The sequence below is a fragment of the Engystomops pustulosus genome, chromosome 6 (genome assembly GCF_040894005.1).
Source record: "Engystomops pustulosus chromosome 6, aEngPut4.maternal, whole genome shotgun sequence".
NCBI lineage: Eukaryota > Metazoa > Chordata > Amphibia > Anura > Leptodactylidae > Engystomops > Engystomops pustulosus.
The window spans coordinates 6,193,460-6,265,548 of record NC_092416.1 but is presented as its reverse complement, the minus strand read 5'-3'; the positions used below and the strand labels follow the sequence as shown (position 1 = coordinate 6,265,548).

The window sequence follows — 72,089 nt, the reverse complement described above, 5'->3', positions numbered from 1 at the left end:
TGAAGCCCCCAGTAACTGATAGCTATTAGTCATGAAGCCCCCAGTAGCTGATAGCTATTAGTCATGAAGCCCCCAGTAACTGATAGCTATTAGTCATGAAGCCCCCAGTAACTGATAGCTATTAGTCATGAAGCCCCCAGTAACTGATAGCTATTAGTCATGAAGCCTCCAGTAACTGATAGCTATTAGTCATGAAGCCTCCAGTAGCTGATAGCTATTAGTCATGAAGCCCCCAGTAGCTGATAGCTATTAGTCATGAAGCCCCCAGTAGCTGATAGCTATTAGTCATGAAGCCCCCAGTAGCTGATAGCTATTAGTCATGAAGCCCCCAGTAGCTGATAGCTATTAGTCATAAAGCCCGCAGTAACTGATAGCTATTAGTCATGAAGCCCCCAGTAACTGATAACTATTAGTCATGAAGCCCCCAGTAACTGATAGATATTAGTCATGAAGCCCCCAGTAACTGATAGCTATTAGTCATGATGCCCCCCAGTAGCTGATAGCTATTAGTCATGAAGCCCCCAGTAGCTGATAGCTATTAGTCATGAAGCCCCCAGTAACTGATAGCTATTAGTCATGAAGCCCCCAGTAGCTGATAGCTATTAGTCATGAAGCCCCCAGTAACTGATAGCTATTAGTCATGAAGCCCCCAGTAGCTGATAGCTATTAGTCATGAAGCCCCCAGTAGCTGATAGCTATTAGTCATGAAGCCCCCAGTAGCTGATAGCTATTAGTCATGAAGCCCCCAGTAACTGATAGCTATTAGTCATGAAGCCCCCCAGTAACTGATAGCTATTAGTCATGAAGCCCCCAGTAACTGATAACTATTAGTCATGAAGCCCCCAGTAACTGATAGATATTAGTCATGAAGCCCCCAGTACTGATAGCTATTAGTCATGAAGCCCCCAGTAACTGATAGCTATTAGTCATGAAGCCCCCAGTAGCTGATAGCTATTAGTCATGAAGCCCCCAGTAGCTGATAGCTATTAGTCATGAAGCCCCCAGTAACTGATAGCTATTAGTCATGAAGCCCCCAGTAACTGATAGCTATTAGTCATGAAGCCCCCAGTAACTGATAGCTATTAGTCATGAAGCCCCCAGTAACTGATAGCTATTAGTCATGATGCCCCCAGTAACTGATAGCTATTAGTCATGAAGCCCCCAGTAGCTGATAGCTATTAGTCATGAAGCCCCCAGTAACTGATAGCTATTAGTCATGAAGCCCCCAGTAACTGATAGCTATTAGTCATGAAGCCCCCAGTAGCTGATAGCTATTAGTCATGAAGCCCCCAGTAACTGATAGCTATTAGTCATGAAGCCCCCAGTAACTGATAGCTATTAGTCATGAAGCCCCCAGTAACTGATAGCTTTTAGTCATGAAGCCCCCAGTAACTGATAACTATTAGTCATGAAGCCCCCAGTAACTGATAGCTATTAGTCATGAAGCCCCCAGTAACTGATAGCCATTTGTCATGAAGCCCCCTGTAACTGATAGCTATTAGTCATGAAGCCCCCAGTAACTGATAGCTATTAGTCATGAAGCCCCCAGTAACTGATAGCTATTAGTCATGAAGCCCCCAGTAACTGATAGCTATTAGTCATGAAGCCCCCAGTAGCTGATAGCTATTAGTCATGAAGCCCCCAGTAACTGATAGCTATTAGTCATGAAGCCCCCAGTAACTGATAGCTTTTAGTCATGAAGCCCCCAGTAACTGATAACTATTAGTCATGAAGCCCCCAGTAACTGATAGCTATTAGTCATGAAGCCCCCAGTAGCTGATAGCTATTAGTCATGAAGCCCCCAGTAACTGATAGCTATTAGTCATGAAGCCCCCAGTAACTGATAGCTATTAGTCATGAAGCCCCCAGTAACTGATAGCTATTAGTCATGAAGCCCCCAGTAGCTGATAGCTATTAGTCATGAAGCCCCCAGTAACTGATAGCTATTAGTCATGAAGCCCCCAGTAGCTGATAGCTATTAGTCATGAAGCCCCCAGTAGCTGATAGCTATTAGTCATGAAGCCCCCCAGTAACTGATAGCTATTAGTCATGAAGCCCCCAGTAACTGATAACTATTAGTCATGAAGCCCCCAGTAACTGATAGATATTAGTCATGAAGCCCCCAGTACTGATAGCTATTAGTCATGAAGCCCCCAGTAACTGATAGCTATTAGTCATGAAGCCCCTAGTAACTGATAGCTATTAGTCATGAAGCCCCCAGTAACTGATAGCTATTAGTCATGAAGCCCCCAGTAACTGATAGCTATTAGTCATGAAGCCCCCAGTAACTGATAGCTATTAGTCATGAAGCCCCCAGTAACTGATAGCTATTAGTCATGAAGCCCCCAGTAGCTGATAGCTATTAGTCATGAAGCCCCCAGTAACTGATAGCTATTAGTCATGAAGCCCCCAGTAACTGATAGCTATTAGTCATGAAGCCCCCAGTAGCTGATAGCTATTAGTCATGAAGCCCCCAGTAACTGATAGCCATTTGTCATGAAGCCCCCTGTAACTGATAGCTATTAGTCATGAAGCCCCCAGTAACTGATAGCTATTAGTCATGAAGCCCCCAGTAACTGATAGCTATTAGTCATGAAGCCCCCAGTAGCTGATAGCTATTAGTCATGAAGCCCCCAGTAACTGATAGCTATTAGTCATGAAGCCCCCAGTAACTGATAGCTATTAGTCATGAAGCCCCCAGTAACTGATAGCTTTTAGTCATGAAGCCCCCAGTAACTGATAACTATTAGTCATGAAGCCCCCAGTAACTGATAGCTATTAGTCATGAAGCCCCCAGTAGCTGATAGCTATTAGTCATGAAGCCCCCAGTAACTGATAGCTATTAGTCATGAAGCCCCCAGTAACTGATAGCTATTAGTCATGAAGCCCCCAGTAACTGATAGCTATTAGTCATGAAGCCCCCAGTAGCTGATAGCTATTAGTCATGAAGCCCCCAGTAACTGATAGCTATTAGTCATGAAGCCCCCAGTAACTGATAGCTATTAGTCATGAAGCCCCCAGTAACTGATAGCTATTAGTCATGAAGCCCCTAGTAACTGATAGCTATTAGTCATGAAGCCCCCAGTAGCTGATATCTATTAGTCATGAAGCCCCCAGTAGCTGATAGCTATTAGTCATGAAGCCCCCAGTAACTGATAGCTATTAGTCATGAAGCCCCCAGTAACTGATAGCTATTAGTCATGAAGCCCCCAGTAACTGATAGCTATTAGTCATGAAGCCCCCAGTAGCTGATAGCTATTAGTCATGAAGCCCCCAGTAACTGATAGCTATTAGTCATGAAGCCCCCAGTAACTGATAGCTATTAGTCATGAAGCCCCCAGTAGCTGATAGCTATTAGTCATGAAGCCCCCAGTAACTGATAGCTATTAGTCATGAAGCCCCCAGTAGCTGATAGCTATTAGTCATGAAGCCCCTAGTAACTGATAGCTATTAGTCATGAAGCCCCCAGTAGCTGATAGCTATTAGTCATGAAGCCCCCAGTAACTGATAGCTATTAGTCATGAAGCCCCCAGTAACTGATAGCTATTAGTCATGAAGCCCCCAGTAGCTGATAGCTATTAGTCATGAAGCCCCCAGTAACTGATAGCCATTTGTCATGAAGCCCCCTGTAACTGATAGCTATTAGTCATGAAGCCCCCAGTAACTGATAGCTATTAGTCATGAAGCCCCCAGTAGCTGATAGCTATTAGTCATGAAGCCCCCAGTAACTGATAGCTATTAGTCATGAAGCCCCCAGTAACTGATAGCTATTAGTCATGAAGCCCCCAGTAACTGATAGCTATTAGTCATGAAGCCCCCAGTAACTGATAGCTATTAGTCATGAAGCCCCCAGTAGCTGATAGCTATTAGTCATGAAGCCCCCAGTAACTGATAGCCATTTGTCATGAAGCCCCCTGTAACTGATAGCTATTAGTCATGAAGCCCCCCAGTAACTGATAGCTATTAGTCATGAAGCCCCCAGTAACTGATAGCTATTAGTCATGAAGCCCCCAGTAACTGATAGCTATTAGTCATGAAGCCCCCAGTAACTGATAGCTTTTAGTCATGAAGCCCCCAGTAACTGATAACTATTAGTCATGAAGCCCCCAGTAACTGATAGCTATTAGTCATGAAGCCCCCAGTAGCTGATAGCTATTAGTCATGAAGCCCCCAGTAACTGATAGCTATTAGTCATGAAGCCCCCAGTAACTGATAGCTATTAGTCATGAAGCCCCCAGTAACTGATAGCTATTAGTCATGAAGCCCCCAGTAGCTGATAGCTATTAGTCATGAAGCCCCCAGTAACTGATAGCTATTAGTCATGAAGCCCCCAGTAACTGATAGCTATTAGTCATGAAGCCCCCAGTAACTGATAGCTATTAGTCATGAAGCCCCTAGTAACTGATAGCTATTAGTCATGAAGCCCCCAGTAGCTGATATCTATTAGTCATGAAGCCCCCAGTAGCTGATAGCTATTAGTCATGAAGCCCCCAGTAACTGATAGCTATTAGTCATGAAGCCCCCAGTAACTGATAGCTATTAGTCATGAAGCCCCCAGTAACTGATAGCTATTAGTCATGAAGCCCCCAGTAGCTGATAGCTATTAGTCATGAAGCCCCCAGTAACTGATAGCTATTAGTCATGAAGCCCCCAGTAACTGATAGCTATTAGTCATGAAGCCCCCAGTAGCTGATAGCTATTAGTCATGAAGCCCCCAGTAACTGATAGCTATTAGTCATGAAGCCCCCAGTAGCTGATAGCTATTAGTCATGAAGCCCCTAGTAACTGATAGCTATTAGTCATGAAGCCCCCAGTAGCTGATAGCTATTAGTCATGAAGCCCCCAGTAACTGATAGCTATTAGTCATGAAGCCCCCAGTAACTGATAGCTATTAGTCATGAAGCCCCCAGTAGCCAATAGTTCCCTGAGAATCTTCTTCAATCGTTACATAAACCTGCTGCATACGTTCTGCTTCTGTCTTGGCTTCTAAAATGTTTTGGTCGGATGAAGCACTTGAAGGTCTGAGAAAAACCAACAGAAGCTGATGAGGAGATATCTTAGCACCTGCGTTACAGGAAACCAAGGACGAGCTTCATAGACAACGTATTTACCATCTGGCAGTCACTGTCTTCATTAATTAAAAGTTCTCTTTTTAATAAGCTTAATCTGAAAAGTAAACTAAACCTGCAAGCGAAATAAGTGTCTACGAAGAAGATTCCTGTGACTCCTCGTGATGTAACCCAATGTGCCGACACACGTGTAGAGGAGCTTAATGGAAATCGACCATCAAAATCCATCACAATCACATTACTCATACACTCACCGGCCACTTTATTAGGTCCACCATGCTAGTAACGGGTTGGACCCCCTTTTGCCTTCAGAACTGCCTCAATTCTTCGTGGCATAGATACAACAAGGTGCTGGAAGCTCCTCAGAGATTCTGGTCCATATTGACATGATGGCATCACACGGTTGCCGCAGATTTGTCGGCTGCACATCCATGATGCGAATCTCCCGTTCCACCACATCCCAAAGATGCTCTATTGGATTGAGATCTGGTGACTGTGGAGGCCATTTGTGTCCAGTGACCTCATTGTCATGTTCAAGAAACCAGTCTGAGATGATTCCAGCTTTATGACATGGCGCATTATCCTGCTGAAAGTAGCCATCAGATGTTACAGGGTACATTGTGCTCATAAAGGGATGGACATGGTCAGCAACAATACTCAGGTAGGCTGTGGTGTACCAAGGGGCCCAAAGACACCATGACACCACCACCACCAGCCTGAGCACCACCAGCCTGAGCCGCTGATACAAGGCAGGATGGATCCATGACACCACCACCACCAGCCTGACCCGCTGATACAAGGCAGGATGGATCCATGACACCACCACCACCAGCCTGAGCCGCTGATACAAGGCAGGATGGATCCATGACACCACCACCACCAGCCTGAGCCGCTGATACAAGGCAGGATTGATCCAGGCTTTCATGTTGTTGACGCCAAATTCTGACCCTACCATCCGAATGTCGCAGCAGAAATCGAGACTCATCAGACCAGGCAACGTTTTTCCAATCTTCTACTGTCCAATTTCGATAAGCTTGTGCAAATTGTAGCCTCAGTTTCCTGTTCTTAGCTGAAAGGAGTGGCACCCGGGGTGGTCTTCTGCTGCTGTAGCCCATCTGCCTCAAAGTTGGACGTACTGTGCGTTCAGAGATGCTCTTCTGCCTACCTTGGGTGTAACGGGTGGAGATTTGAGTCACTGTTGCCTTTCTATCAGCTCGAACCAGTCTGCCCATTCTCCTCTGACCTCTGGCATCAAGGCAAGGCATTTCCGCCCACAGAACTGCCGCTCACTGGCTGTTTTTTCTTTTTCGGACCATTCTCTGTAAACCCTAGAGAGAGATGGTTGTGCGTGAAAATCCCAGTAGATCAGCAGTTTCTGAAATACTCAGACCAGCCCTTCTGGCACCAACAACCATGCCACGTTCAAAGGCCTCAAATCACCTTTCTTCCCCATACTGATGCTCGGGAGAACTGCAGGAGATTGTCTTGACCATGTCTACATGCCTAAATGCACTGAGTTGCCGCCATGTGATTGGCTGATGTTGGACAGGTGTACCTAATAAAGTGGCCGGTGAGTGTAGATCCAGGCACCGGGACTGTGGTATCTTCTTACATTTGTAATCCATGGCCTCCTTCCTTCTAAAATCAACTTTTATAATTAAGCTAATGAGCCAGAGACCCTCCATGCTGCAACTTCTCAGGCTGTTACCCTCCCTCTGCACTTCTCCCTTCCCTAGGGGCATAACTACAGGGGTAGCATCCATAGCAGCTGCTATGGGGCCCAAACTATCAGGGGGCCCTGGTATCCGGGGAATTTGGGTGTGAACATGCTATATGTGTATATTTGTGGTTTGTATGTGCTCTTAATGTGTATGCATATGTGATGTGTATGTCTGTGTATATGATGACTGGGTGTATATTGTAGTGGATGTATGTGTCTATGGATGTGTGTATACGGTATGTATATTTTTTAAGGGGTAAGTAGGCCCCCATTCATAAGTCTGCTATGGAGCCCTATGGAGTTATGCCACTGCCCTCCCCTACAATCTCATAGTAGCAGAGAAAGTTTCAGTAAATACTGGGAAGGGGTGGTGCTCATGCAGTGTAACAGCCAGTGAACATGCAGCAGGAGGCTAGATGGCAGCTGATACTGTTGGTACATTCATCCTTCATCCATCACATGATGTTGCTGACATCCCCTCAGCATTTCCCAGTCTCGTCTTGCACATGTTGCTACAGAGCAGGACTCCTGCAGGGTGAGGGAGCATTAGGGAAACAACTTATTGGGGCTCATGTACTAAGGGTCAGAATGCCGCACTTTCGTGGAGTTTCCAGAATATTTCCATTTTGCGCCTAATTGCCGTGGGATTTTGGAGCACACGATCGTCGGTGGGGGGGGGGATTGTTAGTGAACCAGACACGAATCCTCATCGGACAGTGCACCGCGGGATCGTGACCGGGTAAGTAAATGAGCTCCATTGTTGTCGCTGCTATTTGCAGGACTTTTTTGAAGCTCTGCATAGGATACCCATGGCTGTCAGATGACTCTTCTCATCTTTTCTTTAACTAACTGGACTGAAATCACTTTTTAGTTTTTGACTAATTGTGAAATGATGTTCTTTCCTCAATACTTTCCTCTAGTAGATCACAAATTCTTCTGTAACCAACGACATCTGTGCTCCTTATGACACTAGAGTTGCGAAGGTCTTGAGATCTCATCGGTTTTTCCAACATGGAGGTCATTCTATGGCGCCTGGTAATGCAGCAACGTTATCTCACTAAGTAACGGGATTGCATCCTAATTACTGTCAGATTTCAGCTGGTGTCATGTCTTGTCATGGCTTTTTTTCATCTTTTCAACTATTTTTTGTGTTTTTCCCTGTGTCCTTTTTGGACATTGCGGCTTAGGGATATTGTTACCGACATCTAGTTAGAATATTATTTCAATAGGAACTTTATAAAATATTTACTAAACAAATTCCCCAGAGCTGCCGCACATGAGGGACAGTTATTAGTTCTTTAACAAGGACGGGTGAACCTGAGATAAACTGTTTAGGTCACTGCCGAACAATGTGGGTTCCCAAACCCAAACATGGACTTTGACCAGAAGTCTGTGGGGCAGATTTACTTACCCGTTCCTGTCGCGATCCAGCAGCACGTTCTCTGATGAGAATTCGGGTCTTCCGGCGATTCACAAAGGTCTTGTGCCCGATGTCCACCGGGAATCGCTGCTGCGCCGAGGTCCGCCGAAGTTCACCTGGTTCTTCTCGGAGCATGTAAGTGCTTGATTTTGCAACACACTTTGGGGCACATTTACTTACCCGGTCCGTTCGCGATCCAGCGGCACGTTCTCTGCGTTGGATTCGGGTCCGGCCGGGATTCACTAAGGTAGTTCCTCCGCCGTCCACCAGGTGGCGCTGCTGCGCTAAAAAGCATCGTTCCGCACTGGAATTCACCGGGCCGGACCAATGCGGCGGTTTTTCCAAATCCGTTGGGTTTTCGCTCAGCCACGCCCCCCGATTTCCGTCGCGTGCATGCCAGCGCCAAAGCGCCAAAATCCGATCGCGTGCGCCAAAATCCCAGGGCAATTCAGGGAAAGTCGGCGCAAATATTCGGGTAACACGTCGGGAAAACACGAATCGGCCCTTAGTAAATGACCCCCTTTGTTTTTTAAATTTCGCTGTTTTTCTGAATCCTTCAGGTTTTCCATGGGATCTCTGTCGTGTGAAAGCCAGCGCAATTGCGCTGAAATCCGATGGCGTGTCCAAAATCCCGGTGGAATTCGGCGCTAAATGGAAAAAGTTTGGAAACCCAAGAAAGTGCGGCCACAGAGCCCTTATTAAATGAGCCCCTGTGTTCGGGTTTGTGTCTTGCTCCTCCAGAAAATCTAGTTACCCATACCGACTTATAGAGAAGAGACAGTAACTGCATGTCTATATACCACAGGATGGAGGAGGAGACAACATGTATTGTCAGTAGTGATGTAATGATGGGTCAGTGTTATCTATATAGAGATCATTGTACTGGGAGGGGGAGGAGATAAGCTGTGACATCATCTATTGTCAGTAGTGATGTAATGATGGGTCAGTGTTATCTATATAGAGATCATTGTACTGGGAGGGGGAGGAGATAAGCTGTGACATCATCTATTGTCAGTAGTGATGTAATGATGGGTCAGTGTTATCTATATAGAGGTCATTGTACTGGGAGGGGGAGGAGATAAGCTGTGACATCATCTATTGTCAGTAGTGATGTAATGATGGGTCAGTGTTATCTTTATAGAGGTCATTGTACAGGGAGGGGGAGGAGATAAGCTGTGACATCATCTATTGTCAGTAGTGATGTAATGATGGGTCAGTGTTATCTATATAGAGGACATTGTACAGGGAGGAGGAGGGGATAAGCTGTGACATAATCTATTGTCACTAGTGACGTAATGATGGATCAGTGTTATCTATATAGAGGTCATTGTACAGGGAGGGGGAGGGGATAAGCTGTGACATCATATATTGTCAGTAATGATGTAATGATGGGTCAGTGTTATCTATATAGAGGTCATTGTACAGGGAGGGGGAGGAGATAAGCTGTGACATCATCTATTGTCAGTAGTGATGTAATGATGGGTCAGTGTTATCTATATAGAGGTCATTGTACAGGGAGGGGGAGGGATAAGCTGTGACATCATCTATTGTCAGTAGTGATGTAATGATGGGTCAGTGTTATCTATATAGAGGTCATTGTACAGGGAGGGGAAGGAGATAAGCTGTGACATCATCTATTGTCAGTAGTGATGTAATGATGGGTCAGTGTTATCTATATAGAGGTCATTGTACAGGGAGGGGGAGGGGATAAGCTGTGACATCATCTATTGTCAGTAGTGATGTAATGACAGTTAGTGTTATCTATATAGAGGTCATTGTACAGAGAGGAGGAGGAGACAAGCTGTGACATCATCTATTGTCAGAAGTGATGTAATGATGGGTCAGGGTTATCTATATAGAGGTCACTGTACAGGGAGGGGAGGGATAAGCTGTGACATCATATATTGTCAGTAGTGATGTAATGATGGGTCAGTGTTATCTATATAGAGGTCATTGTACAGGGAGGGGATGAGCTGTGACATCATCTATTGTCAGTAGTGATGTAATGATGGGTCAGTGTTATCTATATAGAGGTCATTGTACAGGGAGGGGGAGGAGATAAGCTGTGACATCATCTATTGTCAGTAGTGATGTAATGATGGGTCAGTGTTATCTATATAGAGGACATTGTACAGGGAGGAGGAGGGGATAAGCTGTGACATAATCTATTGTCACTAGTGACGTAATGATGGATCAGTGTTATCTATATAGAGGTCATTGTACAGGGAGGGGGAGGGGATAAGCTGTGACATCATATATTGTCAGTAATGATGTAATGATGGGTCAGTGTTATCTATATAGAGGTCATTGTACAGGGAGGGGGAGGAGATAAGCTGTGACATCATCTATTGTCAGTAGTGATGTAATGATGGGTCAGTGTTATCTATATAGAGGTCATTGTACAGGGAGGGGGAGGGATAAGCTGTGACATCATCTATTGTCAGTAGTGATGTAATGATAGTTAGTGTTATCTATATAGAGGTCATTGTACAGAGAGGAGGAGGAGACAAGCTGTGACATCATCTATTGTCAGAAGTGATGTAATGATGGGTCAGGGTTATCTATATAGAGGTCACTGTACAGGGAGGGGGAGGGATAAGCTGTGACATCATATATTGTCAGTAGTGATGTAATGATGGGTCAGTGTTATCTATATAGAGGTCATTGTACAGGGAGGGGGAGGAGATAAGCTGTGACATCATCTATTGTCAGTAGTGATGTAATGAGGGGTCAGTGTTATCTATATAGAGGTTATTGTACAGGGAGGGGGGAGGAGATAAGCTGTGACATCATCTATTGTCAGTAGTGATGTAATGATGGGTCAGTGTTATCTATATAGAGGTCATTGTACAGGGAGGGGGAGGAGATAAGCTGTGACATCATCTATTGTCAGTAGTGATGTAATGAGGGGTCAGTGTTATCTATATAGAGGTTATTGTACAGGGAGGGGGGAGGAGATAAGCTGTGACATCATCTATTGTCAGTAGTGATGTAATGATGGGTCGGTATTATCTATATAGAGGTCATTGTACAGGGAGGGGGAGGAGATAAGCTGTGACATCATCTACTGTCAGTAGTGATGTAATGATGGGTCGGTGTTATCTATAAAGTGTTATCTATATAGAGGTCATTGTACAGGGAGGGGAGGAGATAAGCTGTGACATCATCTATTGTCAGTAGTGATGTAATGATGGGTCAGTGTTATCTATATAGAGGTCATAGTACAGGGAGGGGGAGGGATAAGCTGTGACATCATCTATTGTCAGTAGTGATGTAATGATGGGTCAGTGTTATCTATATAGAGGTCATTGTACAGGGAGGGGAGGAGATAAACTGTGACATCATATATTGTCAGTAGTGATGTAATGATGGGTCAGTGTTATCTATATAGAGGTCATTGTACAGGGAGGGGGAAGAGATAAGCTGTGACATCATCTATTGTCAGTAGTGATGTAATGATGGGTCAGTGTTATCTATATACAGGTCATTGTACAGGGAGGGGGAGGAGATAAGATGTGACATCATCTATTGTCAGTAGTGATGTAATGATGGGTCAGTGTTATCTATATACAGGTCATTGTACAGGGAGGGGAGGAGATAAACTGTGACATCATATATTGTCAGTAGTGATGTAATGATGGGTCAGTGTTATCTATATAGAGGTCATTGTACAGGGAGGGGGAAGAGATAAGCTGTGACATCATCTATTGTCAGTAGTGATGTAATGATGGGTCAGTGTTATCTATAAAGAGGTCATTGTACAGGGAGGGGGAGGAGATAAGCTGTGACACCATCCATTGTCAGTAGTGATGTAATGATGGTCAGTGTTATCTATATAGAGGTCATTGTACAGGGAAGGGGAGGGGATAAGCTGTGACATAATCAATTGTCAGTAGTGATGTAATGATGGGTCAATGTTATCTATATAGAGGTCCTTGTACAGAGAGGGGGATTAGATAAGATGTGACATCATCTATTGTCAGTAGTGATGTAATGATGGGTCAGTGTTATCTATATAGAGGTCATTGTACAGCGAGGAGGAGGAGATAAGCTGTGACATCATCTATTGTCAGTAGTGATGTAATGATGGGTCAGTGTTATCTATATAGAGGTCATTGTACAGGGAGGGGGAGGAGATAAGCTGTGACATCATCTATTGTCAGTAGTGATGTAATGATGGGTCAGTGTTATCTATATATAGATCATTGTACAGGGAGGGGGAGGAGATAAGCTGTGACATCATCTATTGTCAGTAGTGATGTAATGATGGGTCAGTGTTATCTATATATAGATCATTGTACAGGGAGGGGGAGGAGATAAGCTGTGACATCATCTATTGTCAGTAGTGATGTAATGATGGGTCAGTGTGATCGATATAGAGATAATTATACAAGGAGGGAGAGGAGATAAATGTGACATCATCTATTTTCAGTAGTGATGTAATGATGGGTCAGTGTTATCTATATAGAGGTCACTGTACAAGGAGGGGGAGGGATAAGCTGTGACATCATCTATTGTCAGTAGTGATGTAATGATGGGTCAGTGTTATCTATATAGAGGTCATTGTACAGGGAGGGGGAGGAGATAAGCTGTGACACCATCTATTGTCAGTAGTGATGTAATGATGGGTTAGTGTTATCTATATAGAGGTCATTGTACAGGGAGGTGAGGAGATAAGCTGTGACATCATCTATTGTCAGTAGTGATGTAATGATGGATCAGTGTTATCTATATAGAGGACATTGTACAGGGAGGAGGAGGGGATAAGCTGTGACATCATCTATTGTCAGTAGTGATGTAATGATGGGTCAGTGTTATCTATATACAGGTCATTGTACAGGGAAGGGGAGGGGATAAGCTGTGACATCATCTATTGTCAGTAGTGATGTAATGATGGGTCAGTGTTATCTATATAGAGGTCATTGTACAGGGAGGGGGAGGAGATAAGCTGTGACATCATCTATTGTCAGTAGTGATGTAATGATGGGTCAGGGTTATCTATATATAGGGTCATTGTACAGGGAGGGGGAGGAGGTAAGCTGTGACATCATCTATTGTCAGTAGTGATGTAATGATGGGTCAGTGTTATCTATATAGAGGTCATTGTACAGGGAGGGGGAGGATATAAGCTGTGATATCATCTATTGTCACTGGTGATGTAATGATGGGTCAGTGTTATGTATATAGAGGTCATTGTACAGGGAGGTGGGGGAGATAAGCTGTGACATCATCAATTGTCAGTAGTGATGTAATGATGGGTCAGTGTTATCTATATAGAGGTCATTGGACAGGGAGGTGAGGAGATAAGCTGTGACATCATCTATTGTCAGTAGTGATGTAATGATGGGTCAGTGTTATCTATATAGAGGTCATAGTACAGGGAGGGGGAGGGATAAGCTGTGACATCATCTATTGTCAGTAGTGATGTAATGATGGGTCAGTGTTATCTATATAGAGGTCCTTGTACAGGGAGGGGGAGTAGATAAGATGTGACATCATCTATTGTCAGTAGTGATGTAATGATGGGTCAGTGTTATCTATATAGAGGTCATTGTACAGGGAGGTGGAAGAGATAATCTGTGACATCATCTATTGTCAGTAGTGATGTAATGATGGGTCAGTGTTATCTATATAGAGGTCATTGTACAGGGAAGGGGAGGGGATAAGCTGTGACATCATCTATTGTCAGTAGTGATGTAATGATGGGTCAGTGTTATCTATATAGAGGTCCTTGTACAGGGAGGGGGAGTAGATAAGCTGTGACATCATCTATTGTCAGTAGTGATGTAATGATGGGTCAGTGTTATCTATATAGAGGTCATTGTGCAGGGAGGAGGAGGAGATAAGCTGTGATATCATCTATTGTCAGTAGTGATGTAATGATGGGTCAGTGTTATCTATATAGAGGTCCTTGTACAGGGAGGAGGAGGAGATAAGCTGTGACATCATCTATTGTCAGTAGTGATGTAATGATGGGTCAGTGTTATCTATATAGAGGTCCTTGTACAGAGAGGGGTAGTAGATAAGATGTGACATCATCTATTGTCAGTAGTGATGTAATGATGGGTCAGTGTTATCTATATAGAGGTCCTTGTACAGGGAGGGGGAGTAGATAAGCTGTGACATCATCTATTGTCAGTAGTGATGTAATGATGGGTCAGTGTTATCTATATAGAGGTCATTGTGCAGGGAGGAGGAGGAGATAAGCTGTGATATCATCTATTGTCAGTAGTGATGTAATGATGGGTCAGTGTTATCTATATAGAGGTCCTTGTACAGGGAGGAGGAGGAGATAAGCTGTGACATCATCTATTGTCAGTAGTGATGTAATGATGGGTCAGTGTTATCTATATAGAGGTCCTTGTACAGAGAGGGGGAGTAGATAAGATGTGACATCATCTATTGTTAGTAGTGATGTAATGATGGGTCAGTGTTATCTATATAGAGGTCATTGTACAGGGAGGGGGAGTAGATAAGATGTGACATCATCTATTGTCAGTAGTGATGTAATGATTGGTCAGTGTTATCTATATAGAGGTCATTGTACAGGGAGGAGGAGGAGATAAGCTGTGACATCATCTATTGTCAGTAGTGATGTAATGATGGGTCAGTGTTATCTATATAGAGGTCATTGTACAGGGAGGGGGAGGAGATAAGCTGTGACATCATCTATTGTCAGTAGTGATGTAATGATGGGTCAGTGTTATCTATATAGAGGTCCTTGTACAGGGAGGGGGAGGAGATAAGCTGTGACATCATCTATTGTCAGTAGTGATGTAATGATGGGTCAGTGTTATCTATATATAGATCATTGTACAGGGAGGGGGAGGGGATAAGCTGTGACATCATCTATTGTCAGTAGTGATGTAATGATGGGTCAGTGTGATCGATATAGAGATAGTTATACAAGGAGGGAGAGGAGATAAATGTGACATCATCTATTTTCAGTAGTGATGTAATGATGGGTCAGTGTTATCTATATAGAGGTCACTGCACAAGGAGGGGGAGGGATAAGCTGTGACATCATCTATTGTCAGTAGTGATGTAATGATGGGTCAGTGTTATCTATATAGAGGTCATTGTACAGGGAGGGGGAGGAGATAAGCTGTGACACCATCTATTGTCAGTAGTGATGTAATGATGGGTTAGTGTTATCTATATAGAGGTCATTGTACAGGGAGGTGAGGAGATAAGCTGTGACATCATCTATTGTCAGTAGTGATGTAATGATGGGTCAGTGTTATCTATATAGAGGACATTGTACAGGGAGGAGGAGGGGATAAGCTGTGACATCATCTATTGTCAGTAGTGATGTAATGATGGGTCAGTGTTATCTATATAGAGGTCATTGTACAGGGAAGGGGAGGGGATAAGCTGTGACATCATCTATTGTCAGTAGTGATGTAATGATGGGTCAGTGTTATCTATATAGAGGTCATTGTACAGGGAGGGGGAGGATATAAGCTGTGACATCATCTATTGTCAGTAGTGATGTAATGATGGGTCAGGGTTATCTATATATAGGGTCATTGTACAGGGAGGGGGAGGAGGTAAGCTGTGACATCATCTATTGTCAGTAGTGATGTAATGATGGGTCAGTGTTATCTATATAGAGGTCATTGTACAGGGAGGGGGAGGATATAAGCTGTGACATCATCTATTGTCAGTAGTGATGTAATGATGGGTCAGTGTTATCTATATACAGGTCATTGTACAGGGAGGGGAGGAGATAAGCTGTGACATCATATATTGTCAGTAGTGAAGTAATGATGGGTCAGTGTTATCTATATAGAGGTCATTGTACAGGGAGGGGGAAGAGATAATCTGTGACATCATCTATTGTCAGTAGTGATGTAATGATGGGTCAGTGTTATCTATATAGAGGTCATTGTACAGGGAAGGGGAGGGGATAAGCTGTGACATCATCTATTGTCAGTAGTGATGTAATGATGGGTCAGTGTTATCTATATAGAGGTCCTTGTACAGGGAGGGGGAGTAGATAAGATGTGACATCATCTATTGTCAGTAGTGATGTAATGATGGGTCAGTGTTATCTATATAGAGGTCATTGTACAGGGAGGAGGAGGAGATAAGCTGTGACATCATCTATTGTCAGTAGTGATGTAATGATGGGTCAGTGTTATCTATATAGAGGTCCTTGTACAGGGAGGAGGAGGAGATAAGCTGTGACATCATCTATTGTCAGTAGTGATGTAATGATGGGTCAGTGTTATCTATATAGAGGTCCTTGTACAGAGAGGGGGAGTAGATAAGATGTGACATCATCTATTGTCAGTAGTGATGTAATGATGGGTCAGTGTTATCTATATAGAGGTCATTGTACAGGGAGGGGGAGTAGATAAGCTGTGACATCATCTATTGTCAGTATTGATGTAATGATGGGTCAGTGTTATCTATATATAGATCATTGTACAGGGAGGGGTGGAGATAAGCTGTGACATCATCTATTGTCAGTAGTGATGTAATGATGGGTCAGTGTTATCTATATAGAGGTCATTGTACAGGGAGGAGGAGGAGATAAGCTGTGACATCATCTATTGTCAGTAGTGATGTAATGATGGGTCAGTGTGATCGATATAGAGATAATTATACAGGGAGGGAGAGGAGATAAATGTGACATCATCTATTTTCAGTAGTGATGTAATGATGGATCAGTGTTATCTCTATAGAGGTCACTGTACAAGGAGGGGGAGGGATAAGCTGTGACATCATCTATTGTCAGTAGTGATGTAATGATGGGTCAGTGTTATCTATATAGAGGTCATTGTACAGGGAGGTGAGGAGATAAGCTGTGACATCATCTATTGTCATTAGTGATGTAATGATGGGTCAGTGTTATCTATATAGAGGTCATAGTACAGGGAGGGGGAGGGATAAGCTGTGACATCATCTATTGTCAGTAGTGATGTAATGATGGGTCAGTGTTATCTATATACAGGTCATTGTACAGGGAGGGGAGGAGATAAGCTGTGACATCATATATTGTCAGTAGTGATGTAATGATGGGTCAGTGTTATCTATATAGAGGTCCTTGTACAGGGAGGAGGAGGAGATAAGCTGTGACATCATCTATTGTCAGTAGTGATGTAATGATGGGTCAGTGTTATCTATATAGAGGTCATTGTACAGGGAGGGGGAGGAGATAAGCTGTGACATCATCTATTGTCAGTAGTGATGTAATGATGGGTCAGTGTTATCTATATATAGATCATTGTACAGGGAGGGGGAGGAGATAAGCTGTGACATCATCTTTTGTCAGTAGTGATGTAATGATGGGTCAGTGTTATCTATATAGAGGTCCTTGTACAGGGAGGAGGAGGAGATAAGCTGTGACATCATCTATTGTCAGTAGTGATGTAATGATGGGTCAGGGTTATCTATATAGAGGTCCTTGTACAGGGAGGAGGAGGAGATAAGCTGTGACATCATCTATTGTCAGTAGTGATGTAATGATGGGTCAGGGTTATCTATATATAGGGTCATTGTACAGGGAGGGGGAGGAGGTAAGCTGTGACATCATCTATTGTCAGTAGTGATGTAATGATGGGTCAGTGTTATCTATATAGAGGTCATTGTACAGGGAGGGGGAGGATATAAGCTGTGATATCATCTATTGTCACTGGTGATGTAATGATGGGTCAGTGTTATGTATATAGAGGTCATTGTACAGGGAGGTGGGGGAGATAAGCTGTGACATCATCAATTGTCAGTAGTGATGTAATGATGGGTCAGTGTTATCTATATAGAGGTCATTGGACAGGGAGGTGAGGAGATAAGCTGTGACATCATCTATTGTCAGTAGTGATGTAATGATGGGTCAGTGTTATCTATATAGAGGTCATAGTACAGGGAGGGGGAGGGATAAGCTGTGACATCATCTATTGTCAGTAGTGATGTAATGATGGGTCAGTGTTATCTATATACAGGTCATTGTACAGGGAGGGGAGTAGATAAGCTGTGACATCATTTATTGTCAGTAGTGATGTAATGATGGGTCAGTGTTATCTATATAGAGGTCATTGTACAGGGAGGGGGAAGAGATAATCTGTGACATCATCTATTGTCAGTAGTGATGTAATGATGGGTCAGTGTTATCTATATAGAGGTCATTGTACAGGGAAGGGGAGGGGATAAGCTGTGACATCATCTATTGTCAGTAGTGATGTAATGATGGGTCAGTGTTATCTATATAGAGGTCCTTGTACAGGGAGGGGGAGTAGATAAGCTGTGACATCATCTATTGTCAGTAGTGATGTAATGATGGGTCAGTGTTATCTATATAGAGGTCATTGTGCAGGGAGGAGGAGGAGATAAGCTGTGATATCATCTATTGTCAGTAGTGATGTAATGATGGGTCAGTGTTATCTATATAGAGGTCCTTGTACAGGGAGGAGGAGGAGATAAGCTGTGACATCATCTATTGTCAGTAGTGATGTAATGATGGGTCAGTGTTATCTATATAGAGGTCCTTGTACAGAGAGGGGTAGTAGATAAGATGTGACATCATCTATTGTCAGTAGTGATGTAATGATGGGTCAGTGTTATCTATATAGAGGTCCTTGTACAGGGAGGGGGAGTAGATAAGCTGTGACATCATCTATTGTCAGTAGTGATGTAATGATGGGTCAGTGTTATCTATATAGAGGTCATTGTGCAGGGAGGAGGAGGAGATAAGCTGTGATATCATCTATTGTCAGTAGTGATGTAATGATGGGTCAGTGTTATCTATATAGAGGTCCTTGTACAGGGAGGAGGAGGAGATAAGCTGTGACATCATCTATTGTCAGTAGTGATGTAATGATGGGTCAGTGTTATCTATATAGAGGTCCTTGTACAGAGAGGGGGAGTAGATAAGATGTGACATCATCTATTGTTAGTAGTGATGTAATGATGGGTCAGTGTTATCTATATAGAGGTCATTGTACAGGGAGGGGGAGTAGATAAGATGTGACATCATCTATTGTCAGTAGTGATGTAATGATGGGTCAGTGTTATCTATATAGAGGTCATTGTACAGGGAGGAGGAGGAGATAAGCTGTGACATCATCTATTGTCAGTAGTGATGTAATGATGGGTCAGTGTTATCTATATAGAGGTCATTGTACAGGGAGGGGGAGGAGATAAGCTGTGACATCATCTATTGTCAGTAGTGATGTAATGATGGGTCAGTGTTATCTATATAGAGGTCCTTGTACAGGGAGGGGGAGGAGATAAGCTGTGACATCATCTATTGTCAGTAGTGATGTAATGATGGGTCAGTGTTATCTATATATAGATCATTGTACAGGGAGGGGGAGGGGATAAGCTGTGACATCATCTATTGTCAGTAGTGATGTAATGATGGGTCAGTGTGATCGATATAGAGATAGTTATACAAGGAGGGAGAGGAGATAAATGTGACATCATCTATTTTCAGTAGTGATGTAATGATGGGTCAGTGTTATCTATATAGAGGTCACTGCACAAGGAGGGGGAGGGATAAGCTGTGACATCATCTATTGTCAGTAGTGATGTAATGATGGGTTAGTGTTATCTATATAGAGGTCATTGTACAGGGAGGGGGAGGAGATAAGCTGTGACACCATCTATTGTCAGTAGTGATGTAATGATGGGTTAGTGTTATCTATATAGAGGTCATTGTACAGGGAGGTGAGGAGATAAGCTGTGACATCATCTATTGTCAGTAGTGATGTAATGATGGGTCAGTGTTATCTATATAGAGGTCATTGTACAGGGAAGGGGAGGGGATAAGCTGTGACATCATCTATTGTCAGTAGTGATGTAATGATGGGTCAGTGTTATCTATATAGAGGTCATTGTACAGGGAGGGGGAGGAGATAAGCTGTGACATCATCTATTGTCAGTAGTGATGTAATGATGGGTCAGGGTTATCTATATATAGGGTCATTGTACAGGGAGGGGGAGGAGGTAAGCTGTGACATCATCTATTGTCAGTAGTGATGTAATGATGGGTCAGTGTTATCTATATAGAGGTCATTGTACAGGGAGGGGGAGGATATAAGCTGTGACATCATCTATTGTCAGTAGTGATGTAATGATGGGTCAGTGTTATCTATATACAGGTCATTGTACAGGGAGGGGAGGAGATAAGCTGTGACATCATATATTGTCAGTAGTGAAGTAATGATGGGTCAGTGTTATCTATATAGAGGTCATTGTACAGGGAGGGGGAAGAGATAATCTGTGACATCATCTATTGTCAGTAGTGATGTAATGATGGGTCAGTGTTATCTATATAGAGGTCATTGTACAGGGAAGGGGAGGGGATAAGCTGTGACATCATCTATTGTCAGTAGTGATGTAATGATGGGTCAGTGTTATCTATATAGAGGTCCTTGTACAGGGAGGGGGAGTAGATAAGATGTGACATCATCTATTGTCAGTAGTGATGTAATGATGGGTCAGTGTTATCTATATAGAGGTCATTGTACAGGGAGGAGGAGGAGATAAGCTGTGACATCATCTATTGTCAGTAGTGATGTAATGATGGGTCAGTGTTATCTATATAGAGGTCCTTGTACAGGGAGGAGAAGGAGATAAGCTGTGACATCATCTATTGTCAGTAGTGATGTAATGATGGGTCAGTGTTATCTATATAGAGGTCCTTGTACAGAGAGGGGGAGTAGATAAGATGTGACATCATCTATTGTCAGTAGTGATGTAATGATGGGTCAGTGTTATCTATATAGAGGTCATTGTACAGGGAGGGGGAGTAGATAAGCTGTGACATCATCTATTGTCAGTATTGATGTAATGATGGGTCAGTGTTATCTATATATAGATCATTGTACAGGGAGGGGTGGAGATAAGCTGTGACATCATCTATTGTCAGTAGTGATGTAATGATGGGTCAGTGTTATCTATATAGAGGTCATTGTACAGGGAGGAGGAGGAGATAAGCTGTGACATCATCTATTGTCAGTAGTGATGTAATGATGGGTCAGTGTGATCGATATAGAGATAATTATACAGGGAGGGAGAGGAGATAAATGTGACATCATCTATTTTCAGTAGTGATGTAATGATGGATCAGTGTTATCTCTATAGAGGTCACTGTACAAGGAGGGGGAGGGATAAGCTGTGACATCATCTATTGTCAGTAGTGATGTAATGATGGGTCAGTGTTATCTATATAGAGGTCATTGTACAGGGAGGTGAGGAGATAAGCTGTGACATCATCTATTGTCATTAGTGATGTAATGATGGGTCAGTGTTATCTATATAGAGGTCATAGTACAGGGAGGGGGAGGGATAAGCTGTGACATCATCTATTGTCAGTAGTGATGTAATGATGGGTCAGTGTTATCTATATACAGGTCATTGTACAGGGAGGGGAGGAGATAAGCTGTGACATCATATATTGTCAGTAGTGATGTAATGATGGGTCAGTGTTATCTATATAGAGGTCATTGTACAGGGAGGAGGAGGAGATAAGCTGTGACATCATCTATTGTCAGTAGTGATGTAATGATGGGTCAGTGTTATCTATATAGAGGTCCTTGTACAGGGAGGAGGAGGAGATAAGCTGTGACATCATCTATTGTCAGTAGTGATGTAATGATGGGTCAGTGTTATCTATATAGAGGTCATTGTACAGGGAGGGGGAGGAGATAAGCTGTGACATCATCTATTGTCAGTAGTGATGTAATGATGGGTCAGTGTTATCTATATATAGATCATTGTACAGGGAGGGGGAGGAGATAAGCTGTGACATCATCTTTTGTCAGTAGTGATGTAATGATGGGTCAGTGTGATCGATATAGAGATAATTATACAGGGAGGGAGAGGAGATAAATGTGACATCATCTATTTTCAGTGGTGATGTAATGATGGATCAGTGTTATCTATATAGAGGTCACTATACAAGGAGGGGGAGGGATAAGCTGTGACATCATCTATTGTCAGTAGTGATGTAATGATGGGTCAGTGTTATCTTTATAGAGGTCATTGTACAGGGAGGAGGAGGGGATAAGCTGTGACATCATCTATTGTCAGTAGTGATGTGATGATGGGTCAGGGTTATCTATATAGAGGTCATTGTACAGGAAGGGGGAGGAGGTAAGCTGTGACATCATCTATTGTCAGTAGTGATGTAATAATGGGTCAGTGTTATCCATATAGAGGTCATTGTACAGGGAGGGGGAGGAGATAAGCTGTGATATCATCTATTGTCATTAGTGATGTAATGATGGGTCAGTGTTATCTATATAGAGGTCATAGTACAGGGAGGGGGAGGGATAAGCTGTGACATCATCTATTGTCAGTAGTGATGTAATGATGGGTCAGTGTTATCTATATACAGGTCATTGTACAGGGAGGGGAGGAGATAAGCTGTGACATCATATATTGTCAGTAGTGATGTAATGATGGGTCAGTGTTATCTATATAGAGGTCATTGTACAGGGAGGAGGAGGAGATAAGCTGTGACATCATCTATTGTCAGTAGTGATGTAATGATGGGTCAGTGTTATCTATATAGAGGTCCTTGTACAGGGAGGAGGAGGGGATAAGCTGTGACATCATCTATTGTCAGTAGTGATGTAATGATGGGTCAGTGTTATCTATATAGAGGTCATTGTACAGGGAGGGGGAGGAGATAAGCTGTGACATCATCTATTGTCAGTAGTGATGTAATGATGGGTCAGTGTTATCTATATATAGATCATTGTACAGGGAGGGGGAGGAGATAAGCTGTGACATCATCTTTTGTCAGTAGTGATGTAATGATGGGTCAGTGTGATCGATATAGAGATAATTATACAGGGAGGGAGAGGAGATAAATGTGACATCATCTATTTTCAGTGGTGATGTAATGATGGATCAGTGTTATCTATATAGAGGTCACTATACAAGGAGGGGGAGGGATAAGCTGTGACATCATCTATTGTCAGTAGTGATGTAATGATGGGTCAGTGTTATCTATATAGAGGTCATTGTACATGGAGGGGGAGGAGATAAGCTGTGACATCATCTATTGTCAGTAGTGATGTAATGATGGGTCAGTGTTATCTATATAGAGGTCATTGTACATGGAGGGGGAGGAGATAAGCTGTGACATCATCTATTGTCAGTAGTGATGTAATGATGGGTCAGTGTTATCTATATAGAGGTCATTGTACAGGGAGGGGGAGGAGATAAGCTGTGACATCATCTATTGTCAGTAGTGATGTAATGATGGGTCAGTGTTATCTATATAGAGGTCCTTGTACAGGGAGGGGGAGTAGATAAGCTGTGACATCATCTATTGTCAGTAGTGATGTAATGATGGGTCAGTGTTATCTATATAGAGGTCATTGTACAGGGAGGAGGAGGAGTTAAGCTGTGACATCATCTATTGTCAGTAGTGATGTAATGATGGGTCAGTGTTATCTATATAGAGGTCATTATACAGGGAGGGTGGAGGAGATAAGCTGTGACATCATCTATTGTCACTGGTGATGTAACGATTCCTAGCTGTCCCAGTGATAGTTACATCTTCATGTTTTCATTTTCAAAACATCATCACAATCTTCTTATAAAAACTTTCTTATTAATACTTGGTTCATAAACTGATCATTTTCTGAAGATTTCTTCCCTTTAATAGATTTCTTACACTTGTCTGTATATGTCTTATTTTTCATGGACCCAGTATAGATGTGTACAGGATGTTCTGCCGGATTGTTTGTCTGGAAGCTTCTGCCAAGTTCTTAGACGTCTTCCAAATACAGAAGAACAATATAAGGTGAGGACTTCTCAGAAGTTGGGACCAGGAAGAAGATGTTGGCAGTCAATACAAAGTCCTCCAAGAAGAGCAGGTGCAACATCAATGGCTTCTCTGGTCTGTGTTGACGCATTTAATGAAAACTAATTAAAAAAATTTGGAATCGTTTTCAGGTTTGTCTTAGTAACCAGGAAGTTTTCATGAAGGTTGTGTCATCACATCTTGGTACAAAACGAGCAGACGTCTCCCATGCTCACAGATCCTGCAGGACAACGTCTCCAGAGACATCTCCGGCACCATGACGTCCTCCTACTCTGCCATCTCTCTGGTCTTTGTGACTTCCTTTGCAATTGCTTCGGGTAAGTACAAACTAAGATTACATCCACTACAATAGCCAAAGGTGCCAAACTTTGGTCCAACTTTAAAGGGGACTTTCCTGTGCAGCAATTTATTTCACAGGGTGGGGGGAAAAATCAGTTAGAACCAGGGGCAGATAAGGACCCCCATGGGCTCAGGGCTGAAATTATTTCCTCCATCTGGTAATAGTACCAGCTTCTTGGAGAAAGGAGGATGTGTCCCATCTGCTGCTTTCAATCTGTGGTTAAAGGACCTTTGGGGGACTTTTAAAGGTCCTGAAATGGCTCTTGTGTATAGGTTTATTGAAGGATTTCATGGGCGAAGGACCTTGTGAGTATAAAAATGGGTGGTTTGGGTGACCTAGAAGGTTTGGTCCCCTAGAAGGTGAGACCTGGGCTACTGTCCAAAAAGCCTATGTTATAAATGCACCACTGATGAGACCCCATTGAACAAGAGAACAAGGGTCATTTGCACCTATCAATGATTGGAGGGGCAGGTCAAGCATGTATGTGATCATATGGGTGGTCCTGGACTGCAGCAGACAGTGTGGCTCCAGCTTTGTCAGGATCATTGGATTTGTACCTTTTGAAGGACCTCAGTTTTACTAATGGTAGACGTGTCCTACCAAGAAGTTCCTGAGGAACTTTGCTCATCAGGATTTCTCTTATTATAACTCTATACACCATGATTGCAACAATATGAAGTTATAAAGATTATTAGGCTACATCACCTGAGCGCCTTGTGTTATAATGTATCCAATCCCATTGCCTGTACACAGTGCATAGAGTAGCTAAAGTCAGGGACCAGGGGGGACTTGTATTGTGTGGACAAGGCTCTCTGGTGACATAGCTCCAGACCGGTGACCTTGACCCAGACCAAGTAGCATCATTTCCATTACTCTGTATTCCTGCAATTGTTGTGTATAGAGTTATAATAAAAGGAGTCCTGAGGAGCTTAGTCCCTTAGGAACCTCTTAGAAGGACATGTCTACCGGCAGTAATACAGATGCCAGATGTCCTTTCAAGGATGCAAAATATATTTAAATTGGCAATTAACTCGACAAAAGTCATGGAAACAAAGTCAAGATAAAGTTTGGTGCATATGTCTTCTAAATCTTACTGTGAGCATTGCCTTTACCTGTGCCGTGTGCCTCTCTCTCCCCCCTCTCGCAGCAGTCTGAAAAAAACACACAGAAGAGAAACTGAAGCTGCAGATCCCTGCTCTCCTTTTATGATCTACTGTCATTTTTCTTCCATTGTAGCCGAGCCCAATACGTGCAACCGATGTTGGAACATTGGATCCACTGAATGTTGTAATGCAGCAGTCGTTCCATGTCCTACTGATAAATGCATGGCAATCTACGAATACTGTGTAGTGGGTATGTAACTTTACTTTTTAGACACATACTTACTTGTTGACCCTTGTTGACTCTTCTGTACATATCGCTGATCACAACCCACCTGTGTCCATTTACACAATGATTGACATTATGAAAAAGGAGCAGTAAGCGGTATTGCCACTCCCCCATTACACTAACAAGTCAATTTGCATAAATATACAGATGTTGTCTCCTCTCTACAAAACATGAAAGGTAGGTATGGAAGGCTTATCACATGCCATACACAAACTTAACCAGTTGACCTTATGTTTTATGAAGTGTTTCTGATAATCATAGATTAAAGCATTGGTCCGGGACCAATTAATATGATACAATATGATACAATACAATACAATATGATACAAAATAATACGATACAATGTGATACAATACAATACGATACAATGTGATACAATATGATACAATGTGATACAATATGATACGATACAATATGATACAATACAATATGATACAATGTGATACAATATGATACAATGTGATACAATACGATACAATATGATACAATACAATACGATACAATGTGATACAATACAATACGATACAATGTGATACAATATGATACAATGTGATACAATACGATATGATACAATGTGATACAGTACAATACACTACAATATGATATGATACAATACTATATGATAGGGTACCTTACTGCTTTGTTGATCCCCTGAGGGATATTTTTTGTACATAGTGTTCCGGCAGTTGTTACACACAGAGGCTTAATGTTACAGTTACATATATTCTGGTCTAGTTCTTTGTGCACTTATAAATGCACTTAAATGTAGGCACTGTTGACCCTGTCAATACCAATAGAGTAGTTGGAAAATAATGCAACTGTAAAAGAAGGAGTTGGGGTTAAGATTCATCATAGAGAATATCACTAGTGGTGTTTGTGCAGTGATGGGAGAATTTCGCTCTTGTCAAAGGTTTGGGTTTATGGGTGGGGCTGGTACAATGAGCAGAATGTTGCGTTCGCGAAGCTGGTGGTAGATGTGGTGCAATAAGGAAGGTATCAAGTGAGGGTCAGCAGATATCACTCCTTTCCTCACCTCAGGGCATGTACAGCTGCTCATTGTTGGGTGTTGGGTGGGTTAAGTATTTGGGCAATGTTCTGTAGAAGGGAAGGGGTGGGGGAGGTTTGGTTTGTAGTAAAATAAGGAGAATATCCCTGCTCCTGGGGGGTTGGAGGTTAGGAGCGATTAGATAAATGTCCTTTGGGGGTAAGATGGTGTAATAGGGAGAACATCCTAGTCCTTGAGGAGTTTAGGTACCATACGGAGAACTTTCCTATCCTGATGGCAGAGGGGATTAGGTACCATAGAGAGAAAGTCCTTAGGGGATGGGTGGGAAGGTATTTAAAGGAAGGTGGAACAAGGAAAATGTTCCTATCAGGAGCGAAGAGGTTTAGTTGCAAAAATCTGAATGTTCCAATCAGGAGGGTAGAGAGTTTAAGGTGCCATAAGGAGAATGTCCCTGGGTGATGGGTGGGAATGTATTTCAGGGGTTAAGGTGCCATAAGGAGAATGTCCCTGGGTGATGGGTGGGAATGTATTTCAGGGGTTAAGGTGCCATAAGGAGAATGTCCCTGGGTGATGGGTGGGAATGTATTTCAGGGGTTGAGGTGCCATAAGGAGAATGTCCCTGGGTGATGGGTGGGAATGTATTTCAGGGGTTAAGGTGCCATAAGGAGAATGTCCCTGGGTGATGGGTGGGAATGTATTTCAGGGGTTAAGGTGCCATAAGGAGAATGTCCCTGGGTGATGGGTGGGAATGTATTTCAGGGGTTGAGGTGCCATAAGGAGAATGTCCCTGGGTGATGGGTGGGAATGTATTTCAGGGGTTAAGGTGCCATAAGGAGAATGTCCCTGGGTGATGGGTGGGAATGTATTTCAGGGGTTGAGGTGCCATAAGGAGAATGTCCCTGGGTGATGGGTGGGAATGTATTTCAGGGGTTAAGGTGCCATAAGGAGAATGTCCCTGGGTGATGGGTGGGAATGTATTTTAGGGGTTAAGGTGCCATAAGGAGAATGTCCCTAGGTAATGGGTGGGTAATTATTTCAGGGGTTGAGATGGAATAAGGAGAATGTCCCTTTGTTATTGGGTGTAATGTAACATGGAGATGTGGAGTTACGGGGTTTAGCTCAGTAAGGCATCCGAAGACCCTTAGTAAAATGAGAAAAAAAAAAATTGCTGCTTCTATTTTGCTTCTCAGTCCCAAAGCATTTACTGTGCTGCAGGACTGAGGTTATGCCAACCCATGTGACTGCTGCACCCAATCACACACCTCCCAGCAGAGATTGGACCCCATGTAAACAGTGACCTGAATGTGCCCCATGGTGGCAGAGCATGTAATAGTTAACACTTCACCGGTTGTAAAGCTTTGCACTTGTCCTCCTTGTAGATGGTGAGATATATCAGACGATAAGTAAAAGATGTGGAGATGAAGCAAGTTGTGGCATCTGCTTCTCCGTTACAACCGAAAGAGGCATAACCGCGCGGGCGGCCACAGAGTGCGGGACAGGGGCAAACAGCAACGCCGATCTGACCTACAAAAGTAAGTACAAATGTATCCATGACTGCTGCAATGATGAAATATCCAGCAAGACAGGTCCTTAAAGGATATCTCTCATCAGCACTCCAAGTGGTTATGGGTGGTAATAACCTTTAGAACTATTAATGAAATACAAGATCCATATAGATACAGGTGATCAAGGGTTTTCTTATACTTCCCACATAACACGGATACATTCTTTCAAGTAAAATTCCTTTTTGTAACAAGAAAAGGAGATGAATGTTTGATTAAACCATTGAGACCCCCAGAGATTGTTAGAATGGGGGCTCTGTATGTCCCACTGGGCTGCTCCAAACATATTGGTCAAGTACCATCGAGCCGCCCTGGCCCAATCCCGGCCGGCCCAATGATTTTTATAGGTTGACCTTGACAGTTGATCCTGGAAAACCTGTTTGGTACTGGGTTGCTTAAGGGTCCCCAACCTGGCAATTACTTGGGGTGAGAAGAGTCCAACTTCTCCATGATCAGACATTTATCTACTTTCCACAAGATAAAGATAGGCAATAAATGTCTATAACCCCCATTTCTTTTACTTTACGCGTCAAGCATTGGTTTTGCATGCAAGCTCCACAGATTTTCCATTTTCTGTTGACTTTTTGCAATAGGAGTGGTCTTCTTGCGGGGTCAGTTTGTCTTCGACTATTGAGTGTCCATTAAATGTATTGAATAACTTTCCTTAAGTCTCTGTGTGGGAGGTTGGACACAAAACGAGCTTCCTGGACCTCCTTCTGCCTCCTCCGGTACCACATCTTGCACAGCCACTTCACCTGAAGCCTGGAGCCTGGTACCATACGTCCCAAACTGCCAAAAGCGGGACATGAGTGCATAGCTCCCAACCGTCCCGATTTTGCCGGGACTTTCCCGCTTTTCGTACCCCTGCCCCGCGTCACGGGCAGCTATGATATTGTCACGAATTTTCCCCCCAGGTCCCGCTTTGTCCCGGCGCTGTGTCCGCATAGTAAATACTTTGAAAGTCTGAACTCACAGTACAGAATGGCTTCTACAGACATCTGGAGGGAATCCTTTTCAGAGAAGTGTCGGGCTTAGCGGAGAGCAGGGACCACGTCATCAGCTTCAGATCTGTCCATATATGGTCACTGCATCTCCTAGGGTTCCCCAGAGCAGACATCGGGCAGGGAATCCTTTTCAGAGAAGTGTCGGCTCAGCCGGAGAGCAGGGACCACGTCATCAGCTCAGATCTCTATCTGTCCATATATGGTCACTGCATCTCCTAGGGTTCCCCAGAGCAGACATCGGGCAGGGAATCCTTTTCAGAGAAGTGTCGGCTCAGCCGGAGAGCAGGGACCACGTCATCAGCTCAGATCTCTATCTGTCCATATATGGTCACTGCATCTCCTAGGGTTCCCCAGAGCAGACATCGGGCAGGGAATCCTTTTCAGAGAAGTGTCGGGTTAGCGGAGAGCAGGGACCACGTCATCAGCTCAGATCTCTATCTGTCCATATATGGTCTCCAGGTCTTCCCCAGACACAAGCTCTTTATATAATTAAATTAAATAAAGTTTTGGCCAGGCTGAGATTCGAACCTGGGACCCTGTGCACTGCAGACAGGAGCTTAACTAACTGAGCTATAAGCCCAGTGATACAGAGCTGGGGATTTCTGGTAAGTAAGACATGTTATCAGCCATTTACACTGTGACACAGACTAATGCACTGATATATAGAGAGGGATCTTCTCAGAGATTATTATTGTAATTATTCAGACTATTATTATTATTATTATTATAAATTTTATTATTATGGAGATGATTATTAATAATGGTAAAAATAATAATAATCATCTCAATAATAATAATAATAATAATAATAATAGTCTCAATAATTACAATAATCTGAGAAGATCCCTCCCTATATACCAAGGCAGTATATAGTTCTTAGTTACCAAAATTCTCCACTTGTTAATTACTGAGGTTATAGCTCAGTGGGTTGAGGCGCTGTGTTATTATTGTACATGGACACTGCAGGTTCTGGGTTCAAATCCCAATGAGGATCATTTTTTTTTTTTTTTAAATTATGATTTTTATTATTTTTAATATGGTTAAAATTTGGGGCGTGGCCAGGGAGTGATTGGGGGTGTGGCTTAGGGGGATCGCCGCGGCACGCTACGCGTGCCGCCATTTTGTCCCTCTTTCCTTTTCCCAAATGTTGGGAGGTATGTGAGTGGCTAATTGTACCCCACACATTTTGTCCTGCCCCTTTCCCACCACCTTGTATTTCTAATCAGTATAGTGCCCCCTTCCTGTGGCTCTAAAGTGTGTCATGTCTCCCTCAAATTGTGGCCCCTATCCTTCCTTTCACATAATGTCATCTATCCTCCCCTTCACATTGTTGCCCCCTCCTCCCCCCTCCATATTTAAGCCCCCCCCCCACACACACATATTGTGGTCCCCCTATCCTCACCCTCTCACATTGTGGCCCCTATCCTCACCCTCTCACATTGTGGCCCCTCTCTTCTCACTCATATTGTGATCCTCCTTCTCACATCATTGGCCCTCTCCTCCTCCACTCACATTGTGGCCCCTATCCTCATCCCCTCACATTGTGGACCCTCTCTTCTCACTCACATTCTGACCCTCTTTCTCCTTCTCACATCATTGGCCCTCTCCTCCTCCACTCACATTGTGGCCCCTATCCTCATCCTCTAACATTGTGGCCCCTCTCTTCTCACTCACATTGTGAACCTCCTACTCCTCCTCATATCATTGGCCCTCTCCTCCTCCACTCACATTGTGGCCCCTATCCTCATCCTCTCACATTGTGGCCCCTCTCTTCTCTGTCACATTGTGACCCTCCTACTCCTCCTTACATCATTGCCCTCTCCTCCTCCACTCACATTGTGGCCCCTATACTCATCCCCCTCACATTGTGGCCCCTCTCTTCTCTCTCACATTGTGACCCTCCTACTCCTCCTCACATCATTGGCCCTCTCCTCCTCCACTCACATTGTGGCCCCTATCCTCATCCTCTCACATTGTGGCCCCTCTCTTCTCTGTCACATTGTGACCCTCCTACTCCTCCTTACATCATTGGCCCTCTCCTCCTCCACTCACATTGTGGCCCCTATACTCATCCCCCTCACATTGTGGCCCCTCTCTTCTCTGTCACATTGTGACCCTCCTTCTCCTCCTCACATCATTAGCCCTCTCCTCCCCCACTCACATTGTGGCCCCTATCCTCATCCCCCTCACATTGTGGCCCCTCTCTTCTCTCTCACATTGTGACCCTCCTACTCTTCCTCACATCATCGGCCCTCTCCTCCTCCACTCACATTGTGGCCCCTATCCTCATCCCCTCACATTGTGGCCCCTCTCTTCTTACTCACAGTGTCACCCTCCTACTCCTCCTTACATCATTGGCCCTCTCCTCCTCCACTCACATTGTGCTCCCTATCCTCATCCCCGTCACATTGTGGTCCCTATCTACTCACTAAATTTGTGACCCTCCTACTCCTCCTTACATCATTGGCCCTCTCCTCCTCCACTCACATTGTAGCCCCTATCCTCACCCCCTCACATTGTGGCCCCTCTCTTCTTACTCACATTGTCACCCTCCTACTCCTCCTTACATCATTGGCCCTCTCCTCCTCCACTCACATTGTGGCCCCTATCCTCATCCCCTCACATTGTGGCCCCACTCTTCTTACTCACATTGTCACCCTCCTACTCCTCCTTACATCATTGGCCCTCTCCTCCTCCACTCACATTGTGGCCCCTATCCTCATCCCCTCACATTGTGGCCCCTATCCTCATCCCCTCACATTGTGGCCCCTATCTCCTCACTAAATTTGTGACCCTCCTACTCCTCCTCACATCATTGGCCCTCTCCTCCTCCACTCACATTGTGGCCCCTATCCTCACCCCCTCACATTGTGGCCCCTCTCTTCTTACTCATATTGTCACCCTCCTGCTCCTCCTTACATCATTGGCCCTCTCCTCCTCCACTCACATTGTGGCCCCAATCCTCATCCCCCTCACATTGTGGCCCCTCTCTTCTCTCTCACATTGTGACCCTCCTACTCCTCCTCACATCATTGGCCCTCTCCTCCTCCACTCACATTGTGGCCCCTATCCTCATCCCCTCACATTGTGGCCCCTCTCTTCTCTGTCACATTGTGACCCTCCTACTCCTCCTCACATCATTGGCCCTCTCCTCCTCCACTCACATTGTGGCCCCTATCCTCATCCCCTCACATTGTGGCCCCTCTCTTCTCTGTCACATTGTGACCCTCCTACTCCTCCTCACATCATTGGCCCTCTCCTCCTCCACTCACATTGTGGCCCCAATCCTCATCCCCCTCACATTGTGGCCCCTCTCTTCTCTCTCACATTGTGACCCTCCTACTCCTCCTCACATCATTGGCCCTCTCCTCCTCCACTCACATTGTGGCCCCTATACTCATCCCCCTCACCTTGTGGCTTTTCCCTTCATTCTCTCATCTTGAGAATCTCCCAACACCTGGGAAAGTAAGACAAAGCCAGAGTATAAGCCCCCCCCCCCCCGGCCATAAATAATACCTGGCGGCCGGTTACAGTCTGGCCCAGGCCACACACCCAGGCCAGTGTATGGTCTGGGCTGGGGGTATACTGTGTCTTAGCTCACTTTATACCCCAGGGTATAGTTTGGGCTGGGGTTTATACCCCAGGGTAAAGTCTGGGGTGAGAGTATACTCTGGCTCAGGCCACTTTATACCCTGGGGTATAGTTTGGGCTGGGGTTATAGTTTGGCCTTGGCCACTTTATACCACGGGATATAGTCTGGGCTGGAGGAAACTCTGGTCTAGGCCACTATATACCCTGGGGTATAGTCTGTCCTGGAGGTACATTCTGGCCTAAACCACTTTATACCCCTGTGTATAGTCTGGGCTAGGGGTACACTCTGGCCTGTTATGGGAGTGTCCTGCTGGATCCTGGGTGGTTGGGGTATAAGCTTAGGGGTTAATGAGGGGCTTTGAACATTCCTGCATGTATGCTTGAACTAGTAACAATGTGAGAGGACACAGGACTGGATGTTGGGAAATACCTGCTATTGTGTTCACTGTAAATTTTTAAATTTTACATTTTGCAATCATCTTAGCGCTTTCTAACTTGCATTGGTATACGTCATATACTTGCTTGAAAATAGCTACATTTTTTCCCTGCAGGTCCTCTTCTTACTTCAGGTGTAACGGCTCCGTCTTTGGGTCTTCTGGCTCCTCTTTGGGTCCTCCGGCAGGGGCTACAAGCTATATACTGGGGGGCAGGGGCTACAGGCTATATACTGGGGGGCAGGGGCTACAGGCTATATACTGGGGGGCAGGGGCTACAGGCTATGTACTGGGGGGCAGGGGCTGGCTGGTTAACATACTGGGGCAGGGGCTGCAGGCTATATACTGGGGGGCAGGGGCTGCAGGCTATATACTGGGAGCAGAGGCTGCAGGCTATGTACTGGAGGAAAGGGCTTCAAGCTTATACTGGGGCAGGGGCTGCAGGTTATATACTGGGGTAGGGGCTGCAGGCTATGTACTGGAGGAAAGGGCTTCAAGCTTATACTGGGGCAGGGGCTGCAGGTTATATACTGGGGTAGGGGCTGCAGGCTATATACAGGGGGGCAGGGGCTGCAGGCTGTTTAGTGGGGAGCAGGGTCTGGCTATTTTATATGGGAGCAGGGGCTGGCTGGCTATATACTAAGAGCAGGGGGCTGGCTATATACTGGGGGCATGGGGGCTGGCTGTATACTGGGGGCACAGGGGCTGGCTGTATACTGGGGGAGCAGGGGGCTGGCTGTATACTGGGGGGTCAGGGGGCTGGCTATATACTGGGGGGCAGGGGCTGGCTGTATACTGGGGCGCAGGGGCTGGCTGTATACTGGGGGGGGGGGCATGGGCTGGCTAAGTACATACTGGGGGGCAGACGCTGGCTAGCTATATACCGGTTGGAGGCTATGACAAATGCATTTCCCATCCTAGGCTTATACTCGAGTCAATAGGTTTTCCCAGTTTTTGTGTTAAAATTAGGTATTGCACATTGCAAAGCTAACAATTTAAAAACCCATATTTGGAGGAAACAAGGAAAAAAATATAGAGCCCACCTCTACGCATTGTGGGAAGGATGCTTGCTCAGAGCTAACACTAGGAACACATATGTAGCGTTTAATAAGTTGGCATATCACCAACCAAAAATATGAACAAAGTGAGGAAATATAAACTGGATGGTAAATATATAGATACATACATAGATAGAGATGGAAAAATAAAATGTAATACATTGAATTTAACACATAGAATATCTAAAAATACCTGTTCATAAAATACCCAAACATATAAACAGATGGAGATGTGTCTATATGTGAAAACAATGATAAAATAACTCCAAGTAAAACATATTAATTGTTAGTTAGGTCCATATACAGTCCTTATATACAGCTTAGTCTTTATATTTGGTTATACAGTCCCCAGATGATATAGAGAGACGTATAGTCAATGCTCACAACTGGAGCCTGTATAATAGGGATCCACCGATTACTTACAAACCCAGACGTAAAGTCCACGAGAGACACATGTAGCACCCGGAGAAGTAATGAAAAGGCAGCTGATTCCTTAGCTGTGCGCATGCGTAGTGCGGTCTACAAGCCAACATCAGATCCCAGCGAGATACGGCTTAGCCGTGGCTGATGGTAGAAGTTACTACACGGCCTATAGTCAGGCTGGTATCTTCACTAGAGGCTTCTTACAAAGGTCAGCAGCCTCTTATGATAGCATTCAACTGTTAGTATCGTTAAGGCTCATTAGATCACCGAAATCTTAGAATGTTCGGCACTTTGTCTTGTGATGAGTACAAAAAATTTTTGCAAGACGCGTTTTGGAAGATATTTTCAAAGATTTCCTAAACGTGTCTAGTAACTTTTACCATCAGCCGCGGCTAAGCCATATCTCGCTGGGACCTGAGGTTGGCTTGTAGACCGCACTACGCATGCGCACAGCTAAGGAATCAGCCGCCTTTTCATTACTGCTCCGGGTGCTACACGCGTTTCTCATGGACATTACAACCTTAACCATCAGCCGCGGCTAAGCCATATCTCGCTGGGACCTGAGGTTGGCTTGTAGACCGCACTACGCATGCGCACAGCTAAGGAATCAGCCGCCTTTTCATTACTGCTCCGGGTGCTACACACGTTTCTCATGGACATTACAACTTTTACGTCTGGGGTTGTAAGTAATCGGTGGATCCCTATCATACAGGCTCCAGTTGTCAGTATTGACCATACGTCTCTCTTGATAACCATTGCAGTACCAGTTTATATTTTCTCTCTCTGGACATAATTTAGTTTTTTTTTATGAGTGGATCTTTATGGTGGATTATAAGGATATTCAGGTGATTTGACTCCTCCCTCTTCTTGTGTAATATACTGATGTATGCTAAATGTGCTCAGGTCGGGCAACTAATAGCCTTTTTTGGAAAAAAACAGATGGATAGAAGATATCCATCTGGGGTGCTCTCCTTTGGTGTCATATTGAAACTTCTGGCCAGGTCAGAAGTGACAGTGGTCACATGACCACTGTGGCCAATCAGAAGCCACAGCCACCACTGCAAGAAGAACTCTCACTCTCTTCTGCTGTGCCCAATGTGACCACTGACGCCAACAATTTTGGCAAGGGATGTCAAGAGGCCACCAGAGAACCTCATGGCAAACTGAGGACTGACAATGGATGCGAGATAAATGTGAGGTGACACCAGATTCTAAATGGGATTTGAGATCTGTTGAAATTATTATGTAAAGTAAAATATATCAATGTTTATATTTTTTACAGTGCCCTGCGGTGATTTGGGACCACCTAATGGTTTATCGTGTCCAGCATGTTATGATAACAACAGCATGGATGGCTGCACCCCCGATGGGACGGTCCAGTGTAGAGCCGGCGAGACTGAGTGTGTGAAATTTCGCGGACTGGTTCAGTTCGCTGGTAAGTGACCCATAGAAAACATAATACTGATAGTGAGACGAGGGGGCGGTCTGAGGTTACAATCCATAATGCCTTCTTCTTGTCATACAAAAACCAAGTGAAACAACACCACGGTCCATATCTTTTATATTTCCATTTTATATGGTTCTCTACACAGGCTGTTTTTTTAGGGAGAGTTTCATTTTTTCAGCATTTGTGCTGAAATTTTATTTAGTGGCTTCATTATTGTTCTACATGGGCAATAGGGAATCAGAAATAGAGAATTGTCCACACTATCTGAATAGCCGATAAGGCACCCATCATACATATAGCAAATCAATGCTACTATTAAGCCATTGGGCTGCTTCTGTCCGACCAGTTGGTGCCCCCTACAAGCTGGTTAGAAGTAGCTCTAGAGAAATTATATTTATGCTCCTTCCGGGGTTGGGAGATGTCATGAGCAGACCTGAACTGCAATGTTTGGGTCTGTCACTAATATTGCCTTCCAGAAACTTGAACCTGGACTTAAGCCAGATGTTTAGTTTTGCCCAACCGGTAAAGCCGGTTCATAAGCTGCTCAGCAGCCCATCATCCAGCTTTTCATGCCCTTTGCTAACACCTGCAATCGGTGTTGTTCAAATTATCAGCCATTACAACATCTGGTAGCAGAGACTTCTACTCTCACTGCTCACACAGGAAATAATCCCTGTCTAAGGCAATTGTAGAACCACCTCTCCACTAGTTGTGGTGGATGCCCCCTGTCTAAAGTGATGGTAGGACCTCCTCTCCTCTAGGTGTAGAGGATGCCCCCTGTCTATGGTGATGGTAGAACCTCCTCTCCGCTAGGTATAGAGGATGCCCCCTGTCTACGGTGATGGTAGAACCTCCTCTCCTCTAGGTGTAGAAGATGCCCCCTGTCTATGGTGATGGTAGAACCTCCTCTCCTCTAGGTGTAGAGGATGCCCCTGTCTATGGTGATGGTAGAACCTTCTCTCCTCTAGGTGTAGAGGATGCCCCCTGTCTATGGTGATGGTAGAACCCCCTCTCCTCTAGGTGTAGATAATATTCCTGTCTATGGTGATGGTAGAACCTCCTCTCCTCTAGGTGTAGAGGATGTCCCCTGTCTATGGTGATGGTAGAACCTCCTCTCCTCTAGGTGTAGAGGATGCCCCCTGTCTAAAGTGATGGTAGGACCTCCTCTCCTCTAGGTGTAGAGGATGTCCCCTGTCTATGGTGATGGTAGAATCCCCTCTCCTCTAGGTGTAGAGGATGCCCCCTGTCTATGGTGATGGTAGAACCTCCTCTCCGCTAGGTATAGAGGATGCCCCCTGTCTATGGTGATGGTAGAACCTCCTCTCCTCTAGGTGTAGAAGATGCCCCCTGTCTATGGTGATGGTAGAACCTCCTCTCCTCTAGGTGTAGAGGATGCCCCCTGTCTATGGTGATGGTAGAACCTCCTCTCTTCTAGGTGTAGAGGATGTCCCTTGTCTATGGTGATGGTAGAACCTCCTCTCCTCTAGGTGTAGAGGATGCCCCTGTCTATGGTGATGGTAGAACCTTCTCTCCTCTAGGTGTAGAGGATGCCCCCTGTCTATGGTGATGGTAGAACCCCCTCTCCTCTAGGTGTAGATAATATTCCTGTCTATGGTGATGGTAGAACCTCCTCTCCTCTAGGTGTAGAGGATGTCCCTGTCTATGGTGATGGTAGAACCTCCTCTCCTCTAGGTATAGAGGATGCCCCTTGTCTATGGTGATGGTAGAACCTCCTCTCGTCTAGGTGTAGAGGATGCCTTCTGTCTATGGTGATGGTAGAACCTTCTCTCCTCTAGTTGTAGAGGATGCCCCCTGTCTATGGTGATGGTAGATCCTCCTCTCCTCTAGGTGTAGAGGATGCCCCCTGTCTATGGTGATGGTAGAACCTCCTCTCCTCTAGGTGTAGAGGATGTCCCCTGTCTATGGTGATGGTAGATCCTCCTCTCCTCTAGGTGTAGAGGATGTCCCCTGTCTATGGTGATGGTAGAACCTCCTCTCCTCTAGGTGTAGAGGATGTCCCCTGTCTATGGTGATGGTAGATCCTCCTCTCCTCTAGGTGTAGAGGATGTCCCCTGTCTATGGTGATGGTAGAACCTCCTCTCCTCTAGGTGTAGAGGATGTCCCCTGTCTATGGTGATGGTAGAACCTCCTCTCCTCTAGGTGTAGAGAATGCCTCTTGTCTATGGTGATGGTAGAACCTCCTCTCCTCTAGGTGTAGAGGATGTCCCCTGCCTATGGTGATTGTAGAACCTCCTCTCCTCTAGGTGTAGGGGATGCCCCCTGTCTATAGTGATGGTGGAACCTCCTCTCCTCTAGTTGTAGAGGATGCCACCTCATCTTCGCTAGATGTTGATAGCAGACATGGTGATATGGTGATAGCAGAACCTCCTCTCCTCCATGTGCAGATGAGGTCTCCAGTCTATAGTTATGATTAGAGATGAGCGAGCACTAAAATGCTCGGGAGCTCGTTATTCGAGACAAACTTTTCCCGATGCTCGAGTGCTTGTCTCGAATAACGAGCCCCATTGAAGTCAATGGGAGACCCGAGCATTTTTTTGCTAAAACAGAACAGTAAAAGAACAGTGCTTAATTACATATTCCAGATGTTTCCAGGTGTTTTGCTTGTTAGAACACATTGAAATAACACTATTCTTCACTTTGCAGGTGTGCGCGCTATCTCTGAACCTATCGGAAGACACGCGCGCACACCTGCAATGTGAAGAATAGAATTAAAACATTAAAAACAGTGAACACAGGAGCATGTAAGTGCAGAACACATTGAAATAACAATATTCTTCACATTCCAGATGTTTCGAACATCTCCGAACCTAGCGGGAGACACGCGCACACCTGGAAAGGAAAACATCTGGAAACATCTGGAATATTTTATTAAACAATAAAAACACTGTTTAATTAAATGCTCGATGTCGAGCAGGGGAAATACTCGTCCGAGTAACGAGCCGGTCCGAGTATGCTAATACTCCACCGAGCAGTATACTCGCTTATCTCTAGTTATGATAGAACTGTCTCTTCTCTAGGTGTATATGTTGCTATGTTATAATTTTTGTATAGTGAGATACACCAGGATAGCATAACCCTCAAACCCCATCACCAAAGTTAAACCTACAGGTCTGTAGTTTCCAGGATTGTTTTTTGGCACGGCCCCAGTAGATGTCTCAGTGCACTTAGAAACTTAGAGAATCTACAATCCTGGAAGATAAATTTATATTTTATCTACCAACATAAACAATAGTATAATATATATTAAAATCTCTATTGACAATACATACCAATACCTGCTGTCTGCCGAGAGCACAGCAGTGTGACTACACACCTACAAGGCACCTGGAGAAGCTACTATCCTGGAATATAAATCCATGTATCACAGTCCTGCTGCTAATAACAACATACACAAAGGTCTGATCACACATATCTCCAGGGACAATACATAACACTGGCTGCACAGAGCACAGAGCACAGCAGTGCAAGGACACATACCCAGTGCATAGGACTTATCTCCAGTCCTGGAATATAAACCCATACATCACAGTCTGGTGGCTACTTAGAAAGTTAGGATTACAGTACAAAACTCTGAAGGAACAATGCATAGCACTGGCTACAGAGAGCACAGAGTACAGCAGTGTGAGGGCATTCCCACAGTGCACCTGGAGGAGCCTCATTCCTGACATATGAATCCATATCACAGTCCTGCTGCTACTAATATCCTGATTACACATCTATCCAGGGAAAATACCCAACTATAGTCAGAGATGCTGATAAATTCTTTTAAGTGTAATGTTTTTTTAGAACTGTCATTAGATCTTCTAATAAGTTTATTTTCACAATTTTACAGATGCGAGCACAAAGAAGATATCACTACAAGGCTGCATTACAGGAGGCGGATGTAATTATGGATTTGCTGCTCTTCCAGGGGCCAGACCATTAGACCAACGTGAGCTTTCCTGTTCTCCTGCAACTGCAAGCTGAAGGAGGATCTCAGGAGGAGCTGCAGGGGGCGCTCACCCCCCGGGGCCTGTGTCCTGAAAATGTAACAGGAAATTCTTCCTAAAATCTGCAGCTCTATTATAAAATAAAAAGCAATCACAATGCACTCGTTCCAGTTTTCTTACATCGACTCGTGCACATGCTAAAGAGTTTTTATCCTTTTTGGATGATTATTAGTTTGGGACACAAGGCAGTCAGCGCAGGCTTTAGCTGCAGTGCCTCCGCAGGAGAGATGAAGTATTACACACATTAATGAAGGGGCGGGTCCTCTAGAGTAGTCTCCCAAACTGTTGGTGGTGTCATGTACAGACCCCCATGGGGGGGACTCATGTTCTTTAAAAATGTTTTCATATTATTTTCATTTTGTGTTCGGCTTATTTGTGAAGTACTTGCTGTACCGACCCTTCACCCCAGAAACAGTCAAAGTGATTGCCCTTGTTCAGACTGTATAGTGTGTGTCTATGCAGGATGAATGAGGGTTAGAGCCTCCTCTGCTCTGAATATTGTGACCCTACTGTTACCTTCCTGTTCTTTCTCTCTATAGTTCTTCCTCTCTACTAACACCTCGCCTTTTTTCACCTTATCCTTCTTCTCCCATCTTTCCTTATCTTGCCAAAAGTGATAGAAAGACATGAGAACAGGAAGACATGGTGGAAGATTTATCTTAGTCTGATGCACGTTTTTTGGTTGTATTATAATGAATTTTGGGTGCATTTGGGTATTTTAGATGCCTTGGCCCTAAAAAGGCCCAAATAATTGATCAAGAACAGTGCAGTCCCACTGCGGGGCCAAGATCCCACTATAACATCACAGAGTGCACTCTTTCTACACTGACATCAGATAATTCCATAGATTACGACAGAACCTGTTCTGTTAAACGCGGATACATGTAGAAACCCCCCAAAAAGAGTGCAGAGGGTGTCTGCAGTAAATCTGCATTGACGACACTGATCATTTTGACCTTCTTTTCATCCATCAGTGTGCACTTTCAATCGGTCAATAATCCATCATCAGTATTGCTAAAGCCAAAAACAAACAGGAGTGGATCTGGTTATCACCGGGGGCTGAATACTTATCACCGGGGGCTGAATACTTATCACTAGGGGCTGAATACTTATCACCAGGGGTTGAATACTTATCACTGGGGGCTGAATACTTATCACCGGGGGCTGAATACTCATCACCAGGGGCTGAATACTCATCACCAGGGGCTGAATACTTATCACCAGGGGCTGAATACTTATCACCAGGGGCTGAATACTTATCACCAGGGGCTGAATACTTATCACCAGGGGCTGAATACTTATCACCAGGGGCTGAATACTTATCACCAGGGGCTGAATACTTATCACCAGGGGCTGAATACTTATCACCAGGGGCTGAATACTCATCACCGGGGGCTGAATACTTATCACCAGGGGCTGATTACTTATCACCGGGGGCTGAATACTTATCACCGGGGGCTGAATACTTACAACCGGGGGCTGAATACTTATCACCGGGGGCTGAATACTTATCACCGGGGGCTGAATACTTACAACCGGGGGCTGAATACTCATCACCAGGGGCTGAATACTTATCACCGGGGGCTGAATACTTACAACCGGGGGCTGAATACTTATCACCGGGGGCTGAATACTTATCACCGGGGGATGAATACTTATCACCGGGGGATGAATACTTATCACCAGGGGCTGAATACTTATCACCGGGGGCTGAATACACATCACCAGGGGCTGAATACTTATCACCGGGGGCTGAATACTTATCACTGGGGGCTGAATACTTATCACCAGGAGCTGAATACTCATCACCGGGGGCTGAATACTTATCATCACCGGGGGCTGAATACTTATCACCGGGGGCTGAATACTTATCACCGGGGGCTGAATACTTATCACCGGGGGCTGAATACTTATCACCGGGGGCTGAATACTCATCACCGGGGGCTGAATACTTATCAGCGGGGGCTGAATACTTATCACCGGGGCTGAATACTTATCACCAGGGGCTAAATACTCATCAGCGGGGGCTGAATACTTATCACCAGGGGCTGAATACTTATCACCAGGGGCTGAATACTTATCACAGGGGGCTGAATACTTATCACCGGGGGCTGAATACTTATCACCAGGGGCTGAATACTTATCACCAGGAGCTGAATACTTATCACCAGGGGCTGAATACTTATCACCAGGGGCTGAATACTTATCACCGGGGGCTGAATACTTATCACCAGGGGCTGAATACTTATCACCAGGAGCTGAATACTTATCACCGGGGGCTGCATACGTATCACCAGGGGTTGAATACTTATCACCGGGGGCTGAATACTTATCACCGGGGGCTGAATACTTATCACCATGGGCTGAATACTTATCACCGGGGGCTGAATACTTATCACCATGGGCTGAATACTTATCACCATGGGCTGAATACTTATCACCGGGGGCTGAATACTTATCACCGGGGGCTGAATACTTATCACCAGGGGCTGAATACTTATCACCGGGGGCTGAATACTTATCACTGGGGGCTGAATACTTATCACCGGGGGCTGAGTACTCATCACCGCGGGCTGAATACTTATCACCGGGGGCTGAATACTTATCACCGGGGGCTGAATACTTATCACCGGGGGCTGAATACTTATCACCGGGGGCTGAATACTTATCACCAGGGGCTGAATACTTATCACCAGGGGCTGAATACTTATCACCGGGGGCTGAATACTCATCACCGCGGGCTGAATACTTATCACCGGGGGCTGAATACTTATCACCGGGGGCTGAATACTCATCACCAGGGGCTGAATACTTATAACCGGTGGCTGAGTACTCATCACCGGGGGCTGAATACTTATCACCGGGGGCTGAATACTTATCACCAGGGGCTGAATACTTATCACCAGGGGCTGAATACTTATCACCGGGGGCTGAATACTTATCACCGGGAGCTGAATACTTATCACCGGGGGCTGAATACTTATCACCAGGGGCTGAATACTTATCACCGGGGGCTGAATACTTATCACCGGGGGCTGAATACTTATCACCGGGGGCTGAATACTTATCACCGGGGGCTGAATACTTATCACCAGGGGCTGAATACTTATCACCAGGGGCTGAATACTTATCACCGGGGGCTGAATACTTATCACTGGGGGCTGAATACTTATCACCAGGGGCTGAATACTTATCACCGGGGGCTGAATACTTATCACCAGGGGCTGAATACTCATCACCGGGGACTGAATACTTATCACCGGGGGCTGAATACTTATCACCGGGGGCTGAATACTTATCACCAGGGGCTGAATACTTATCACCGGGGGCTGAATACTTATCACTGGGGGCTGAATACTTATCACCGGGGGCTGAGTACTCATCACCGCGGGCTGAATACTTATCACCGGGGGCTGAATACTTATCACCGGGGGCTGAATACTTATCACCGGGGGCTGAATACTTATCACCGGGGGCTGAATACTTATCACCGGGGGCTGAATACTTATCACCAGGGGCTGAATACTTATCACCAGGGGCTGAATACTTATCACCGGGGGCTGAATACTCATCACCGCGGGCTGAATACTTATCACCGGGGGCTGAATACTTATCACCGGGGGCTGAATACTCATCACCAGGGGCTGAATACTTATAACCGGTGGCTGAGTACTCATCACCGGGGGCTGAATACTTATCACCGGGGGCTGAATACTTATCACCAGGGGCTGAATACTTATCACCAGGGGCTGAATACTTATCACCGGGGGCTGAATACTTATCACCGGGAGCTGAATACTTATCACCGGGGGCTGAATACTTATCACCAGGGGCTGAATACTTATCACCGGGGGCTGAATACTTATCACCGGGGGCTGAATACTTATCACCGGGGGCTGAATACTTATCACCGGGGGCTGAATACTTATCACCAGGGGCTGAATACTTATCACCAGGGGCTGAATACTTATCACCGGGGGCTGAATACTTATCACTGGGGGCTGAATACTTATCACCAGGGGCTGAATACTTATCACCGGGGGCTGAATACTTATCACCAGGGGCTGAATACTCATCACCGGGGACTGAATACTTATCACCGGGGGCTGAATACTTATCACCGGGGGCTGAATACTTATCACCAGGGGCTGAATACTCATCACCGGGGGCTGAATACTTATCACCATGTGATATTTCAGATTTTCTTGTTTCATAAATTAGCATAAATATTTACATATCAGTTTTTTTCTTTAAAGATGGGGCACAGTGCACATTACTGGTGGGAGCAGAGTTTCAAATTAATGGGGTGACAGAGTACACACTACTGGGGGCAGAGTGTACACTTCTGGGGGCCAGAGTGCATATTACTGGGGGGGCAGAGTGCATATTACTGGGGGCAGAGTGCATATTACTGGGGGGCAGAGTGCATATTACTGGGGGGCAGAGTGCATATTACTGGGGGCAGAGTGTACATTAATGGGAGGCAGAGGGCACATTACTGGGGGGAGGGGGGAGAGTGCATATTACTGGGAGGCAGAGGGCATATTACTGGGGGGGCAGAGTGCACATTAATGGGGGGGGCAGAGTGCACACTATGGGGGGGCAGAGTGTACATTACTAGGGGAGCGGAGGGCACATTACTGGGGAGCAGTGTGCACATTACTGGGGGCAGAGTGCATATTACTGGGGAGACAGAGTGCACATTACTGGAAGAGGGTAGTGCACGTTATTGGGAGGGGGCAAAGTGCACATTACTGGGGGGTAGAGTGCACATTACTGGGGGGGGCAGAGTGCACACTATGTGGGGGCAGAGTGTACATTACTAGGGGAGCAGAGGGCACATTACTGGGGAGACAGAGGGCACATTACTGGAAGAGGGGAGTGCACTTTACTGGGGGGGTAGAGTGCACATTACTGGGGAGCAGAGTGCACATTACTGGGGGGGTAGAGTGCACATTACTGGGGGGGTAGAGTGCACATTACTGGGGAGCAGAGTGAACATCACTGGGGAGCAGAGTGCACATCAATGGGGGGGTAGAGTGCACATTACTGGGGGGGTAGAGTGCACATTACTGGGGGTCAGAGTGCACATTACAGGGGAGCAGAGTGCACATTACTGGGGGGTAGAGTGCACATTACTGGGGGTCAGAGTGCACATTACAGGGGAGCAGAGTGCATATTACTGGGGAGCAGAGGGCACATTACTGGGGGGTAGAGTGCACATTACTGGGGGGTAGAGTGCACATTACTGGGGAGCAGAATGCACATTAATGGGGGGTAGAGTGCACATTACTGGGGGGGTAGAGTGCACATTACTGGGGGGGTAGAGTGCACATTACTGGGGAGCAGAATGCACATTAATGGGGGGTAGAGTGCACATTACTGGGGGGGTAGAGTGCACATTACTGGGGGGGTAGAGTGCACATTACTGGGGGGGTAGAGTGCACATTACTTGGGGGTAGAGTGCACATTACTGGGGGGTAGAGTGCACATTACTGGGGAGCAGAATGCACATTAATGCGGGGTAGAGTGCACATTACTGGGGGGGTAGAGTGCACATTACTGGGGGTCAGAGTGCACATTACAGGGGAGCAGAGTGCATATTACTGGGGAGCAGAGGGCACATTACTGGGGGGTAGAGTGCACATTACTGGGGGGGTAGAGTGCACATTACTGGGGGGGTAGAGTGCACATTAATGGGGGGTAGAGTGCACATTACTGGGGGGGTAGAGTGCACATTACTGGGGGGGTAGAGTGCACATTACTGGGGGGGTAGAGTGCACATTACTGGGGGGGTAGAGTGCACATTACTGGGGGGGTAGAGTGCACATTAATGGGGGGTAGAGTGCACATTACTGGGGGGTAGAGTGCACATTAATGGGGGGTAGAGTGCACATTACTGGGGGGGTAGAGTGCACATTACTGGGGGGGTAGAGTGCACATTACTTTTGCATTAGTAATTTGTTACAGAGAGGTTTTAATCCAGCTGAAAGATCAAAGCGAACTGAACAGACGGCTCCTCTGCCTACAGTAAGAGGCGACTTTGCCTTTAATTGAGACACGTTCATCTGTCAGACAAAGTAGAAGCTTCTACTAGTGAGTGGTCGGAACCGCGTCATAGCACAACATGCTACTTGGCATCTACTGTTTTGTATCCTGGTAAAATTTTGGGCCCCAATGAACAACCTCCTTCCGTGGTGCATCCCATCAATGAATACTTGAATTTTCCAGTGTCTGTTGACAGAAAAAAAATGCAATTTATCCCGCACCCTGACGTGATTCTACGTCATAGGATGCGGGTAATTCCCGCACCTTGACGTAGAATCACGTCATGGCGATCGCCCGAGCTCAGAAGCTGAGCCCTTGCGATCGCCGCGGGATCCCAGCGGTACGCGGTAGCTGGGATCCCGCAGTAACAGCCGGGATCGCGACTATCGCGATCCCGACTGTTTAACCCTATAGACGCCGCGGTCATAGTGACCGCGGCATCTATGTTGTATTGGCGCGACGATCGGCACCCTCCGTGCAGGGCACGGAGGTGCCGATCGTTGCCATGGCAACCTAGAGGCACGATCAGGTCCCCTGGGCTGCCTATGGCAGCTGCCTGCTAGGATCGTGCACTGTGCACGATCTAACAGTGCAGCTGTCAGCCTATGCAGAATGCATAGGCTGACTATGTCATATGCTGCAATACATTAGTATTGCAGCATATTACAATGAACAAGTGATCACTTGTTCATGTCCCACCCTGGGACAAAATAAAACAGTAAAAAAAAAGTTTTAAAAAAAGGTGCAACTAAAAAAAAATTATTTAAAAAGAATAAAAGTCCCCTTAAGTCCCGTCCCATGCAGTAATCATATAAAACATAAAAAAAGTGAAAATCACCAAAAAAACCACAACATATTGGGTATCACAATGTCCGTAACAACCCGTCAAATAAAATAAAATGGTCACTGAACCCGTACGGTGAACGCCGTAAAAAAAAACACAAAAAAACCTCACAAAAATTATTAAATTTTCACATCTGACCGCATAAAAAGTGCATAAAAAGTGATCAAAAAGTAAAATGTACCCCAACATGATACCAAGAATAAGTACAGCTTGTCCCGCAAAAAATAAGCTCTAAACCAGCGCTGTAAACAAAAAAATATAAATGTTCTGCCCATTGTTACATGGCGATACAAAAACAAGTAAATGTCTCACAAAATGAGTTCTATATTCTGCAAAACAAGTTCACCATAAAAAAGCCATGTAAATGGGGTATCGCCGTAATCGTGATGACCCATAGAATAAAGATAACACATTATTTTTATGGTACGGTGAATGTCCGAGGAAAAAAATGCTAAAAACCATAAACAAGAATTAATGATTTTTTTAACCATCACCAAGAAAGAGTTAATAAAATCTGATTATTGGCTATTGAGCCCCCCTGTAAATGATGTACCTGAAAAGTGGATCTCATCCACAAAAAAATAATCCCCCATATGTCCAAATTACAAAAAAATAAACATTTTATAGCCTGTAAGATGTGACGTTGCAGATCTGCTCTGAATGGCGCCTCCTTCCGTTCTATGCCCGGCCGTGCGCCCATACAGCAGTCACCCCCACATATGGGGCATCCTCTGACTCGGGAGACGTTGGGTATCAAACTTTGTGGAGTTTTTTGTAATTTAATACATTGTGACGGTTTAATTTTTGGCCAAAATTAATATATTGTCTAAAAAAAATGACAGCTTGCAAATTAGACCTCCATTTTGTTTTAACCACTGTGAAGCATCTAAAGGGTTAACATACTTCTTAAAGTTGATTTTTTACACATTGAGGGGTGTAGTTTCTAAAATGGCATGATTTATGGGGGTTTACTGCTGTTTAGGTCTCTCAGAGTCAGTTAAAGCTGCGGAGGTGCCTCTAAATAAGGGTTTTGGCGTTTTTCATAAAAATGAGAAAAATTGCTCCCAAAATTCTGAACCTCCTAACAACCTAGAAAAGAGAGAAGATGCATAAAACCCTGCGCCGATATAAAGCAGACATTCCGGAAATGTTAGTTATAAAGTTACTTGGGTGCTATGACTATCTGCCTGAAAAGCAGAACATTTTGAACTATGAAAATGAAGAATTTTTAGAAATTTTTGCCAAATTTAAGTTTTTTTCATAACTTAACACAAAAGATATCATCAAAATTTGAATATTACTTTGAAGTACAATGTGTGACGGTAAAACAATCTCAAAATCCCCTGGATATGTTAAAGTGTCAAAAAGTTATAACCTCCTATAATGACACAGGGCAAATTTTAAAAATCAGGCCTGGTCCTAAAGGTCTCAAATGGCTTAGACACGAAGGGGTTAAAGTTAAGTGCAGATAGATACAGAGAATAGTGATGTATAAGATCTCACAATATACATGTCACTATTTCACTGCTGGTTTCTACTACTTATTTCATGATCCATGCTCTACCATTTGTTGAAGTCTGCCAGGTTAGTCACTATATAGGGTACTATTAACAGACTAAATTTGACTCATCTGCAGGGCAAACAGAGGAAGAGATTAGTCTCTGCTCTCTTCACTGTTGCTGAGGAGGATTTATGACAAGAAGCTTTAGAACAGAAATTGTCATAAGAAAAGAGTAAACTTCACAATATGGACATCTTTCTCTTTGTTTCTAAAATGGGAATCACATATAACAATCTAGTAGAAAGTTACAATTTAAGCAGCCATGAGGCTCCCTGTCAGTTAGGAAGATAACACTATTATATATACAGATGCATCAGTATAACATTCCTAGAGCGCTACTTTATTATCCACACTGTAAGAGCTCGAATTAATGATGGTGATTATGCAGACTGCAGAGAATGCTCAGTAATGTCCCTGGAGAGATATAGGATTGTACCTTTGTGTATGTTGTTAGTAGCAGCAGGACTGTGACATCTTGATTTATACTCTCAAAATGTACTGGAAATGCACTGTACTCTATGTGGACAATGTTATGTAATGGCTTTGAAAGCTGCACAATCATAACTTTGCTGTTAGTAACAGCATAAAAATGTATTCATATTCAAGGATTGTAGCTGGACTTGGTGAATTTGGAAGTATCCTTACCCTGCTGTGTCCTGTGCTCTCTACAGACTGTGCAAAGTATTGTCCCTGGAGAGCTGTCTAGTATTCCATTTATGTACATCATTAGTAGCAGCAGAACTATGAAATACGGATTTATATTCCAGGATTGCAGCTTCTCTAAGTAATTGGGGCATGTCCTCACACTGCTGTGCTTATATTATATACTATCCATTACATATTTTATTACCTTGTTTATACATTGTTGTCGCCATGTCAATGCACTCTGTTTCATGTCCTCTGCATATCATGAAGCCTGTGGACCTACATTCATAGGAATCATAGTTGTAGCACACGGGGCAGATCACGCCATTGGCTGTCGTGTTATAGGGTGGGACTGGGAAGAGACACAGAGGCGCGTAAGACAAATTTTACACTGACAACGGTGACAATTCAGTAACTGGACAAAATCTTTTCCAGGACATAACTGGTGGTTCCCGAGGATGTAGACGACGGCCGGGCACATTCCCTGCTGCTTGACTGCCTAAATATCCCACAGCCATGGACTGTATAAATGGACTAAAGGGGGGTCCATGGATGGTCACATATGGATGGTCACATGGATGGTCACATGGATGGTCACATATGGATGGTCACATGGATGGTCACATGGATGGTCACATATGGATGGTCACATGGACGGTCACATGGACGGTCACATGGATGGTCACATATGGATGGTCACATGGATGGTCACATGGATGGTCACATATGGATGGTCACATGGATGGTCACATGGATGGTCACATGGATGGTCACATGGACGGTCACATGGATGGTCACATGGATGGTCACATGGACGGTCACATGGATGGTCACATATGGATGGTCACATGGATGGTCACATGGATGGTCACATATGGATGGTCACATGGATGGTCACAGGTTGAATCCCCACTAGTAGGAAGTTTCCAATTTGTTCAGACACTTTTTTAAGGTTAAGGGAAACCTTTTATTTTTTTAAATGGTTCATGTTTGAATTTCTTTTTTTTAAATAATTCTTAAAATCTATTGAGAAGTGATTTTTTTTGTGCATGCAATTAATAGTGATAGTATTTTCCTGTTATTCCATATATTTTTTTTTCTACTTATATTATGTATTTTTATGTTATTTTATGTTAGTATTACTGCTTTATTTTTATGTTACTTTTGTTTTAGTATAACTGTTCTATTTTTATGTTATTTTATGTTATTATTAGTGTTCTATTTTTATGTTACTTTTATATTACTATTACTGCTCTATTTTATGTTACTTTTATTTTAGTATTACTGCTCTATTTTTATGTTATTTTATGTTATTATTACTGTTCTATTTTTATGTTACTTTTATATTACTATTACTGCTCTATTTTATGTTACTTTTATGTTAATAACATTTTATGTTACTTTTATTTTAGTATTACTGCACTATTTTTTAATTTTTTATTTTATTGAAATTTTATTCCCAATACATAAGTTACATATGGTAACTTATGTATTGAGGTTGAGCTGACCCACAAGGGGATTGTAGAGTTCAGACAAACCGAGACCTAAAAGATTGGTTCGGGTACCCGCACCTGGACTTTCACCCACACCGTTAACACCAGTGTTATCTGGCAAAGCTGAGGGCACCATTTTCACTGGGATAGTTGCTTCCTGTGATCCTGGAACTTAAAGGGTTAACACTAGTACCAATTGCAGGTGATACCGATGGGCATGAACCTTAATGTCAAGCTTCTGGCTGAAGTTCAGGTTTGAGTTTGGGGACCCAACCCACAACATTCAGCACGGACCTGAATCCACAATCTTTATCCATAATTACTTGAAAAGGGACATTTTACATGTTACAGACAATTAAAGAGAACCCGTCATGTAAAATAACCCCCTAAACTAAATATATTTTCATAAACTGCCATTAGAGAGCATTGCCTCTATCCCTTCATTGTCCCTCTACATGCCTGTAACCCTAAGCAATATGGTCCTAAAGCTGTATGCAAATGACCTGTGAAATGTCCAATGAGTCATTAGCATATTCAAGCTGTCCAGCTTATTCATGAGTGGGAGGTACAGCCACACCCCCAGTGCATGACTGACAGCCTGTATAATGGTGTGAGGCTGTATAATGATGTGCTTCCTGGTGCTGACGCCCCCTGCAGCCTGCGTGTGTGTGTGTATAGGAGAGATACAACAGCTCCAGGCAGCCATGTTATAGCAGAACATGTCAGGTACTTGTGTAGCTGATGTCTGTGTCTCTCACCTGTATATTAGGAGGATGCAGCATGTCAGCAGATGCAGCACAGACACCAGCAATGCTTTACTATACATTACACACAGACATGAGCAGGGGGAGGAGAGGGGCGGGGGAACAGCAGTGACATCACTGCCTCTGACCATGTGACCAGCCTCATTTACATGATAAAGAATAGATGATTTTACAATGAATAATGTATGAAATAACTAGATAAAGGCTGGGATGGGATCCTTGTGAGCTGCTCCAACAGGTAGAGGTGACAGGACAAGTGACACAGACCTGATGACAGGTGCCCTTTAAAAACTCATAAAAATAATGTATAAAACATAAGCCAATGATTCAGTCCTAAGTTCCACATTTAGCTTTACCCCTAAATATGTATTTATTGTTAAGTCTTTATCTCCACCCCTTAGGGTATATATATATATTTATTGTTGGACATTTAGCCCCACCCCTTAGTGGGATATGTATTTACTGTTAAGTATTTAGCCCCACCCCTTAGGGAATATGTCTTTATTGTTGGACATTTAGCCCCACCCCTGTAATTGGGTTAGGGTTAGAGCTGATGTGGGTCGGCTCCAAGCCAGCAGGTCCTGGAGTTATTCAACCCTTGTTGATCAAATGATCAGTAGACCAGGAGGAGGAGAACTACTATTGCTATACTGAATATAAGGCATCCACCAATCAGGAAACCAGGGAGAGTACAATAATCTCTGCCTCCTCTGTGTGGACTGCGCTGAGGCTGCACTGGAGCTTTGTTCACATGTGACGGAGCACTTACCTATCATTCTGCACCTGTTGCAGTTATCGGTAGTACAGCACGTGGTCACGGTGCGGGTCTGCTTATTCTGATGGCCACTATTGATGATGAAGTCCCGGCCACACAGATGCTCGTCATCGTTACACGCCCACAGGAAGGACTTGGAAATCTCATCTCCTAAATACAAAGAAAGAAACAAATGTCAAATAATCGATGTAGAAAAACATTACTAGACCAACAAAATGAAATTAATATTAATGAAATTATTAATGACATCTTGTCCCATGTACCTAATTTTACCACAAAAAAGGGAAAACCTATTGACTTTTATAAGGCTAGTGATGTAAATGCATTGGTCACAGTCTCCATCCAGCCCATGCTCCCTAATATATAGCCAGCCCATGCCCCCCCAGTATATTGCCAGCCCATGCCCCCTAATATATAGCCAGCTGATGCCCCCAGTATATAGCCAGCCCATGAGCCCTAATATATAACCAGCAAATGCCCCCCAGTATATAGCCATCCACCCCATGCCCCCTAATATACAGCCAGCTGATGCCCCCCAGTATATATCCGGTCAGCCCATGAGCCCTAATATATAGCCAGCCGTTGCCCCCCCCCATTATATAGCCAGCCAGCCCATGCCCCCTAATATATAGCCAGCCCATGCCCCCCCAGTATATAGCCAGGCAGCCCATGCCCCCTAATATATAGCCAGCCCATGCCCCCCCCAGTATATTGCCAGCCCATGCCCCCTAATATATAGCCAGCTGATGCCCCCAGTATATAGCCAGCCCATGAGCCCTAATATATAACCAGCAAATGCCCCCCAGTATATAGCCATCCACCCCATGCCCCCTAATATACAGCAAGCTGATGCCCCCCAGTATATATCCGGCCAGCCCATGAGCACTAATATATAGCCAGCCGTTGCCCCCCCCAGTATATAGCCAGCCAGCCCATGCTCCCTAATATATAGCCAGCCCATGCCCCCCCAGTATATTGCCAGCCCATGCCCCCTAATATATAGCCAGCTGATGCCCCCAGTATATAGCCAGCCCATGAGCCCTAATATATAACCAGCAAATGCCCCCCAGTATATAGCCATCCACCCCATGCCCCCTAATATACAGCCAGCTGATGCCCCCCAGTATATATCCGGCCAGCCCATGAGCCCTAATATATAGCCAGCCGTTGCCCCCCCCCAGTATATAGCCAGCCAGCCCATGCCCCCTAATATATAGCCAGCCCATGCCCCCCCAGTATATAGCCAGACAGCCCATGCCCCCTAATATATAGCCAGCTGATGCCCCCAGTATATAGCCAGCCAGCCCATGAGCCCTAATATATAACCAGCCGATGCCCCCCAGTACATAATCATCCAGCACATGCTCCCCAATATAAATCCATCCAGCCCATGCTCCCTAATATATAGCCAGACGTACCCCCCCAGTATATAGCCATCCAGCCCATGTCCCCTAATATATAGCCCGCCAGTGCCCCCCAGTATATAGCCAGCCAGCCCATGCCCTCTAATATGTAGACAGCTGATGCCACCCAGTATATAGCCAGCCTGCCCCCTGCCACCTAGTATATAGCCATCCAGTTTTCCCAAACTCCCCAGTATAAAGCTAGCCTTAGTATATAGACAACCAGCCCCCAGTATATAGGCAGGCTCCAGTATGCCCAGCACATAAATCATTTACTCAATACTCACCTTTACGATGTCCCCTGCAGGTCTTCTTCTGGGGAAGAGCAGGTCCTTGAGCACTTACCGTGCAAACACTATAATATCAGCAAAAGCTGCCAACATAGTGTGTGTGTGTCCAGCATGCACAGACCTGTCCCTAATTTTTTGTGTCCTTTGCATATCAGGGGCTGATTGGCTATACACTGGGGCAGTGGCTGACTTTATACTGGGGGCTTGCTGGCTATATACTGGGATCCTCACTGATCATGAAAAGAAGCAGGTCCAGTATGTGTTTTGCTGCCACATTCAATACTAAGGGAGTGTTATAAGTATCTTGCACTTTCATTCAGAGAGCTGAAGATACCCAATGCCAACCTCTGACCCTCACATAAACAGTTACTGGAACATGAGGACACGTGCACATTTGCAACTAATAATAGGTTCCCAATACCAGTCCCCATTATTTGCACACTGCTCTAAACACTGTATATCCTGCTCCATCCTCCCCCTCACCTCATGTAGACATGAGCTTGCATCAGGGGTCAGCCCATGTCTGCAGGAGGGAGGGGGAGGAGGGAGCAGGAAATAGATGTTGTGAGAGCAGTGAGCAGATAATGATGATGACATGACTGAATGCAGTTTGCTGGCAGAGAACCAGGTATACTTTTAGTGACTTTTAAAAGTAAGTGGACTCCCAAATGTTAATTATTAAAGCAGATTGTAAATTAGTATTTAAAAGGATATGGGAATCTGTCATTGGGTCAGACTTTGCATGATAAATGCAGCGCATGGTCCGCCAGAGCACTGGAGTACCCCTTCAGTGATGAAATTTGTGTTGTATGATGAATAGTGTAGCATGCTAGTAGCAATAGTGGCTGCGTGTGACACAGATCTGGCGCGGACAAGCAGATTGCACTGAAAAGAACGTACAAAGTCCAACAGGAAACTGGCGCAAGGACTTTGGTAAATGTGCCCCACTAACTGTCAAGTAAAATTTGGCTAAATTTGTTTTTTGCATTGTTTTTACACAAAGCGTGAGACTTACAAATCGCCAAGGATAAGATAACAACCTGTCCCTTCTCACTCACCAATTCTTGTCATTGCAAGGGTTGTTATACAACTCGTTGCTCTTGCTGGACACTCGTTAGATTTGCCCTTACAAAACCCTCCGGAGCTGTTTATACATTCCATCCATCTTAATGACCTCCATAAGGACAAGAAATACAGAAATGATTCAGAAATGGGATTAATAATTAAGAAAAAGGTAAAATAACATATTCAAAAAAACATCCAATGAGGTCTAATGTGAACTGCAGCCTGTTTGGTTCTGACGGATAATTACAAAACTCCTGTCTTGAACCTACCACCACAATTCTACCTATAAAGGTAGAACGGGTGGTAGGTGGATGTATGCACACAGCTCCTCGTAGCCCTCTTCCGAGAAGCTGGAGATCTGCGCATGCGTAGAACGCTGGCTTCCTGGATGAGGGCGAGCAACTACAAGGAGCTGCGTGCCGAAGATGTCAGGGTAGGAGGAGAAAAGAGGCTACTGGGGCGTGGAGTAGCGGCGACGTGTAGCCTCATGTCCGGCTACTCCAACACAAAATTTACATATTAGGGTATTAAAGATTTTAAAAATAAAGCGGGGACATGAGGATTAGCTCTAAAAAGGGCTATCCTCACCTCCCATACATCCACCTACCACTTGTTATAATTGTATAGGTAGAATCGTGGTGGTAGGTTCCCTTGAAAGCCAATGTTCAACGGCGCACAGAGCGGGGGGCGAGGTGTCGGGATGAGAATGAAGAGGAGCGGAGGTGAGTATTTAAAAAAAAATTGTGTGGTTGATTTCCTTTAAGATAGATTACTTCAACTCTCTATTAAAAGGACCTCCTAAAATTGTACTTGTAAGAGGGGGGTCTTCTCAAATAAGTCCTATGCAGAATAGATTGGCGCTGAAAATCTGGTGTGGATGCATTGGTGGTCTTCCCTACAGATTTTACTGTACAGGCAGCCCCCGGGTTACGAACAAGATAGGTTGTTTATGTTTGTACTTAAGTGTAATTTGTATGTAAGTCGGAATAGGAATATTTTATAATTGTAGCTGCCCCTGTGACAATTAGATTTTCAAAATTTTGTGTAGTGATGGGAACAAGGATTAACAATAAAGCTTTGTTACTGATCTTTGCAGCCTGGGGCTAAAGTTCAGCATCCAGAGAGCTTCACCAGAGGTCACAGGGGCAGAGAGGTTTGTCTGTAACTAGGGGTCGTCTGTAAGTCGGGGGTCCTTAAACTTTCTATAAATCTGGACAATACAGGAAAAAATATGAAAATTCACTTTTCTGTTCTTGCCAGTCTTCCCTGACACTTTTTCTTAAGATTCCTGCTTAAATTTGTTTCACTGACTACACAAGTTCTCAAGGGTTGTCCTTACAGCTGTGTTATGAGTATTGGGTTGTCTGGACTCTTTCTCAACTAGAGATTTTGAGAGAAAGAAGCACCAGCCATGTTGAATTTCAATACCCAATAGTTTTCAGGTGAGATAATTTTGGGGCTTGCACCTCATTGTTCTTCGACAATATATATACATGCTGAGCTGTGCTGAATGTGCATGGGATGGTTGGCAGTAACAGTTTAACAAGCGGGTGATGGGTAGAATTTTTTGGCATTTGATAACATGGCCACTTTTTGGGTTCTTACATATGGATAATTCCAATAAACAGGGATTCCTGTTCCATGGGACCCGAGAGACCATTCAAGAGTTTTGCACTTTGTAAAAAATTAAGAGGACATCAGATTTCAACATTTAAAAACTGTTTAGGTTTTTTACTATTCAAAAAATATTTTTTTCATAAAAGTATATAAATATTTTTAAATAAAGAAATAATAAAATAAATATATGTGACCTGACTCTTACCTGTAGCAATGAATACAAGGAGGAAGACGAGGACAGGGACGATCGGTTTCATGGTGATGATTAGAGATGAGCGAACATACTCGTCCGAGCTTGATGCTTTGTCGAGCATTAGGGTACTCGAAACAGCTCGTTACTCGGACGAATACTTCGCCAGCTCGAGAAAATGGCATCTCCCGCCGTTTTGCTTTTTTGCGGCCAGAAACAGAGCCAATCACAAGCCAGGAGACTCTGCACTCCACCCAGCATGACGTGGTACCCTTACACGTGGATAGCAGTGGTTGGCTGGCCAGATCAGGTGACCCTGGAATAGACTAGCCCCTGCCCGCGCTGCTCGGATCATTCTGTGTCTGTATGCCGCTAGGGAGAGAGCTGCTGCTGGTCAGGGAAAGCGTTAGGGTGTTCTATTAGAATAGTGTTAGGCAGGAGTGATTCTACAAGAACCCAACAGCCCTTCTTAGGGCTACAATAACGTTTTATTTAACTTTTTTTTGGTTTGCTTGTGGCCGGGCTTGCTGGTATTAGTAGTGCAGCTAGTACCATATTGTGAGGAATTTGCAGGGAGACTTGCGACCGTTGTGTTTAGCTCTTAGTGACACACATATCCACCTCAAACACCAAAGTGGGACAATTTATTAGGGGTTTGATTAGAAATAGGCACAGTCTGCTGATTTTTTTTTTTTTACGTTTATTTCTTTTTATAACTCAAAGTCATCAGGCACAGCACAAAATCTGTCAGTGTAGGTTAGAAACTAGCCATAGCAATAGGATAGCATCGTTTTGTTTAAAAAAAAAACACAAAAAAAAAAATTTGAAGTTTACACTTTAATTTTGAAAATGTTTAACCCGAGGGCTAGGGGTAGAGGACGAGGGCGTGGACGTGGGCGTCCAACTACTGCAGGGGTCAGAGGCCGTGGTCCTGGGCGGGGTGAGACACCACCTGCTGATGAGGGAGCAGGGGAATGCCGCAGAGCTACACTCCCTAGGTTCATCATGTCTCAAGTTACTGGGACTCGTGGTAGAGCACTGTTGAGGCCAGAACAGTGCGAAGAGGTGATGTCGTGGATTGCGGACAATGCTTCTAGCCATTTGTCCACTAGTCAGTCTTCCACGCAGTCCACCCATGTCACCGAAATCAGCACTCCTCCAGCTCCTCCACCTCAGCCTCCTTCCCCCAAGTCTGCCCCCTCCCAGCAAAATTTGGCATTTGAACCGGCATACTCTGAGGAACTGTTTTCTGGACCCTTCCCACAGTCACAAACCACTTGTCCGGTTGCTGCTGAGCTATTTTCCGATGCCCAGGTTTTCCACCGGTCGCAGTCTGTGGGTGATGATGACATTATTGACGTAGTGGAAGAAGTGTGTAAAGAGGTGTCGGACGATGAGGAGACACGGTTGTCAGACAGTGGTGAAGTTGTTGTCAGGGCAGGAAGTCCGAGGGGGGAGCAGACTGAGGGATCGGAGGATGATGAGGTGACAGACCCAAGCTGGGTTGATAGGCCGGGTGAACACAGTGCTTCTGAGACGGAGGCGAGTCCTATAGCAGAACAGGTTGGAAGAGGCAGTGGTGGGGCCAGACGGAGAGGCAGGGCCAGAGCTGGTGCATCCTGTAGTCAAGCTCCCGTGGCGAGGACTAGATTTTCAGAAGTCTGGAGGTTCTTTAAAGAAACACCGGATGACCGATGGACTGTGGTGTGCAACCTTTGCCAAACCAGGATCAGCAGGGGTTCCACCACTACTAGCTTAACTACCACCAGTATGCGCAGGCATATGAATGCTAAACACCCCACTCAATGGCACCAAGCCCGTTCACCTCCAGCCGGGCACACCACTGCTCCTTCCCCTGTGTCATCTGCTAGTCAGCCCCCTGCCCAGGACCCCGGCCCAAACACCTCCCATGCGAAAACCCCATCTTCGCCTCCACGATCCTCCACAGCATCCACCAGCGTTCAGCTCTCCATACCCCAGACGCTGGAGCGCAAAAGGAAGTATAGCGCAACCCACCCACACGCCCAAGCCCTCAACGTCCACATCTCCAAGTTGCTTAGCCTGGAGATGCTGCCCTATAGGCTGGTAGAGACCGAGGCCTTTCGAAACCTCATGGCGGCGGCCGCCCCTCGGTATTCGGTCCCCAGCCGCCACTACTTTTCCTGCTGTGCCGTCCCAGCCCTGCACAAGCAAGTGTCAGACAACATCATCCGTGCCCTGACCAACGCCGTTTCTGACAAGGTCCACCTGACCACGGACATGCGGACAAGTGCTGCCGGGCAGGGCCAATATGTATCGCTGACGGCACATTGGGTTAACTTGGTGGAGGCTGGGACCGAGTCTGACCCTGGGGCTGGTCATATACTGCCGACGCCGAGGATTGCGGGGCCTACCTCGGTCCAGGTCTCAAAGGCCTACTATGCCTCCTCCTCCTCCCACCCCTCCTCCACCTCCTCCTCCGAATTACCATCCGTGGGCATGGCGCCATCAGTCGGTAGCTCTAGGCACAGCAGCAGTGCCGTCGCTAAGCGACAGAAGACGGTGCTCAAACTGCTGAGCCTAGGCGATAAAAGGCACACCGCCCAAGAGCTATTACAGGGCATCACGGCGCAGACTGATCTGTGGCTGGCACCGCTGAACCTGAAGCCAGGCATGGTTGTGTGTGACAACGGCCGTAACCTGGTGGCGGCTCTGCAACTCGGCAGACTGACACATGTGCCATGCCTGGCCCATGTGTTAAATCTCATAGTTCAGCGTTTCCTCAAGACATTCAGCGTTTCCTCAAGACATACCCCAATCTGATTTGCTCACGAAGGTGCGCCGCATCTGTGCGCATTTCAGGAAGTCCAGCACAGATGCTGCCACTCTCAGGGCAGCACAGCGCCGCCTCCAACTGCCCGCTCACCGACTGTTGTGCGACGTGCCCACGAGGTGGAATTCAACATTAACCATGTTATCCAGAGTTTACCAGCAGCGCAGAGCGATTGTAGACTGCCAGATGTCAACTTCCACCAGAACTGGTAGTCAGGTCAGTCAGCTTCCTCAAGTCTACAATGAGGAGTGGACGTGGATGTCTGATATCTGTCAGGTGCTGAGTAACTTTGAGGAGTCAACACAGATGGTCAGTGGCGATGCAGCTATCATCAGCCTCACCATCCCGCTGCTTGGCCTGTTGAAAAACTCTCTGGTCAGCATGAAGTCGGAAGCTTTGCGCTCGTCACAAGAGACGGGGGAAGAAGATTCCCTTGTTGATAGCCAAAGCACCCTTAGGTCTGTTTCTCAGCGCATATCGGAGGAGGTGGAGGAGGATGAGGAGGAAGAGGAGGAGAATGTTGGCGAGACAGAAGAGGGGACCATTGTTCAGTCCTTCACTGTTCAGCGTGTATGGGCAGAAGAAGAGGAGTTGGAGGAGTTGGAGGAGGAGGAAATGGGCAGTCAGGCCAGTGAGGGGAGTGAATTCTTGCGCGTTGGGATTCTGGCGCATATGGCAGATTTCATGCTAGGCTGCCTATCCCGTGACCCTCGCGTTCAAAGAATTTATTCCAGCACCGATTACTGGGTATTCACTCTCCTGGACCCACGGTACAAGCAAAATCTTTCCACTCTCATCCCTGCAGAGGAAAGGAGTGTGAGAATGCATGAATACCAGCAGGCCCTGGTGCACAAGCTGAAACAGTATTTCCCTTCTGACAGCGCTAGCGGCAGAGTGCGTAGTTCTGCGGGACAAGTAGCGAGGGAGAGTAGGCGAGCAGGCAGCTTGTCCAGCACTGGCAGGGGTACGCTTTACAAGGCCTTTGCCAGTTTTATGTCACCCCAGCAAGACACTGTCACCTGTCCCCAGTCTCGGCAGAGTAGGGCTGATCTTTACAGAAAGATGGTGAGGGAGTACGTAGCTGACCATACCATCGTCCTAAATTATCACACAGCTCCCTACAACTACTGGGTTCAAAGCTGGACCTGTGGCACGAACTGGCGCTGTACGCCTTGGAGGTTCTTGCCTGCCCTGCCGCTAGCGTCTTGTCCGAGCGGGTTTTCAGTGCAGCTGGTGGCATCATCACCGATAAGCGTACACGCCTGTCGACTGACAGCGCTGACAGGCTGACGCTTATCAAGATGAATAAAGCCTGGATTTCTCAGGATTTTCATTCTCCACCAGGTGAAAGAAGCTCAACCTGAATAATGTATGCACTCCTCCTCCTCATTGTCCTCCTTCTCCTCCTCTTTGTACACTAAAGCATTGGAAACTGGCTATAGCTATAGTACTCTATGTATTTAATTTTTCTGGAAGGCCACCTACCCGGTCCTCTGTTTTAAACAATTTTTGGGAGTGCCACATACAGGCACTCAATCTATTTAATTTTTCTGGAGGACCACCTACCTGCTCCTCTGGTTTGAAAACTTTTTTGGACTGCCACATACAGGCACTCAATCTATTTAATTTTTCTGGAGGACCACCTACCTGCTCCTCTGGTTTGAAAACTTTTTTGGACTGCCACATACAGGCACTATCCAAATTAAATTGTCTCCATAGCAGCCTCCACACGTCGTCTTTTTAGCTGCCTCCACACGTTGTCTTTATTGCTACCTCCACACGTCATCGCCATAGCTGCCTCCAAAAGTCGTCCATATAGCTGCCTCCATACATGGTCTCCTTATTAAACGAACTGTGTCAGGCAGAATTTTGCGTTGTTTTCATGGCTTCCACATCAAGCTTGTTAACTTTGTCGCCACCCTGCTGTGTAATCCACAAAATATACTGGCAAACTTTTATCATTTACCGATATTATTTCAGCGCTTCTTGCGCATCTGTTTACATTCCCCTCACCCGACATAACCCAAACTTATAAGAACGCTACTACACTTGATCTTATACAAAAGGTTCTTAGAGGTGCTGTTTGGGGAGTAGCCTAGAGACAGGGGCTTGGATTGGCGAAAGCTAGCCTGGCAGCGGAGCGCCAGCTCCATCCCAAGATCCAACTAACATAGTTTTAACTGCAGCACCTTTAATATACTACTAGTTCACTGCCTCCATACATGGTCCCCTTATCAAACGAGCTGTGTCAGGCAGAATTTTGGGTTGTTTTCATGGCTTCCAAATCAAACTTGTTAACTTTGTTTCCACCCTGCTGTGTAATCCACAAAATATACTGGCAAACTTTTATCATTTACCGATATTATTTCAGCGCTTCTTGCGCATCTGTTTACATTCCCCTCACCCGCCATATCCCAAACTTATAAAAACGCTACTACACTTGATCTTATACAAAAGGTTCTTAGAGGTGCTGTTTGGGGAGTAGCCTAGAGACAGGGGCTTGGATTGGCGAAAGCTAGCCTGGCAGCGGAGCGCCAGCTCCATCCCAAGATCCAACTAACATAGTTTTAACTGCAGCACCTTTAATATACTACTAGTTCACTGCCTCCATACATGGTCCCCTTATCAAACGAGCTGTGTCAGGCAGAATTTTGGGTTGTTTTCATGGCTTCCAAATCAAACTTGTTAACTTTGTTTCCACCCTGCTGTGTAATCCACAAAATATACTGGCAAACTTTTATCATTTACCGATATTATTTCAGCGCTTCTTGCGCATCTGTTTACATTCCCCTCACCCGCCATATCCCAAACTTATAAAAACGCTACTACACTTGATCTTATACAAAAGGTTCTTAGAGGTGCTGTTTGGGGAGTAGCCTAGAGACAGGGGCTTGGATTGGCGAAAGCTAGCCTGGCAGCGGAGCGCCAGCTCCATCCCAAGATCCAACTAACATAGTTTTAACTGCAGCACCTTTAATATACTACTAGTTCACTGCCTCCATACATGGTCCCCTTATCAAACGAGCTGTGTCAGGCAGAATTTTGGGTTGTTTTCATGGCTTCCAAATCAAACTTGTTAACTTTGTTTCCACCCTGCTGTGTAATCCACAAAATATACTGGCAAACTTTTATCATTTACCGATATTATTTCAGCGCTTCTTGCGCATCTGTTTACATTCCCCTCACCCGCCATATCCCAAACTTATAAAAACGCTACTACACTTGATCTTATACAAAAGGTTCTTAGAGGTGCTGTTTGGGGAGTAGCCTAGAGACAGGGGCTTGGATTGGCGAAAGCTCGCCTGGCAGCGGAGCGCCAGCTCCATCCCAAGATCCAACTAACATAGTTTTAACTGCAGCACCTTTAATCTACTACTAGTTCACTGCCTCCATACATCGTCCCCTTATCAAACGAGCTGTGTCAGGCAGAATTTTCAGGTGTTTCACCAGATATATAATGGAACTCGGCCCATCTGTCACCGCCATGCTGGAGACCTGAAGTTGCAATCATAGCAGCGCAATATGGATGCCCCATACTGTCGCTCTTAATCATGGAACCATTTCTGAAAAACAATTAAAAATAGAACCACTATGCTATTCCATTATTCCTAGGTGAAATATTCAAACGACCCCGCCTGCTTTAAAAATGATAATTTTTTCAAAGTAAACGCTTCTGGCCCCCAGGCCCATTTTGCATGGGGAGGAGCCGAGAGACAGGGGCTTGGACAGGCGAAAGCTCGCCTGGCAACGGACCGCCAGCTCCATCCCAAGATTAGGCAGCCTTAGAGGCATCCATGCATGCTGCCCCTGCTGTTTCCTGTCCATTTCGCCTCCACGATCCTCCACAGCGTCCACCAATGTCTCCATGTGCAACTTTTAACTGTCTATACCCCAGACGCTGGAGCACGAGAGGATATGCAGCACATCATCCCCTTATCAAACGAGCTGTGTCAGGCAGAATTTTCAGGTGTTTCCCCAGATACATAGTGGAACTCGGCCCATCTGTCGCCGCCATGCTGGCGACCTGAAGTTGCAATCATAGCAGCGCAATATGGATGCCCCATACTGTCGCTCTTAAAGGAAACCTACCACTTGTAGTGGCAGGTTTCAGATGGAAATACCGTGCACCAGCTCAGGGTGAGCTGGTGCCGGTGCTTATTCTTGTTAGTGTTTTAGACCGCGGTATCGCGGTTTAAAACACTTTTTAAACTTTATAGCCGGCGCAGGGAGGTACGCGCTCGGTGCTTACAGTGCGCGCGGCTACATAGGAAGTGAAGGAGAGCCGCGCGCATGGTAAGCGCCGAGCGCGTACCTCCCTGCGCCGGCTATAAAGTTTAAAAAGTGTTTTAAACCGCGATACCGCGGTTTAAAACACTAACAAGAATAAGCACCGGCACCAGCTCACCCTGAGCTGGTGCACGGTATTTCCATCTGAAACCTGCCACTACAAGTGGTAGGTTTTCTTTTAATCATGGAAGTCTTCTCCATAGCTGCCTCCACATGTCGTCCCCTTATCAAACAAGCTGTGTCAGGCGCATTTTTCGGGTGTTTCACCAGATACGTTATGGAACTTGGTCACTATTTCGCCACCATGCTGTGTTATCGACTAAATATACCGTCAACCTTTTGTTCACATAGGAAATCATTTCAGTGCTTCTTGCTCACCTCCTTTGATTCCTCTCTGCCACCCATTGGTTTGAAGCCTGAGTCCATTTGGGGTATGTCGCCATGCCACTCTCTAGCCTGCCGCTGCTGCCGCTGCCTCTGCATGCCGTCTTCTATAGTGTCAGGGTCAATTATTGCATGTTTTAGATGCTATCTAGCCTCATTCGGTCACCCTGTCATGGCCATGCTGTTGCCCATAATTTTGGCATAATGGTGCGATTAAGCAGCCTCAGAGGCATCCATGCATGCTGCCCCTGCTGTTTCCTGTCCATTTCCGTGGTGTTTCCATCATTTTCTGAGGTTTCCAGGTGTTTGGCCAAGCTTCCCTGTGCAGAGCCTTGGTCCCCTTGAAAAATGCTCGAGTCTCCCATTGACTTCAATGGGGCTCGTTATTCGAGACGAGCACTCGAGCATCGGGAAAAGTTTGTCTCGAATAACGAGCACCCGAGCATTTTAGTGCTCGCTCATCTCTAGTGATGATACGTGAGCTTCTCCTGCCTTACGAGCTTAACCCCACACGATGTAGGTTTTATTTTGGGGGAAGGCACTTGCACGGTAACCATTCTAAATGAGACTGAATATTACTCCTTACACAAATTACTTGACTCAAAAATCTCAGCTTCTGCCAACATTTAACTAAGAAAAAAATTAATTAACAATAATTATGGAAATGATTTACTGCTGTATGTTAAATAGTGTATCCCAGAAATTGGCCGGAGGATGTCTTTAATTTTTAAGGGGGACCCACCCACAGTTTGGCATCTTTAGGACTTGAAAGGATGAGGCAAGTGTAGTTATAAATGTGGCTGTCACGCACTGGGGTGCGGGGAGAGTCTCTGGGGCTAAAGTCTGTGGACTCCCTGGACCACCGCGGGGGATAAAGATGCTAGCCGCAACCCAGGAGCAGAGTCTAGGTGGACTTCTGGTCTTCGTCAGAGCCCGCCGCAAAGCGGGGATGGTCTTGCTGTGGTGGGGAGCCTTCAGGTCGCTCCACGAGAGCGACTAGGCCCGCAGTGGCAGCCAAGGTACGGGATGGCAGGACCACGGGAAGGCAGGACCACAGGAAGGCAAGACCTCGGAAGGACGGCTGGCAGGACCTCTGAAGGACGGCTGAAAGGACCTCTGAAGGACGGCTGGCGAGACCTTGGAAGGGTGGGTGGCAGGACCTCAGAGGGACGGCTGGCAGGACCTCGGAAGACCACTGGGATACAGGAACACCACAGGATAACCGGACCACCACAGTATTACAGGACCACGGAAGCGACTAGGCCCGCAGTGGCAGCCAAGGTAGGGACACGGGAAGGCAGGACCACCGGAAGGCAGGACCACAAGAAGGCAGGACCTAGGAAGGACAGCTGGCAGGACCTCGGAAGGACGGCTGACAGGACCTCGGAAGGACGGCTGGCAGGACCTTGGAAGGATGGCTGGCAGGACCTCAGAAGGACGGCTGGCAGGACCTCGGAAGACCACTGGGATACAGGACCACCACAGGATAACCGGACCACCACAGGATTACAGAACCGCCACAGGATTACAGGACCGCCACAGGATAATCGGACCGCCACAAGATAACCAGACCGCCACAGGATTGGAACACGGAACACCACGGGAACACCACAGGAACACGGAAACTCTGAGGCATCTGGAAATGCTCAGGAGGCTTTCTTTTCAGCAGAATGACCTGAAGATCCGGCAGGGCTTGCTGGGAGTCACCAGGCGTAAATAGCAGAGCCGGGATGCCAGCGCCAATAAGGAGGACGTTGGCCCTTTAAATTGGACCCTATGCCTCGGAAGAAGCCGGCGTGGGACCAGGACGGGATCGACGTGGAGTCCGAAGCCAGGTGAGGTGAGTATGGACCTGGGGGAGCGGGGACAGCGGCAGCGGAGCACGGGGGCACCCGCGATCTGAGACATGGATCGCGGGGTCACCCGTGACAGTGGCACAATCCTTTTCCCCTTGTAGCCACACCCATTTTTGATTGACGTACACCCCTTTTTCCTACTTGTTGTAAAAAGGGTCTAAAACTGTCTGACATTCTGGATAATTGTGGTGCAAATTAAGATAGAATTGTCCATTTTTCTCACTTTTATTTAAAGAGCTCTAACTTCTTCATTTCAAATTTTCCGGCATTATTTTTGGGAGGAAGCTGTTTTATTTTTAAATAAAAATTTTAGCCTTACTGTTTAAAAAAGTGTCTCCTCATGATATGTTACCCTAAATTAGCTTTAATATTAATACAATAGTTTGCGTTAGGGTAAGTGGCTGCTTACAAATTACACTACCAACATTTTGGGGGCAAATTGAATTTTCATTTTTTTAAATTTTTAAATTATTTTAATTTATTTTAATTTACTTTAATTTAATTTTTTAATCTTTTTATTTTATTGTCAGCAGAAAACACACAAAAGCGTCACTACCAGGAACAATAAAGATGGTGAACTCAATGGCGCTTAACAGGACAAGTGTTTTTCACACCATCCTTGATTGCTACTTGCACTTGTGCCTAATACATGACAAAAGGGAAAGGCCTCTCGGTAAATAAATTTAAAGAAAAAAGTGTTGATTGCTACAAACTTATTTGAAAATGGTATTTTCCTTTTACTGGACACCGAGGCCAGAGAGGACACCAACACCATGAAAGATAATCACCACTAAAAGTGGCCTCAACACTACAAAGGGCTCCAAGACCATGAAGAGCCCCCACATCTCAAAGGACACCAGGACCATGAAGAGCACCCACATCTCAAAGGACACCAAGACCTTGAAGAGCATCCACATCTCAAAGAACACCAAGACCATGAAGAGCATCCACATCTCAAAGAACACCAAGACCATGAAGAACATCCACATCTCAAAGGACACCAAGACCATGAAGGACATCCACATGTCAAAGGACACAGAGACCATTAAGAGCATTTACATCTCAAAGGACACCAGGACAATGAAGAACATCCACATCTAAAAGAACACCAAGACCATGAAGAACACCCACATCTCAAAGAACACCAAGACCATGAAGAACACCCACATCTCAAAGAACACCAAGACCATGAAGAACACCCACATCTCAAAGAACACCAAGACCATGCAGAACACGTATAACCCAGTGGACAACAACACCACAAAGAACACAAACGTCTTCTCACGTGGTCAGTGGTTTCTTTTTTCATCAACCCAGTGGGTCCATCGTGAAACCCCATATAGCCCCTAAATAAAGTTGTGTATAGTATAAACAAAATTCATCAATATAACACATGTTTGATTGGGATTTGTAAAGCAAATTTCCCCAAATATGACTCTGCAACGTCCCTGCCAATGCGCATGGCAGAGGAATTGCGAATAAGCCCTTTTTCTATACAATACACATAGAGGTAATTGAGCAGCGGTAGATTCTGCCTGGATAGGCAAGGTTTAAAAGCTTGTTAATGTCATCATCCAATGATGTTCCACCTTTTGTAACTGGAGTGTGATTGGAGGAGGAGACCACCTGACTAGGGAGTAACTAAACCCTTAGTCAGGGGAGGAGTTAGAACAGAGTTTCCAAAGACTTCAGAGAGAGCAGATCTCTTCTGGCCGAGCTCTCAACATAGGAGGAGCTCTGAGCACAAGCTCTGACTACAGGCCTCCTAGGCCTCATCTCAATAACTACTTCACACAGAGTGACATTGGACAAACAGGACAAAGCTGCAGCTTCCAGGATTGGACACAGGTTCCTCTCCAAAATCCCTCCAGTAGTGCATTTGCACCAAATCGTTTGGCGTGCACAACATTGCACAACATTGCCTCCGTCTGATCCCTGCAACGGCTGTATCACCACCAAGGGCGCCCCATCCATCTACCAGGGATACATACTACAGACTCTAAGGGCTGCCCCAGGGAGAACCAGTACATCAGCCTATCCCTCCATCTTTCTTGCACACACCACCTGCTGGAGACCTGCCAGGCTGTAGGACAGCCCTTCGGTCCCATACCAAGCACCGTGACACTAGGGTGCCTAGGCCGCAACCGCCAGCCACTCCGGTATTCCCGGGCCCCGGCTGTCTCCAGGCCCCAAGAAAAGGCTAGGCCCCGGTGGGGGATGTTGCAACTCATTCACAACAGAAAAATAAAGTCTACAATAGTCTGTAAAGATATTTTGGGATGGATTGACATGGTTCCATCAAAAGACAGTTGTTATACAAGGACACGTTGATGCTTTAACAACCGTTTTTTTGTGTCACCTGGCAGCGATACCCTTGGTGCATTCAAACTTCTATATTTAGCCCTTGACATTTTTATGGAATATTAAAAACTGAGGTGAGTCCAATATGATGATGCGGAGACCATATTTACATTTCATTAAACTTAATAAGATATAAGGTGCCAGATACCTCGGAGCGAGGTGCATTATTATAAAAACAGTGTAATGATGGTGTCCGATGAGGATTGGGAGCTGCCGCGATTCACTAAGATCGTGCGTCCAATTTCCTGCATGTGCCGCTTCCCAGCTAAGGTCCACCGGAGTTCTCTTGCGACACAATTTCATTTTTAAATTCTGCGGTTTGTCCGAATCAGTCGGGTTGTCCGACAGCCACGCCCCCCCCCCCCCCCCCCCCCCCGATTTTGTGTCGCATGAAAGCCGGCGCTGATGCGACACAATCCGATCACGTGCACCAAAAACCCATGCGCAATTCAGTGCAAAACTGAAAAATTTGGGAAGCCCAACGGAAATGCGTCCGGCGGACCCTTAGTAAATGTGCCCCCATGTCTCCACTTTTGACTTGACCATGTTCCCGGAAAACTCTAATTTGTATTTGTATTAAAATATGTTCTCTACTATGATTTTTATTACATGTACAGGCAGCCCCCTACTTAAGGGCACCTGACTCACAGACGACTCTTAGTTACAGGCGGACCCCTCTGCCCCCTGTGACCTCTTCCTTGGTCCCATTTACAGCAAAAAATTTTGAAACTCCAATTGTCAGTGGGGCAAAACATTTTTTTGCCTGGAACTACAATTATAAAATATACAGTTTCGACTGAAATACAAATTCAACTTGAGAACAAACCTGTGAAACTTATCTTGTACGTAACCCGTGGACTGCCTGTACATTATATAAATACAATTGTCAAAAAACAAGCAGCCCACGAATGTAAAAAGAAATGTGGGTACTTTATTCACCCAAGTGCTACGTTTCAAATCCTATTCAGAATCCGTTCTCAAGCCTTTCTAATGGGGGAATCCTCTCTGAGTGTATGCTCAGGGGAGGTCGGGGGGATGTACAGTACTGCTGCATCCGTCCCCCACAGTCTTCAATGTTTTTGTTGGGTGTATACCTCGCTCTGCAGGAGGCAGCAGGATGGAAACATGTAGTTTGCTGCATTTTTTCATCCTTTGTTTTGCACCGTATACGCCGTATACAACACCTGTACCTCCCCCGTCAGGTGGAAGACCCAGCAAGACCTCCCGGAGTATACACTGACCCTGGATCTAGCCATAGCCTGCGCTGGGCTCCCATCATCCTTCAGGACAGAGGTGCGACTGCTTCCTCTTCACACCCAGTTCTTTTCTTGCCTGTAACTCTATATTTTTAGTAATAATATCAAGGTAACAAATACTGGAAGACTTGACTCATATTTGCTTTACAAATCACCAGTTTCTTAACAGTAAAACCCCGGGTTATCTACAGCGCAATAACGACGTCACCAGGACTATTGATCTAGTAACACACCCTCATAGCTATAGGTAGAAGTGGAGGCCCATATATAACGACATACGTGTACAATACATTCAGACCCTATTTTTATGCTTTTGTACATCTTGTGCAAATATAATTTCACAAAATCGAGCTTTTCCCTTTCATTCTGCGATCAATATCCTTTGATGATTTACTAAAAGGAAAAAAATAAATAAATCTTCTGGTTTTGATGAGCCGACGCTTAAAAATCTGGGTTACAAACCCAGATCCCTCACCAGTGGCACCCGCGATCGGTGCAAGCAGCCATTTTTGGAAGAATTATTGCTTCCAATTATGTAAACCATATGGTTTCCATTGTTTTTCTGTTACTCCGTATCTATGATAAATTTTGAATTGATACAAATTATTTTATTTTGTATCTTTCTTACAAAATTTAAATAAAATGAAAAAAGAGTGTTCTGGGTCACTTCTCTTACCAGAGCCTTCATCACCTAATCACTTAGATTGATGTGGCGGCAGCTAAAGGAAGATTCCAGGTGGTTCAGAATGAAAGTGAGGTAGCTAATACCCCTTTTTCTGTAGGCAACTCCTTATAATGAACCCTTTTCTGTGGCTGCAAGGCTGCTGGCGATGTAACTATTAGCTACTGTGGATGCTGTGACTGTTGGCTACAATGGGGAAGATGCTATGACTGTTGGCTACTGTGGGAAAAGCACTGTAACCATTGGCTACTGTGGGACAGACACTGTGACTGTTCGCTACTGTGGGGCAGATGCTATGACTGTTGGCTACTGTGAGGAAGGCAGTGTAACCAATGGCTACTGTGGGGCAGACGCTGTGACTGTTGGCTACTGTGGGGCAGACGCTATGACTGTTGGCTACTCTGGGGCAGACTCTATGACTGTTGGCTACTGTGTGGAAGGCACTGTAACCATTGGGTACTGTGGGACAGACGCTGTGACCATTGGCTACTGTGGGGCAGACGCTGTGACTGTTGGCTACTGTGGGGCAGACGCTATGACTGTTGGCTACTGTGGGGCAGACGCTGTGACTGTTGGCTACTGTGGGGCAGATGCTATGACTGTTGGCTACTGTGGGGCAGCCCCTGTGACTGTTAATTAATATATGGGCACGTAATCACCGTTGTAGTGTCTCAGGTTAGTAAACAATATGTTCTCCAAGGGCTAATTGTAATAGCAATACTGTATAAATGTAACTACTAAAGAGTTCACATAACTTCAAAGGAGTAGAAACAATTATACAAAAATAAATCACATTGGCCCTTTGAGGGAAACCACAAGGCTGCTGTGAAAATAAGTTTTACCCCCCGTCTCTGAGCTGTAAAGATAGCCCCCCTCCCGGTAGTTCTCTCCTCTTCTTTGTTCTGATCTATAAAGACTATTCTCATGTCTCTGTACTCTGCGGGCAGTTCTCACCTCTTCGTGTCCCTGTGCCCTCAAATCTTAGAAATCTTTCAAACAGCGCTATGAGGGTGTGCTATAACCATAGTCTTTGAAACTAGCAGAGGCTTTGTTGAGGCACCCAGTAGCCCCTGTACAAATTAGCATATTATAAAGGACTGATTTTGGGGACCAAGGAGGCCATAACCAGCTACATAAAACACGAGTTCAGGATGACACCTCAGTAAGTAGATTTCAGATGGTAAACCTTTATAAAACTTGAATCTCTGTGATGGTACTGACCCAATGAATAAAGGGGAGGAGCCTGAAAGATTTAAAATCAAAGCTCCCTAGAAAATGGTGCAATTTCCTTCTTAAATTGTCAATTGTACTTTGGAATTTTTTGGGTACTTACAGGGATGAATTTAAACTCTCAGCTGCCTAAGGAGAGCCATAGAACATAAACCCCTCTGCCCCTCCCAGTAGTAGTATATAAGATTATATTTTTTAGTAAGTTGGTTCTCCATGTAGTGTCTCACCCCCATGCCGGCATCAGGTGTCAAGAGACACTATTTTTCAT

At 45.2% G+C, this 72,089-nt stretch overlaps 1 protein-coding gene across 1 annotated transcript; it reads left to right on the top strand.

The window, feature by feature from the left end:
• The first annotated feature begins 24,155 nt into the window (after positions 1-24,155).
• LOC140066249 (uncharacterized) lies at positions 24,156-40,357 on the top strand. The gene is made up of 5 exons (XM_072113819.1): positions 24,156-24,310; positions 25,570-25,686; positions 28,109-28,261; positions 36,084-36,236; positions 40,102-40,357. Exons 1-5 carry the CDS (start codon positions 24,250-24,252, stop codon positions 40,233-40,235), a joined length of 618 nt encoding a protein of 205 aa, XP_071969920.1. The 5' UTR covers positions 24,156-24,249; the 3' UTR covers positions 40,236-40,357.
• The last annotated feature ends 31,732 nt before the right edge of the window (positions 40,358-72,089 follow it).

Excerpts from the sequence above, each read along its gene's own strand:
- LOC140066249 (XM_072113819.1), top strand. The coding sequence starts at position 24,250 with ATGACGTCCTCCTACTCTGCCATCTCTCTGGTCTTTGTGACTTCCTTT. Across the intron at positions 24,311-25,569 it reads TTCCTTTGCAATTGCTTCGG|CCGAGCCCAATACGTGCAAC; the intron begins GTAAGTACAAAC and ends CTTCCATTGTAG. Across the intron at positions 25,687-28,108 it reads CTACGAATACTGTGTAGTGG|ATGGTGAGATATATCAGACG; the intron begins GTATGTAACTTT and ends TCCTCCTTGTAG.